The following is a 62,547-nucleotide window of genomic DNA, read 5'->3' as shown; positions in this document are numbered from 1 at the left end:
GCTTTTTATGTAAACCTTCAAAGTTAAAACATCTAAGTAACTCAACTGTGTGAAATGTAGTTAGCAGTTACAATAACAGTAGATATACTGTACTATAAAAAAGGTAAACAGTTATTTACAATAAACATTAAAGAAAGGCTCAGATCACAGTAACAGGTACATGAATGAGTGTATTAAAGTTGGTAGAATTGCCTACAATATGTTAGGTAAAAGGACACAAGTGCAACTAATGTGACATTTTATTGTGGCAACGTTTCACTTTCCAGGAGCTTTATCAAGCTGCTACAACCAATACATATACCCCTCTGTGTCCGTGTATTGATGAAGCTCCTGGAGAGTGAAACGTTGCCACAATGAAATGTCACTTTAGTTGCACTTGTGTCCTTTTAACCTAACATTCTTTTTCTTTCAACAAACTGGCGGTATCCCACCGAAGCAGGGTGGCCCAAAAAGAAAAACAAGTTTCTCTTTTTAAATTTAGTAATTTATACAGGAGAAGGGGTTACTAGTCCCTTGCTCCCGGCATTTTAGTCGCCTCTTATAACATGCATTCAAATTCAAAGTTTATTCTCTATAAGGATTACAATGCTGAGTTTACAGAATTTGGTTATTGTGTGGTTTACATGTAGTAAAATACTAATTACAGAGGGGGCCACTAGAACACCTAACATGGCTAGGCATTTCAGGCAGACTTAGATTAATTCTTAACTTTAAAATATTACAAATTATGAGGTAAGTTGGTATTATGGCTAAGTGACTAAATACTAGTCTGTGAGTTTAGCAATGTGAATGCTTTTGTTTTGGCACAATACATAGTTTCAGTATTGGAGTAGCACAGGCCAACTTATGACTAGTTAGGATTCATTATTTTAAGATTGAGAATGATATTTCTGTTTATGGTCAAATGGGCGAGTGAGTGTAAGTGTGAACCACCAGGTGGTATTCGTGTAATTAGTTGACGGGGTGTATCAGGCTTGAGGAAAAATTCTGTTCCACTTCCCCATGGAGTTTAACCTAACATATTGTTGGTAATTCTACCAACTTTAATACAATCATTCATGCACTTGCTACTGTGATTTGATCCTTTCTTTAATGTTTATTGTAAATAACTGTTTACCTTTTTCATAGTATATCTACTATTATTGTAGCTGCTAACTACTTTTCACACAGTTGAGTTATTTAGATGTTTTAACTTTGAAGGTTTAAATTAAAAGCAGCACCAGCACCAAAAAAGCACATAGTAATAATACAATTATCTAAGCTTGGCGACAGCACTCGAGAAATGATAACTACAAGAAATTACTCTCCTTCATTTCTGTAGCTTCATTCATTTGGTACCTTTCAGCTCTCTTCCTGAACTGGCTTATGCTAGGACAGGCATCCTAGCATAAGCCAGTCCATTCCATTCTTTTACTGATGTACAATAAAAGGTGTTTGAACCCTGACCACATACTGTGGGTACTACAAAGTTGTGTTCACTTTCCCTAGTACTACTATGCTTGTTTTGGTTCCCAGCCTTAACAAACTTAGCAGCAAAATGATCATCATCATAATCATCATTTTCTGCCTCCTCCTCCTCCTCATCCCCCTCCCTCCCTCTCCTTCAGGTGGTGCAACATCCCCCCAGTGAAAAGCAGAGGCACCATAAGTATGCTAAGAGACAACACAATACTAAGTGTCAGGGCCCAAGACTGTTCAACTGCCTCCCAGCATACATACCTGGAGTTTACCTGGAGAGAGTTCCGGGGGTCAACGCCCCCGCGGCCCGGTCTGTGACCAGGCCTCCTGGTGGATCAGAGCCTGATCAACCAGGCTGTTGCTGCTGGCTGCACGCAAACCAACGTACGAGCCACAGCCCGGCTGATCAGGAACTGACTTTAGGTGCTTGTCCAGTGCCAGCTTGAAGACTGCCAGGGGTCTGTTGGTAATCCCCCTTATGTGTGCTGGGAGGCAGTTGAACAGTCTCGGGCCCCTGGCACTTATTGTATGGTCTCTTAACGTGCTAGTGACACCCCTGCTTTTCATTGGGGGATGGTGCATCGTCTGCCAAGTCTTTTGCTTTCGTAGTGAGTGATTTTCGTGTGCAAGTTCGGTACTAGTCCCTCTAGGATTTTCCAGGTGTATATAATCATGTATCTCTCCCTCCTGCGTTCCAGGGAATACAGGTTTAGGAACCTCAAGCGCTCCCAGTAATTGAGATGTTTTATCTCCGTTATGCGCACCGTGAAAGTTCTCTGTACATTTTCTAGGTCGGCAATTTCACCTGCCTTGAAAGGTGCAGTTAGTGTGCAGCAATATTCCAGCCTAGATAGAACAAGTGACCTGTAGAGTGTCATCATGGGCTTGGCCTCCCTAGTTTTGAAGGTTCTCATTATCCATCCTGTCATTTTTCTAGCAGATGCGATTGATACAATGTTATGGTCCTTGAAGGTGAGATCCTCCGACATGATCACTCCCAGGTCTTTGACGTTGGTGTTTCGCTCTATTTTGTGGCCAGAATTTGTTTTGTACTCTGATGAAGATTTAATTTCCTCATGTTTACCATATCTGAGTAATTGAAATTTCTCATCGTTGAACTTCATATTGTTTTCTGCAGCCCACTGAAAGATTTGGTTTATGTCCGCCTGGAGCCTTGCAGTGTCTGCAATGGAAGACACTGTCATGCAGATTCGGGTGTCATCTGCAAAGGAAGACACGGTGCTGTGGCTGACATCCTTGTCTATGTCGGATATGAGGATGAGGAACAAGATGGGAGCGAGTACTGTGCCTTGTGGAACAGAGCTTTTCACCGTAGCTGCCTCGGACTTTACTCTGTTGACGACTACTCTCTGTGTTCTGTTAGTGAGGAAATTATAGATCAATCGACCAACTTTTCCTGTTATTCCTTTAGCACGCATTTTGTGCGCTATTACGCCATGGTCACACTTGTCGAAGGCTTTTGCAAAGTCTGTATATATTACATCTGCATTCTTTTTGTCTTCTAGTGCATTTAGGACCTTGTCGTAGTGATCCAATAGTTGAGACAGACAGGAGCGACCTGTTCTAAACCCATGTTGCCCTGGGTTGTGTAACTGATGGGTTTCTAGATGGGTGGTGATCTTGCTTCTTAGGACCCTTTCAAAGATTTTTATGATATGGGATGTTAGTGCTATTGGTCTGTAGTTCTTTGCTGTTGCTTTACTGCCCCCTTTGTGGAGTGGGGCTATGTCTGTTGTTTTTAGTAACTGTGGGACGACCCCCGTGTCCATGCTCCCTCTCCATAGGATGGAAAAGGCTCGTGATAGGGGCTTCTTGCAGTTCTTGATGAACACAGAGTTCCATGAGTCTGGCCCTGGGGCAGAGTGCATGGGCATGTCATTTATCGCCTGTTCGAAGTCATTTGGCATCAGGATAACATCGGATAGGCTTGTGTTAATCAAATTTTGTGGCTCTCTCATAAAAAATTCATTTTGATCTTCGACTCTCAGTCTGGTTAGCGGCTTGCTAAAAACTGAGTCATATTGGGACTTGAGTAGCTCACTCATTTCCTTGCTGTCATCTGTGTAGGACCCATCTTGTTTAAGTAGGGGCCCAATACTGGACATTGTTTTTGATTTTGATTTGGCATAGGAGAAGAAATACTTTGGGTTTCTTTCGATTTCATTTATGGCTTTTAGTTCTTCCCGCGATTCCTGACTCCTAAAGGATTCTTTTAGCTTAAGTTCGATGCTTGCTATTTCTCTGACCAGTGTCTCCCTACGCATTTCAGATATATTGACCTCTTTTAGCCGCTCTGTTATTCTTTTCCGTCGCCTGTAAAGGGAGCGCCTGTCTCTTTCTATTTTACATCTACTCCTCCTTTTTCTTAGAGGAATAAGCCTTGTGCATACATCGAGTGCCACCGAGTTAATCTGTTCTAGGCATAAGTTGGGGTCTGTGTTGCTTAGTATATCTTCCCAGCTTATATCAGTTAGGACTTGGTTTACTTGGTCCCACTTTATGTTTTTGTTATTGAAGTTGAATTTGGTGAATGCTCCCTCGTGATTAGTCTCATTATGTCGGTCTGGGGCTCCACGCATACATGTCTGAACCTCAATTATGTTGTGATCTGAGTATATTGTTTTTGATATGGTGACATTTCTTATCAGATCATCATTGTTAGTGAAGATGAGGTCTAGTGTATTCTCCAGTCTAGTAGGCTCTATTATTTGCTGGTTTAAATTGAATTTTGTGCAGAGATTTAAAAGCTCGTGTGAGTGTGAGTTTTCATCAGAGCTGCCTCCTGGTGTTATTACTGCAACAATATTATTTACTATATTCCTCCATTTTAGGTGCCTTAAGTTGAAATCCCCCAGGAGCAAGATGTTGGGTGCAGGAGCTGGAAGATTTTCCAGACAGTGGTCAATTTTTAACAGCTGTTCCTGGAATTGCTGGGATGTTGCATCCAGAGGCTTGTAGACTACCACAATGACTAGGTTTTGGTTCTCGACCTTTACTGCTAAAACTTCCACTACATCATTTGAGGCATTAAGCAGTTCTGTGCAAACAAGTGACTCTGCAATGTACAGGCCAACCCCCCCCCCTTTTTCCTGTTCACTCTGTCACATCCGTATAGGTTGTAACCTGGGATCCATATTTCGTTGTCCAAGTGACCCTTTATGTGGGTCTCAGTGAAAGCCGCGAACATTGCCTTTGCCTCTGCAAGCAGTCCACGGATGAAAAGTATTTTGTTGTTTGTTGCTGGCTTTAGACCCTGTATATTTGCAAAGAAGAATGTTATCGGACTGGTGGTATTGTTGGTACTGGGGGGGGGATTTTTTTTCCGGCATTAGTATCTGTATCTGTTGGTTTGGAGTGGAGGCCATCGACTGTGGTTCCACTCCAGGAATGACTGGATTTGGTGTACGATTTCTGCCATTTCCTGCCAGTTTTTTTTCCTTCCTGGCACTAAAAAACCTCTCCCTCTTGAGTGGCTGTGGCTACCCAGGTTTTCCCATGGCCTGGATGTTTTGTATGTTTTTGTCCCCTTTAGATGGTATGCCTGGCAATTTAAGTTATAGCACAGTCTTTCCTGTACTGAAGAGGTACACAGTTCAGGGTGAAAAAGCTTACAGGAAGGGAGTTTGCATTTTCCTGTTGTCATATGGGCATGGCATTTTCTAGGGTGGTCATAGTTGCACGTCCCATCTGTTTTTCCAGATTTCCCATGCCAGCAGATACCAAGTGCATAGTATGTGCACAGGCTTGGTTTCCGTTTGCCTTGGGTTTCTGTGACTGTATTCCCTGTTGGTACATGTTTCCCTGTCTTACTTCTATCCTCCCTAGCACCAACAATGGAGCTCCCACCAGTTGTTTTTGGTAATATATCCTCACTATTGCTAGTGGAGTCCTCTTGTTTGCTATTTCCTGCGGTATTTCTAGTTTGCAATATTGGTTTTATCTTATCTTTGACTACACTTGTTTCCCTACTATGGCTCCTGTCCCCTATGAGGTCATTTATATGTATTCCTTCCTGCGTATAATTCCCGACTACCTGGACAAAATCTCCAGCTTCACCATTACTGTCTCCCAGGACAGCATCTCCAGCTTCACCATTACTGTCTCCCAGGACAGCACCTCCAGCTTCACCATTACTGTCTCCCAGGACAGCACCTCCAGCTTCACCATTACTGTCTCCCAGGACAGCACCTCCAGCTTCACCATTACTGTCTCCCAGGACAGCACCTCCAGCTTCACCATTACTGTCTCCCAGGACAGCACTATCAGCCCCACATTTACTGACTACCACACATCATCTCCAGCCTTACAGTTTCTGACTACATGGCCAGTATCAAGGGCAGTACCATTCAGCCCAGACTTTTTATGTTCCCATCTGTTGTAGAAAGCTTCCAGGTTTTCTATGAAAGCAGCTTTGATGTTGTCCTCTTTTGATACCCTTGTGATTTTAGTCCACAGATTTATCTCATTTGGGCATACCCAAAAACACTTCCCTGTTTTAACACTGCTTGTAGCTAGTTCTTGGATATCTGCACAAGGGGCGTAACACCAATTTCCACAAAAATGACAATTTATGCATGTGGAAGCCCGTTTGTTTGACTGACCACAGACTACACACAGCTTCATAATGATTTGAATGGTTGATTTACTGCAATTCTACTAGCAACCTCTTGAATATTCTATTAATAACCTCCTTAAATGAAGCTCTAGCTATTTGTATTTCTGTTTCTAACTGTTTTTGTATATTGGACAGCTTACCGTGCACGTTCCTGATTTATATTTAATGTTTGTGTTTATAAGGGCGCCTACAACCCCATCCGTTTACAGTCTGCTTTATTGTCCAATGAAACCGTTTGAAACCAGTCAAGGGTTCGGACCAGTCAAGGGTTCGGACCAGTCGATCTGATCTGATCAGTGGGTCACTTATTTAAAACATACTGGTCGGTGATTTGAGCTAACACATGAAGGATCTACTGGAAATTATCTACCCGAGTAATATGTGATTTGATTGATACAAAAGTATAACTTGCGTGTTGAAGAAACCGGTGACTGCTGGCAACTCCTACAATGACGAACGGTCGACCTCAACCCTTGTTTATCAATCGCTGTATCTAGCTTTTCTATTTTTTTTTTCCGTCTCCACCACAATAAATGCTATATTATCACTATAGTTGACTGGTGGAAATTTTGGAGGAAGGACGCTTTTTCTGTAGTAATAATTGCTTCTCGTTGTGTATATTGCGACCGCTGGTAACTAAGGTTATATGAAATTCACAGTATACGTCTGGTATTTCAAGAAAAAAGAAACTAATGAAAGTCACTCCACTCCACTAAGTACCATTATAATACTGGTTAGTTGCTACTACAACACTGTATTCTGCTATTCACTGGTATCACTAGATTATATGCGAGTACACATAAAGTGCACATAAAGGGTATTACCAATAAACCCTAGCTGTCTTCAAGAGGAAGTTGAACAGACACCTAAAGTCAGGCTGTGGTTCATATATCTGTAACAGCCTGGTTGATCAGGCCCTGATCCACTGCGAGCCATGGTCATAGACTGGGTCACAGGGACATTGACCCCACGAACACACTGCAGGTAGATGTACAAACACCAGAATAATAATAATAATAACTTTATTTACTACAAGTACATGTACATAGTATACATCAATGACATACTACTATATAGAACGCCACTTGTTATGCAGAGCATTTCGGGCAGATTACATCAGTTTTGTCCTAGGATGTGACCCACACCAGTCGACTAACTCCCAGGTACCCATTTTACTGATGGGTGAACATAGACAACTGGTGTAAAGAAACATGCCCAATGTTTCTACCCTCGCTGGGAATCAAACCCAGACCCTTGTCGTGTGAAGCAAGAGCTTTAGCCAACAGGCCACGGGGCCTGAGGGAGACATTATCAAGCCACCATCATGATAAAGGAAATGTGTTAAACCTCGGACATCATAAGGAAGTAAACATGTTAGGGTCACCAGCATTATAAGAAGGGAAATAATATCTTTATTTATACAAGTATATGTAGCTAAAGCTAACCTATGACACTGAGCTTGACTCTATCATCATTACTGATTTTATGTCATCATTGAAGGCTCTTGGCTCATAAAATGACTCCAACAACATGCTCATTGGAGAAGCCAGGTATAGATACTCAAAAATTAGGGACAAAGGAATTAATGTACAAATGCAATGGATCCCATCACACATTGGATTACTCCTTCATGATAAAGTTAATATGTTAGCCAAGAAGAGTACCCAGAAGGAGAATGTAGAATATAACTTTGGTATAACTGTGTCTAGCATTAGGAATAATATTAGGAGAGAAGTAAATAATGAAAATGATTGTTATAGGAATGCAGTTAGAAGCCTGAGTAGATCTATAACCCACTATGATTACATGAACGTAGATAAGTATGTTTATGGAGCAACTTGCTATGTGAACACTGACTGATGTTGTAGTGGCCAGGCTTAGGCTTGGTTACAAGTACTTCTGGCAGTTTGGGAGACACACAGATGATGATCAAACTAAATGTAAATTATGTGATCAGGCATATGGTCACTCTCTTGAACACTACGTGCTTAATTGTCCACTTATTGAGGAATACAGAGACAGACAGTATAATAACCTATGTGACATGTCAAGATATCTTATTAATGAAAATAAGATACCAGATATACTAAGCAAATTTCCTAAATTTGCTTGTAACAGATAAGTGAACTATAGATATGTAGATATAAATCCATATGTATTCCTGTTAACCCTTTGGGGCCTAGTTCCTAGGCCTTTTGTGTATTCATATGCTCTCGCGCTACCGTCCACAGGATGGATATGGGCGGCACAATAAACTAGCCACTTCGGTGGCAAAATCTAAATCTAATCTATGTACAAGGTATACAGGCCTAGCTGACATCAATGACATACTACTATACAGAAAGCCGCATGTTATGCAGAGTATTTCGGGCAAATTAGGTCAGTTTTGTCCCGGGATGCAACCCACACCAGTCAAGACTCAAGAAATCGTAATGACACGATTGCAAACAAACCATACCCCCGGCCGGGATTGAACCCGCGGTCATAGAGTCTCAAAACTCCAGCCCGTGGCTAGCTGGTCTAGTGGCTAACGCGACGGGCTGGAGTTTTGAGACTCTATGACCGCGGGTTCAATCCCGGCCGGGGGTATGGTTTGTCACACCAGTCAACTAACACCCAGGTACCTATTTTATACTGATGAGTGAACAGGGACAGCAGGTGTCTTATGGAAACACGTCCTAATGTTTTCCAGCCGTACTGGAGATTCGAACTCCGGACCGCAGTGTGTGAGTCGAGTGCGTTAGCGATCGAGCATCGTGAAACTAATGTAACATTGCTAGGCAGGGTTATGAGCAGCAAGGCAGTGTTACGAGTAGGAAGCCCTTAGGGAGGTTCCTTGACGCTGGTGAGGAGCTCTTGATCTAGAGAAGTGGATCTGTGCTCCAGTTCCCTGAATTGAGCCTAAATACCTTACATCTCCCGCCCACACAGGCGCTGTATGATTATATGAGCAGCAAGGCTGCTCGTAGCCTTAGTTAAGCTTGCCCGAATTTTTCTGCATAACCAGGGACTTTCCATTTGCAATATTGTCATCCATTTTTGTTCGAACAGTGTTTCATGTGGAAATAAAGAATTTCAATTTTGAATTTACCCCTGGAAGCAGAGCTAGATACGATGTAAGGTGTCAGTGGTCCTTACAAACCCAAGAAGAAGATGAAGTGGCTCTTAAGTTCCCCAGCAACAAGAAGATGAAGAAGTGGCCCTTAAGTCCCCAGCAACAAGAAGTGGCACAGATAACCTGCACATAGAAGAGAGGAGCTTACGACGACGTTTCGGTCCGACTTGGACCATTTACAAAGTCGTGCAAGAAAGGTATAAACTACCGACAATATGACAGTAAGACACATGTACAACATCTGGGTATCTTTATTGTAGACGTTTCGCCATCCACTGGATGGCGAAGCGTCTTATCTACCTACAAGAAAGATATCCAGATGTTGCACGTGTGTCTTAACTGTCACATTTACAAAGTCGGTCCAAGTCGGACCGAAACGTCGTCGTAAGCTCCTCTCTTCTATGTGCGGGTTATTTGTGTATCCTGGTGTCACATTTGTCCATTGTGGAAGTAGGTCGTGCCCAAGGGTTAGGCAAGTGGAGAATTCCCAAGTATTAAGATCCCAAGAAGTTGCAGTGTCTGACAGGATTGTAGATCTTAATACTTGGGAATTCTCCACTTGCCTAACCCTTGGGCATGACCTACTTCCACAATGGACAAATGTGACACCACCTACGACTGCTGCCCCTCACCTGTCTACGGTTTATAAGCTCCTTCTCCGCTCATATGCCGTATTCTATTCAAGATTGATGGACTGACCACATCGACTCAAGGCTGAGGGACTGATTACCTCATTCTCCTCCTGTTCTTCAAGTTTCTCCTTTGTATGGACTGATGAAGCCACTGTGTGGCGAAACGTTTCCTCAGTAAAAATACCCAAGAGTTGCACATGTCTAATTCAATAACAAGAAGTTGAAGAGGAAGTGGCCCTTAAGTTCCCCAGCAACAAGAAGAGTGTTGTTGCAACAGTGATGCTTCTTGCTGATATTACCATCACCTGTCACGTAGAAAATTCATTGTCACGAAGAAAAGCTAAGTAGCGATAGTAATGAACACCAGAGACGAAGAGACTCGGTTGAGGAGGAGGAAGAAGCAACCTGAGGAAGAGGTGGCCACGGAGTTGTTACCTCCTCACCATGAAGGTAAGTTAAGATTTTGTTTGGATTTTTAACCCCGGAGGGTTAGCCACCCAGGATAAACCAAGAAAGGTAGTGCATCATCGAGGGACTGTCTGTCTTATTAACACTGGAGTCCTCAATCTTTTCCCCCCAGGATGCGACCCACACCAGTCGACCAACATCCAGGTACCTACTTGCTTGCTAGGTGAATGGGACAACTGGTATAAGGAAACAATGTTTCCACCCTTGCCAGGGATCAAACAGTGGATAGTGTGTGTGAAGCAAAAGCATTGCCTACCAGGCTATGGGCCACCATAAGTTAAATTCATGTGCTCTTCTTATAAGTAATAAGATACCTAGCTATCCAGTAAATTCGATTGCATCATTTGTCATGTGCAACACAGTAAACCTCAACATAATCATTGTATCCCATCCACACGATTAATTTTTGAATTTAGACAATTATTATTATATGGTAAAATTTTAAGATTTTTAACCCACTGGATTAGCCACCCAGGATATCAGGGACTGTTGGTCTTATTTATGTTGGGGTCCTTTAATCTTGTCCCCGAGGGTGTGTTCTTACCCACAACTGTCGACTAACCCTCAGGTACTTACTGTTAGGTGAACAGGACTACGATTAATGCTGGGGAGTGATCCCTGATCTCTCAGTATGTGTGAGAAGGATAATATCAACCAAGCCATAAGCCCCAAACTACAGGAGTCATACAGCACTGAGAAATGCAAATTTTGGTATTGTCAGCAAAGGTGGACGTGGTGCTGTGGGTTACATCTCTGTCTTTGTCAGATATGAATATGTTTACCTGGAGTTTACCTGCAGCTCGGTCTGAGACCAGGCCTCGTGGTGGATCAGGGTCTGATGCATGTACAGTGGGCCCCCGGTTTACGATCAGCTCCCAATGCGTCCAATTATGTAAGTGTATTTATGTAAGTGCGTTTGTATGTGTATGTTTGGGGGTCTGAAATGGACTAATCTAATTCACAATATTCCTTATGGGAACAAATTCGGTCAGTACTGGCACCTGAACATACTTCTGGAATGAAATAATATCGTAAACCGGGGGTCCACTGTACTAATACTTTAAACTGATTCAGTGATCTTAAGTTAAATGGGATTTCTTAAGTAGTTTGAAACTAGCTCTATGATTTCAGGCTATGGAAAGATTATAGATGGTGAAGAAACAGAAAGTAGTTGGTTTTGTTTGGTATAGCATAATGTTGATGTAGTTAAGTTTGGGAGATAATGTGATCTTTAATTATTGCTCTAAATTGATTGCCAATGAGTGATCAGTTTTTCACTAACTTTAACACACCATAAAATTGTAAGTTTTATCGGATTACCCTCATTTTAGTTTAATTTAATTCAAAAATATACACTCTTGTTCTATAAAAAAAATATACACATGTATATTTTTTTAAATTTTCCCATACACACAAATTTTTGTTTTGGAGTAACACACACATTTTGCAACTTTTGTCTGGCTAGAATTTTTGTTGGTTTTAACCAACATTCACCTTATGGGGTTCATTTTATTGGACTTTTACTGTATTTGATACTAACAGAACATTATAAAATATATTGGTTATTGTGTATAATGTATATAATATTACTTATAATGATACACAATATTGGAATATAACTGTTTAATGATATAATACAACTTTTCTGTGGAAATTCAGCATTTAGTGGAAGACATTAAGTTACTGTAAGATTTAATATGAAAAGAAAACTTAACTGAAGGGGAAATAAAAAGCATATACGTATTGAGGTACAGTAATGTGATGTTAGGATTCATTAAGAATGTTATCATTTTATATAATTCTGGTAAGCTATTCCACTATATTGTTCCTTTTATTTGGATTGAAAAGTAAAAACTAATGCTAGCAGTATAACGTGATATTATAATCCCCAGTGTTACTAAATATTGAGCTTACAAAATATTAAAGGTTTCTCTTTAAATGCATTAGTCCTTTTAAGCTTGATTCAGGTTTGGCAACCCTGAGGTTGCCATTTGAACTAGTTCAAATCTGAGAGTTTTGTGAAATCAAACAGTGTCATGGATGTATGTCAGGTGGTGACGATATGGCTCACAATAGAGAAGACCTGGGTAAATCCAAGAGACTTAAGTTTATGGCTGCTAGAAAATTATAAAGATCTTATGTAATGTGGAAGATGGGATTCAGTTTTGTTATTCATTGTTTGTTCTGTTCAACAATTTATTTTGGCTTCATTAGTCCCATTTCATTTAACATGGAATGAATTAAATACTTGGCTAGAAAATGTACAGTATACAGTCTCTGCCAAAAAAAAAAAAAAAAAAAAAAATTTAGTGTGATGAAAAAAAGGAAAGTTTGTTGCCATTCGTGTATCAAGCAGAAAACATTAAACATGAAATGAAAGCAAAAGGTCACATGACCATATATTGATGTTTTGTATTTTCTAAGTTCCCTAATAAAGATTCTCAGACTCTTTATGTATTTTATCCATTTCAAACCTTGTGAAGACTAGGTGAGTTAGCTAAACTCTAGGTTTTTTATTAGTATAGTTAAAAGTAAATCACGGACATATTGTGATCTATTCAAATTTTACTTATTAACTTATTATTTTTATCAGTCACAAATAAACCAGTGTTCTTTTTAAAGGAGCAATCCAGGACAGTGGGAGTGAAAAACCAACCACAGTGGATGAAGTGGATCTGCTGCCCCATACGTACTGGCTCACTCGAATTGTCTACTTGCGCTTCATTGCATTTATATATTGTAAGTAATGCACTGCAGGGTTGGTGAGGTATGCATGTTTTAAAGTTAAACAAACAGGTCATGGGCCTTATTATAAGTAAGGCACCACAGCGTTTGTGAAGTATGTACATGTATGTTCTAAAGTTAAACAAACAGGTCATGAGTACCATGCAGAAGTTGATATGTCATGCTATTTTGGTACCTCAGTCTTCTCCCCACATGTAAACTTGGGTTGCTGCTAATGATTATTCCCTAAAGCCTCTTTACAAATAGATAACGTTCCCTCCCACTTTATATCTGTACAGTGTTTTCTTTCTCTCCCTTCCTCCTCATCTCATGCAACCCAGTGTTGGATCATAATTGAAATTTTAAATGCTGAAGATGGTACACGAGGAGCTTAGTTCAACTCCTGTAGCAGCAAGTACAGACTTTTATCAAACAGAATTTGTACACATAATTTGGCTAGATGTTGGATAAAGAAATGTATGGTCTTATGTTTAAAAGCCTTGAGATATAAATTTAGATTTTGTGTAACAGTTTAGTAGGACTACCTTCTGTAAGTTATAAGGTAGCAGTTTTAAATACAGTTGACTTGAAGATAAGTAAGACATTTGCAACAGTTAGGTATCTTTATTCAAAAATGTTTTTTCCTACACAGCAGGCCTCATCAGTTGAATGTAGTTCAAGAATATGAAGTTGATCTCAAATTACTACTACAAAATTGATGGACTGATCACCCCATCTTTACCTCACCACTGCTTCTGCTATCTCCATATTTGCCACCTCTGTATTTGACTGATGAAGCCTAAGCCTAATGTGTAGGTGAAATGTTTAAGAATAAAGATACCTTACTTGTCTACATGTGTTTTATCTTATCAACATTGTAAACTTTTATTACTTTTATAAAAATGATCACTAGATGATTATGCTTATTACATAGTATTATTTATAATTATTACGTCAAGTTCAGATGGTTTTTGACAATAATTTTGAAGTTATTGGAAGAAAGTTTTGTTTTCTTACTCTTGTAGGTTATTCAAAAAATTTTGGTCGTTTGATTTGCATGGAGTATTTACTCAGGTTGAGTTGCATACATGGAATATCCAAGAGGTATTGTATTTATTTTGAGTGTTATGTAAAAAAAAAAATTCCTTGCAGCCCTCCAGGAACTGTTTGTATTTGTATTCAGTGTTCTCTGTATGTGTAATTTACACAGTAGTATGTGTAGATAATTTGTATGTTAAGTAGGCTCAGATCTTTGAATAGTTGGCAGGAGGCCATATTTTACTAAAGTTTTAAAGGATTTGCTTACTTAGTACATTCTGTATTTTCTCCATTTTTTTTAGATCAGTGTTCATGTCCTGATTTTGCTCAATTCTTTCAGTTGTTGCTTTCTTAGTTGCTTACCATCAGAACAAGCAGCTTATTGGAGACAATGGCCTGTTACCTCTTAAGCTACATATGCAACATCTTGCTAAAACGTAAGTACAGTTAATAGATTAGTTTCTAATAAACTTTTAATTGTTAGCAATAATTCTCTAAATGCATGTTTTCTATTGAGTATGCACTGCCACAGAATGTCTGAATTTAAACCATAATTGTTTTGTAAAGTAGAAGGACACAAGTGCAACTAATGTGGCATTTTATTGTGGCAATGTTTCGCTCTCCAGGAGCTTTGTCAAGCCGTTACAAACAATACATGGACACAGAGGGTATATATAGGCTTAGAGTGAGGTGCAATGCTAGTGGTAATAGTAGTAGTAGTGATATAAGTTTGTAGTAGTAGCAGTGATACAGTATGGTAAAACAATTAACTTGCACATGAGTAAAAGGATATAAAATCTATTATTGGGTAACATAAAAATAATTTATTTTTTTATTATCACACCGGCCGATTCCCACCAAGGCAGGGTGGCCCGAAAAAGAAAAACTTTCACCATCATTCACTCCATCACTGTCTTGCCAGAAGGGTGCTTTACACTACAGTTTTTAAACTGCAACATTAACACCCCTCCTTCAGAGTGCAGGCACTGTACTTCCCATCTCCAGGACTCAAGTCCGGCCTGCCGGTTTCCCTGAATCCCTTCATAAATGTTACTTTGCTCACACTCCAACAGCACGTCAAGTATTAAAAACCATTTGTCTCCATTCACTCCTATCAAACACGCTCACGCATGCCTGCTGGAAGTCCAAGCCCCTCGCACACAAAACCTCCTTTACCCCCTCCCTCCAACCCTTCCTAGGCCGACCCCTACCCCGCCTTCCTTCCACTACAGACTGATACACTCTTGAAGTCATTCTGTTTCGCTCCATTCTCTCTACATGTCCGAACCACCTCAACAACCCTTCCTCAGCCCTCTGGACAACAGTTTTGGTAATCCCGCACCTCCTCCTAACTTCCAAACTACGAATTCTCTGCATTATATTCACACCACACATTGCCCTCAGACATGACATCTCCACTGCCTCCAGCCTTCTCCTCGCTGCAACATTCATCACCCACGCTTCACACCCATATAAGAGCGTTGGTAAAACTATACTCTCATACATTCCCCTCTTTGCCTCCAAGGACAAAGTTCTTTGTCTCCACAGACTCCTAAGTGCACCACTCACTCTTTTTCCCTCATCAATTCTATGATTCACCTCATCTTTCATAGACCCATCCGCTGACACGTCCACTCCCAAATATCTGAATACGTTCACCTCCTCCATACTCTCTCCCTCCAATCTGATATTCAATCTTTCATCACCTAATCTTTTTGTTATCCTCATAACCTTACTCTTTCCTGTATTCACCTTCAATTTTCTTCTTTTGCACACCCTACCAAATTCATCCACCAATCTCTGCAACTTCTCTTCAGAATCTCCCAAGAGCACAGTGTCATCAGCAAAGAGCAGCTGTGACAACTCCCACTTTGTGTGTGATTCTTTATCTTTTAACTCCACGCCTCTTGCCAAGACCCTCGCATTTACTTCTCTTACAACCCCATCTATAAATATATTAAACAACCACGGTGACATCACACATCCTTGTCTAAGGCCTACTTTTACTGGGAAAAAATTTCCCTCTTTCCTACATACTCTAACTTGAGCCTCACTATCCTCGTAAAAACTCTTCACTGCTTTCAGTAACCTACCTCCTACACCATACACTTGCAACATCTGCCACATTGCCCCCCTATCCACCCTGTCATACGCCTTTTCCAAATCCATAAATGCCACAAAGACCTCTTTAGCCTTATCTAAATACTGTTCACTTATATGTTTCACTGTAAACACCTGGTCCACACACCCCCTACCTTTCCTAAAGCCTCCTTGTTCATCTGCTATCCTATTCTCCGTCTTACTCTTAATTCTTTCAATTATAACTCTACCATACACTTTACCAGGTACACTCAACAGACTTATCCCCCTATAATTTTTGCACTCTCTTTTATCCCCTTTGCCTTTATACAAAGGAACTATGCATGCTCTCTGCCAATCCCTAGGTACCTTACCCTCTTCCATACATTTATTAAATAATTGCACCAACCACTCCAAAACTACATCCCCACCTGCTTTTAACATTTCTATCTTTATCCCATCAATCCCGGCTGCCTTACCCCCTTTCATTTTACCTACTGCCTCACGAACTTCCCCCACACTCACAACTGGCTCTTCCTCACTCCTACAAGATGTTATTCCTCCTTGCCCTATACACGAAATCACAGCTTCCCTATCTTCATCAACATTTAACAATTCCTCAAAATATTCCTTCCATCTTCCCAATACCTCTAACTCTCCATTTAATAACTCTCCTCTCCTATTTTTAACAGACAAATCCATTTGTTCTCTAGGCTTTCTTAACTTGTTAATCTCACTCCAAAACTTTTTCTTATTTTCAACAAAATTTGTTGATAACATCTCACCCACTCTCTCATTTGCTCTCTTTTTACATTGCTTCACCACTCTCTTAACTTCTCTCTTTTTCTCCATATACTCTTCCCTCCTTGCATCACTTCTACTTTGTAAAAATTTCTCATATGCTAACTTTTTCTCCCTTACTACTCTCTTTACATCATCATTCCACCAATCGCTCCTCTTCCCTCCTGCACCCACTTTCCTGTAACCACAAACTTCTGCTGAACACTCTAACACTACATTTTTAAACCTACCCCATACCTCTTCGACCCCATTGCCTATGCTCTCATTAGCCCATCTATCCTCCAATAGCTGTTTATATCTTACCCTAACTGCCTCCTCTTTTAGTTTATAAACCTTTACCTCTCTCTTCCCTGATGCTTCTATTCTCCTTGTATCCCATCTACCTTTTACTCTCAGTGTAGCTACAACTAGAAAGTGATCTGATATATCTGTGGCCCCTCTATAAACATGTACATCCTGAAGTCTACTCAACAGTCTTTTATCTACCAATACATAATCCAACAAACTACTGTCATTTCGCCCTACATCATATCGTGTATACTTATTTATCCTCTTTTTCTTAAAATATGTATTACCTATAACTAAACCCCTTTCTATACAAAGTTCAATCAAAGGGCTCCCATTATCATTTACACCTGGCACCCCAAACTTACCTACCACACCCTCTCTAAAAGTTTCTCCTACTTTAGCATTCAAGTCCCCTACCACAATTACTCTCTCACTTGGTTCAAAGGCTCCTATACATTCACTTAACATCTCCCAAAATCTCTCTCTCTCCTCTGCATTCCTCTCTTCTCCAGGTGCATACACGCTTATTATGACCCACTTCTCGCATCCAACCTTTACTTTAATCCACATAATTCTTGAATTTACACATTCATATTCTCTTTTCTCCTTCCATAACTGATCATTTAACATTACTGCTACCCCTTCCTTTGCTCTAACTCTCTCAGATACTCCAGATTTAATCCCATTTATTTCCCCCCACTGAAACTCTCCTACCCCCTTCAGCTTTGTTTCGCTTAGGGCCAGGACATCCAACTTCTTTTCATTCATAACATCAGCAATCATCTGTTTCTTGTCATCCGCACTACATCCACGCACATTTAAGCAACCCAGTTTTATAAAGTTTTTCTTCTTCTCTTTTTTTAGTAATTGTATACAGGAGAAGGGGTTACTAGCCCATTGCTCCCGGCATTTTAGTCGCCTCATACGACACGCATGGCTTACGGAGGAAAGATTCTTTTCCACTTCCCCATGGACAATAGAAGAAATAAAAAAGAACAAGAGCTATTTAGAAAAAGGAGAAAAACCTAGATGTATGTATATATATATATGCATGTGCGTGTCTATGAAGTGTGACCAAAGTGTAAGTAGGAGTAGCAAGATATCCCTGTTATCTTAGCGTGTTTATGAGACAGAAAAAGAAACCAGCAATCCTACCATCATGCAAAACAGTTACAGGTTTTTGTTTCACAGTCATCTGGCAGGACGGTAGTACTTCCCTGGGTGGTTGCTGTCTACCAACCTACTACCTATAAAAATAATAGGTTAGACAAATATTTCTGTAGGAGGTTGAATTAGAGAAGGCCTGTTTCGGTGTTCATCCTCTGTAATGTGTTTGTGTAGCATTAGCACGAGAGACTATGTGATGGCAGGGTTTACTGTTTTCAGGAGGACTCGTGCTAAGACTTCAGAGATGGTGAAGCTGCCTTTGTTTTGTGTAATTGTATTAGAAACAGCGATTAGTGATGATTCAAGGCACTTGCGTCTGCAGAAATTAGTTCCTTTGATCACTAATTGGGCGTCCTTGAATTTCATGAGGTGATTGGTGGAATTTCGGTGTTGTACGCAGGCGTTGTTCAAGTTATCGTTCCTACATGCATAAATGTGTTCATTGAGGCGGGTGTCGAGGTTTCTTGCTGTTTCACCTACATAAATCTTGTTGTAGCCTCCACAGGGTATAGTGTAAACCCCTCTGTTGACTGGTTCATGGTGCCTGGATTTTGTCCTGGTTAGATCCTTTATTGAAGTGCTGGAAGCGATGACTACTCTAGTGTTAGCTTGTGAAAGTAGAATCGTTCAATGCAACCTGGCTGTTAGGAAGAATTATAACTTTGTTAGGAGTGGTGTTGATGCATGGAGAATTAATGATCTGAAGAGCTCCTTTCTTGCAATCTTTGATGAAAAAGGAAGGAAAATGTAAATCAGTGAAGGTTTGGTGAATGTATGTTACATTCCTCGTCAAGAAACTCAGGACTACAAATTCAGCACGCTCTAAGGAAAAATCTGATGATGATGCCTCTTTTGGTCTTAGTGTCTTGACTGGAATAGAAGTGTGTGAGATCATTTTTATTTGTAGGTTTCTGGTAAACTTGAAATCTTGGGTTGTTATCTACTTTGTGAATAAGAACGCCTAGAAAAGGTAACTTGTCATTAGACTCTTCTTCTAGGGTAAACTGGATTGCCGGTTCAACTGCATTGAGCCTTGCCTGAAGATTCTGTACATCAAAATGTTTGGGAGTTATTACAAGGACATCGTCCACGTAACGTAACCAAGTGATGCTTGAGGGGATGATGTTGAAGTGTTCAGCCTCTAGGTGTTCCAAGTAAAAGTTGGCTAAGGTGGCACTGATTGGGGACCCCATAAAATGTCACATTAGTCGCACTTGTGTCATTTTACTTTACATTTTGTCGGTAATTCTACCAACATATATACATAATCGTTTTATTATTATTACCTTGATCTGGATCTTTTGATGCTTTGAGGAAAAATATTCTAGGATTTTGTTTTGGATCACCATATATTGACAGTAGTTTCTGTGCCTTTTGCATTCTGTTTTTTACTAGGTATATTCTACACTTTATCGATATTTCTCACTCCAGTAAGTTACGGTAGCATGCAGATGAAGACCTGCCCATGAAGTATTTTTCTTTTACATATTATTCTTGTACACATTAGGTTGTAGGCTGGTAGACAGCAACCACCCAGGGAGGTACTGCCATCCTGTCAAGTGAGTGTGAATGGAAACCTGTAATTGTTTTATATGATGGCAGGATTGCTGGTGTCTGTTTTCTGTCTCATAAGCATGTGGGATACCAGATTTATCTTGGTACTTCTACTTACACTTGGGTCACACTATATATACATGTACACATATCCCTCTGGGTTTTTCTTCTATTTTCTTAATAGTTTGTTTTCCTCTTTATGTTCTCTGATCTCCATGGGGAAGTGGAACAGAATTCTTCCTCCGTAAGCCATGTGTGTCATAAGAGGCGACTAAAATGCTGGGAGCAAGGGGCCAGTAATTGCTTGTCCTGAAAAAAATACTAAATTTAAATAGAAAAACTTTGGTTTTTCTTTTTAGGTAACCCTGCCTTGGTGGGATATGGTCAGTTAAAAAAAAAAATTGTACCTGTGCAACACTAGTATTATGTGGAGTAGATAGCTGGTTTTTGTACACTATTAGTAATAATCTGTAATTGTAACGAATGTAACAAGATGGATCAGGATGGATATGGGTAGTGTTGAGAAGCCATTATATGAGTAAAATTTCCAATCTCCCTCCTGTTCATATTATAAAAATTCTATTATATTCCTATTTTTCCCACTCTAATTTCAATGTTGCTATTATTTAAAGGTAATCTTTTGCTTGACACCTTGTACAGGGTGTTGATGTGAATAATCCTTTTTTGCAGTGATGTGTTTTATAATTATTCTGTATAATAATGATAATCATTATTTTCTTACTGATATATTACAATAAACTTGCTGGCAGACCAAATGTATTTAAAGATAGACTAAATATCTATATATTCCTTTACCTAGCTGCTACGTTCTTTCTTTCAACAAACCGGCCGTATCCCAAAATGAAAAACGAAAGTTTCTCTTTTTAAATTTAGTAATTTATACAGGAGAAGGGGTTACTAGCCCCTTGCTCCTGGTATTTTAGTCACCTCTTACAACACGCATGGCATACGGAGGAAGAATTCTGCTCACTTCCCCATGGAGATAAGAGGAAATAAACAAGAACAAGAACTAGTAAGAAAATAGAAGAAAACCCAGAGGGGTGTGTATATATATATGCTTGTACATGTATGTGTTGTGACCTAAGTGTACGTAGAAGTAGCAAAACGTACCTGAAATCTTGCATGCTAATGAGACAGAGAAAAGACATCAGCAATCTTACCATCATGCAAAACAAGTACAGGCTTCCGTTTTGCAGTCACTTGGCAGGATGGTTGTACCTCCTTGGGCGGTTGCTGTCTACCAGCCTACTTACCTAGGATCTGGATACTTACTATATATATTTGTATCCTTAGGTTACCAATTCCTTTCCAAACTCAAAATTGTATTCCAGATATATTACTGTTTTTTTCAGAGTGGGCAATGACTGGTGGAAGAGAATCCAAGCTGCCCCAACACTGCTTTGGTTAGCTCAGCCATGGGATGAGGTAATCAACAGGTCATACAAGATTTGTAGCTTTTAAGCCACTTAAATTTTGCTTAGCAAATTTCTCTGTCCTTGAATATATGAGCTTTCAAACTTTTATGAACCACTTATTTATCATGTTGCACCTACTGTATATTATGGTGTTGCATCTCTATTATGGTATTGCATCTATATTAGACAGAGTATGGAGGAGGTGAATGTGTTCAGATATTTGGGAGTGGACGTGTCAGCAGATGGGTCTATGAAGGGTGAGGTGAATCATAAAATTGACGAGGGGAAAAAGGCGAGTGGTGCACTGAGGAGTCTGTGGAGACAAAGAACTTTATCCATGAAAGCAAAGAGGGTAATGTATGAGAGTATAGTTATACCAATGCTCTTATATGGGTGTGAGGCATGGGTGGTGAATGTTGTAGCAAGGAGAAGGCTGGAGGCAGTGAAGATGTCATGTCTGAGGGCAATGAGTGGTGTGAATGTAATGCAGAGAATCCATAGTTTGGAGATTAGGAGGAGGTGTGGGATTACCAAAACTATTATCCAGAGGACTGAGGAGGGGTTATTGAGATGGTTCGAACATGTAGAGAGGATGGAACGAAATAGAATGACTTCGAGAGTATACAAATCTGTAGTGGAGGGAAGGTGGGGTAGGGGTTTACCTAGGAAACGTTGGAGGGAGGGGGTAAAGGAGGTTTTGTGTTTGAGGGTCTTGGACTTCCAGAAAGCATGTGTGAGCATGTTAAACAGGAGCAAATGGAGACATATGATTTTTAGGACTTGATGTGCTGTTGGAGTGTAAGCAAGGTAACATATATGAAGGGATTCAGGGAAACCGGCAGGCCAGACTTGAGTCCTGGAGAAGGGAAGTGCAGTGTCTGTGTTCTGAAGGAGGGGGTGTTAATGTTGCAGTTTTATCTCTAGTGTAGGCATGCCTCTGGTAAGACAGTGATGACGTGAATGATGATAAAAGTTTTTCTTTTTCAGGCCATCCTGCCTTGGTGGGAAACAGCCGATGCGTTGAAAAAAAAAGAATCTGTATTGTGGTGTTGCATCTATATCAGTGCACCTATATTATGGTATTGCACCTATATTATGGCACTGCATTTATATTATGGTGTTGTATGTACATTATGGTGTTGCATGTACATTATGGTGGTGTATCTACGTATATTATAGTGTTGCATCTACATTCCCACTCCCGCCAGCATACTCCACCAATTTTCAAAAGTCTGAATCTGCTTACCATTAAGAACATCCATACTTATTCATGTGCCTACTACATTCACAGAACAGTACATACAAATATAAACCCTCCACTCAAACTTCACACCAACCTAAACAGGACACATGACCATAACACAAGACACAGATCTCTTTTTGATATACCTCGTGTCCATATCACACTGTGTAAAAACTCTATGCACGTAAAGGGCCCCAAAATATGGAATTCATTACCAGAAGATATTAAAGTAACCCAGTCTGAAAATAAATTTAAGACTCTTCTCAAAAGCCACTTAATCACCCTAGACTAAATGCTAAATATTCAGTACACACTTTCTCACCTATGTACTCCCACATCATAACTGAAACAATCACTTTGAACCTTTTATCCATTGTTGACAGGAATGTAATTGAATCATTGTTTTCATAAAAAGCATTTTTGAATATAAATATATCTTTGCCTTATACAAATTTTGATTCATTTATAATTAATATTCTACTGTACAGCTATGAAATAATTACTATCCTACTGTACAACTATGATATACTCATTAGTGTTAAGTAGACTGTAAGCCAATAATGTTAAGTTGGCCTATAATGCCTAGGCATAATAGAGGCTCTCTTTGCATTGCAACCCACTATTATAAATACAAAATCTCAATGTACTGTTTGCAAAGACATAAAATAAATAAATAAATTATGGTGTTGCATCTATGAATATTATAGTGTTGCATCTACATTATGGTGTTGTATCTACATTATAGTGTTGCATCTACATTATGGAGTTGCACCTATATTATGGTGTTGCCACAAACACACTGGTACAGTAGTCGTAACCCATGGTCTCACCATCACCCACTGTCACCCCTCCAACAGTATATTTTGTTTATTAGATTCTTAACCCTTTGACTGTTTCGGTTGTATATGTATGTCTTACGAGCCACCGTGTTTGACGTATATATACTCAAAAATTCTAGCGGCTTCAGATCAAGCAGGAGAAAGCTGGTAGGCCCACATGTGAGAGAATGGGTCTGTGTGGTCAGTGTGCACCATATAAAAAAATCCTGCAGCACGCAGTGCATAATGAGAAAAGAAACTTTTTACAATCTTTTTACAGTACTTTTTACAATCCAAAAAGGAACAACCAATCTTATTCAACTAAAAATATGTTGGTTCTCCCTTACCATGAAAACTTGGTTGATAAATTAGATACATGTGCAGCTCTTGGGTATCTTTACTGAGGAAATGTTTCGCCACACAGTGGCTTCATCAGTCCATACATAGGAGAAACTTGAAGAACAGGAGGAGAATGAGGTAATCAGTCCCTCAACCATGAGTCGATGTGGTCAGTCCATCAATCTTGAATAGAAGATTGATGGACTGACCACATCGACCACATCAATCTTCAATAGAAGATTGATGGACTGACCACATCGACTCAAGGTTAAGGGACTGATTACCTCATTCTCCTCCTGTTCTTCAAGTTTCTCCTATGTATGGACTGATGAAGCCACTGTGTGGTGAAACTTTTCGTCAATAAAGATGCCCAAGAGTTGCACATATGTCTTAATTTATCAATATGTCGGTTCTCTGAACCATTCATCTGCAAAACTTGGTTGATATGCCTTCTCTTCTTAAGACTTTTAATATCAAAGTTGTATTTAAAAATCTTGATACAGTAAAAAAACTTTTGATAAAGAATTCCCCCCAAAATGCTGACGGATGTGTCTATAAGATTCCTTGTAAAATTTGCAATAAAGTTTATTACGGCCAAACTGGTAAGTCTTGAACTAAGATTAAAACAACATAAATATAGCATTAGAACTGGACAAGATTCCATTGCTCTATTTATTCATGTGAGAGATTTTAACCATCCAATTGATTTTCAAAAAGTTGAGAAAGTTGTATCAAGCAAGTCCATGGTTGACAGAAATATAATTAAAATGCATTTTTGACATTAATATGAATATTTCCTTTGGTTTATGTAAATTAGATCCATTTATAATTAATAGAATTTGGAAAGAATTTAATAATACATTGGACAAAGGGGGTAAGGCAGCCGGGATTGATGGGATAAAGATAGAAATGTTAAAAGCAGGTGGGGATATAGTTTTGGAGTGGTTGGTGCAATTATTTAATAAATGTATGGAAGAGGGTAAGGTACCTAGGGATTGGCAGAGAGCATGCATAGTTCCTTTGTATAAAGGCAAAGGGGATAAAAGAGAGTGCAAAAATTATAGGGGGATAAGTCTGTTGAGTGTACCTGGTAAAGTGTATGGTAGAGTTATAATTGAAAGAATTAAGAGTAAGACGGAGAATAGGATAGCAGATGAACAAGGAGGCTTTAGGAAAGGTAGGGGGTGTGTGGACCAGGTGTTTACAGTGAAACATATAAGTGAACAGTATTTAGATAAGGCTAAAGAGGTCTTTGTGGCATTTATGGATTTGGAAAAGGCGTATGACAGGGTGGATAGGGGGGCAATGTGGCAGATGTTGCAAGTGTATGGTGTAGGAGGTAGGTTACTGAAAGCAGTGAAGAGTTTTTACGAGGATAGTGAGGCTCAAGTTAGAGTATGTAGAAAAGAGGGAAATTTTTTCCCAGTAAAAGTAGGCCTTAGACAAGGATGTGTGATGTCACCGTGGTTGTTTAATATATTTATAGATGGGGTTGTAAGAGAAGTAAATGCGAGGGTCTTGGCAAGAGGTGTGGAGTTAAAAGATAAAGAATCACACACAGGGTGGGAGTTGTCACAGCTGCTCTTTGCTGATGACACTGTGCTCTTGGGAGATTCTGAAGAGAAGCTGCAGAGATTGGTGGATGAATTTGGTAGGGTGTGCAAAAGAAGAAAATTAAAGGTGAATACAGGAAAGAGTAAGGTTATGAGGATAACAAAAAGATTAGGTGATGAAAGATTGAATATCAGATTGGAGGGAGAGAGTATGGAGGAGGTGAACGTATTCAGATATTTGGGAGTGGACGTGTCAGCGGATGGGTCTATGAAAGATGAGGTGAATCATAGAATTGATGAGGGAAAAAGAGTGAGTGGTGCACTTAGGAGTCTGTGGAGACAGAGAACTTTGTCCTTGGAGGCAAAGAGGGGAATGTATGAGAGTATAGTTTTACCAACGCTCTTATATGGGTGTGAAGCATGGGTGATGAATGTTGCAGCGAGGAGAAGGCTGGAGGCAGTGGAGATGTCATGTCTGAGGGCAATGTGTGGTGTGAATATAATGCAGAGAATTCGTAGTTTGGAAGTTAGGAGGAGGTGCGGGATTACCAAAACTGTTGTCCAGAGGGCTGAGGAAGGGTTGTTGAGGTGGTTCGGACATGTAGAGAGAATGGAGCGAAACAGAATAACTTCAAGAGTGTATCAGTCTGTAGTGGAAGGAAGGCGGGGTAAGGGTCGGCCTAGGAAGGGTTGGAGGGAGGGGGTAAAGGAGGTTTTGTGTGCGAGGGGCTTGGACTTCCAGCAGGCATGCGTGAGCGTGTTTGATAGGAGTGAATGGAGACAAATGGTTTTTAATACTTGACGTGCTGTTGGAGTGTGAGCAAAGTAACATTTATGAAGGGATTCAGGGAAACCGGCAGGCCGGACTTGAGTCCTGGAGATGGGAAGTACAGTGCCTGCACTCTGAAGGAGGGGTGTTAATGTTGCAGTTTAAAAACTGTAGTGTAAAGCACCCTTCTGGCAAGACAGTGATGGAGTGAATGATGGTGAAAGTTTTTCTTTTTCGGGCCACCCTGCCTTGGTGGGAATCGGCCAGTGTGATAATAAAAAAAAAATTGGATAAATATAAATATTATTTTTATTTTTTTTATTATCACACTGGCCGATTCCCACCAAGGCAGGGTGGCCCGAAAAAGAAAAACTTTCACCATCATTCACTCCATCACTGTCTTGCCAGAAGGGTGCTTTACACTACAGTTTTTAAACTGCAACATTAACACCCCTCCTTCAGAGTGCAGGCACTGTACTTCCCATCTCCAGGACTCAAGTCCGGCCTGCCGGTTTCCCTGAATCCCTTCATAAATGTTACTTTGCTCACACTCCAACAGCACGTCAAGTATTAAAAACCATTTGTCTCCATTCACTCCTATCAAACACGCTCACGCATGCCTGCTGGAAGTCCAAGCCCCTCGCACACAAAACCTCCTTTACCCCCTCCCTCCAACCCTTCCTAGGCCGACCCTTACCCCGCCTTCCTTCCACTACAGACTGATACACTCTTGAAGTTATTCTGTTTCGCTCCATTCTCTCTACATGTCCGAACCACCTCAACAACCCTTCCTCAGCCCTCTGGACAACAGTTTTGGTAATCCCGCACCTCCTCCTAACTTCCAAACTACGAATTCTCTGCATTATATTCACACCACACATTGCCCTCAGACATGACATCTCCACTGCCTCCAGCCTTCTCCTCGCTGCAACATTCATCACCCATGCTTCACACCCATATAAGAGCGTTGGTAAAACTATACTCTCATACATTCCCCTCTTTGCCTCCAAGGACAAAGTTCTCTGTCTCCACAGACTCCTAAGTGCACCACTCACTCTTTTTCCCTCATCAATTCTATGATTCACCTCATCTTTCATAGACCCATCCGCTGACACGTCCACTTCCAAATATCTGAATACCTTCACCTCCTCCATACTCTCTCCCTCCAATCTGATATTCAATCTTTTGGGTAGAATAGTTTGTTTGTGGGTTGCGTGAAGGACCTGTCTAGTTGGGCCAGCGGGCCTGCTGCAGTGTTCTCTTTCTTATGAGTCGCGTGTCAGGTGTTGCTTTGTTGTGGGATGTGATGGTGAGGTGTGGTCTAGACCCTTTATTTACCTTCCTTTGATGCATCACTTTTATTGTTCCTTGATAATGTGAGTAGTCACGAAATCACTTGGAATTTCATTATTCTTTCACAGTGATTGTTTTGCATTTTTTTTTTTTCAACAAACCGGCCATATACCACCAAGGCAGGGTGGCCCAAAAAGAAAAACAAAAGTTTCTCTTTTTTAAATTTAGTAATTTATACAGGAGAAGGGGTTACTAACCCCTTGCTCCCGGCATTTTAGTCGTCTCTTACAACACGCATGGCTTACAGAGGAAGAATTCTGTTCCACTTCCCCATGGAGATAAGAGGAATTAAACAAGAACTAGAAAGAAAATAGCAGAAAACCCAGAGGGGTATGTGTGTATATATATGCTTGTACATGTATGTGGAGTGTGACCTAAGTGTAAGTAAAAGTAGCAAGACGTACCTTAAATCTTGCATGTTTATGAGACAGAAAAAAGGACACCAGCAATCCTACCATCATGTAAAACAATTACAGGCTTTCGTTTTACACTCACTTGGCAGGACGGTAGTACCTCCCTGGGCGGTTGCTGTCTACCAACCTACTACCTACATGTTTTGCATATATTACTTTAAAATATTTTTGTCCTTAGCTTATAGTGAATGGTGAATATATTTATTGTAGGAAGTCAGAATAAATGAATAATGGATATAATTGAAAACTGCTTTATTAGCAAAATGCTATAAAGTGAAGCACTGTAAAGTGGGGCCCTCCTGTATATAATATATTTAAAATTTTAAGTAATTAATTGTAAGACTATAATATATTGACTAAAACAAGGTTGAAAATTTGCTCTTTAGGTTAACCCTTGGTTGGATGGACTGGCATTATCAGGCCTGGTGACCTCCGGTGTAGTTATCCTCTTGGGTGCTGCTAATGTGTTTATTATGCTGCTGCTGTGGCTTCTCTACCACTCTCTTGTTGCTGTTGGTAAGTATACTCATGTTGTCTCATTTTGACATAGTAACACTTGAAATGTATCTGTATGTTATTTATAGTTTTCTTATTTTTATTTTGTATTTTGTTTACTTTTTTGCTTATAAAAGTATTTTTAACATTGGTTATTGCATTTTGAGAGATAATATCTAAAATCTTGGGATGATATTGGCTTGTACACAAATAATTGTGACTAATTATTTATTCATTTATGGTAATTTACACCTTAAATTATTATTTTCCTTTCGCATTTCTTGGTTATAATTTCAGAGAAATTTTTCCCGTAATATGCAATTTCTAGAGTAAATTTTATTAAATGTGATGATAAATATGAATAACAATTCTGATATTATACTTCTTAGAAACATAAATTATCAGCTACAGTTAGAGTAAGAGGTAGATGGGAAAAGAGGAAGGTGGCAACAACAAGTAAGAAGGAGGTGAAAGTGTATAAACTAAGGGAGGAGGAAGTTCGGGTGAGATATAAGCGACTATTGGCAGAAAAGTGGGCTAGTACAAAGATGAGTAGTGGGGGGGTTGAATAGGGTTGGAATAGTTTTAAAAATGCAGTATTAGAATGTGGGGCAGAAGTTTGTGGTTATAGGAGGGTGGGGGCAGGAGGAAAGAGGAGTGATTGGTGGAATGATGAAGTAAAGGGTGTGATAAAAGAGAAAAAGGTAGCTTATGAGAGGTTTTTACAAAGCAGAAGTATTATAAGAAGAGCAGAGTATATGGAGAGTAAAAGAAAGGTAAAGAGAGTGGTGAGAGAGTGCAAAAGGAGAGCAGATAGAGTGGGAGAGGCACTGTCAAGAAATTTTAATGAAAATAAGAAAAAATTTTGGAGTGAGTTAAACAAGTTAAGAAAGCCTAGGGAAAGTATGGATTTGTCAGTTAAAAACAGAGTAGGGGAGTTAGTAGATTGGGAGATGGAGGTATTAGGTAGATGGCGAGAATATTTTGAGGAACTTTTAAATGTTAAAGAAGAAAGAGAGGCAGTAATTTCTTGCACTGGTCAGGGAGGTATACCATCTTTTAGGAGTGAAGAAGAGCAGAATGTAAGTGTGGGGGAGGTACGTGAGGCATTACGTAGAATGAAAGGGGGTAAAGCAGCTGGAACTGATGGGATCATGACAGAAATGTTAAAAGCAGGGGAGGATATAGTGTTGGAGTGGTTGGTACTTTTGTTTAATAAATGTATGAAAGAGGGGAAGGTACCTAGGGATTGGCGGAGAGCATGTATAGTCCCTTTATATAAAGGGAAAGGGGACAGAAGAGACTAAAAATTATAGAGGAATAAGTTTACTGAGTATACCAGGAAAAGTGTACGGTAGGGTTATAATTGAAAGAATTAGAGGTAAGACAGAATGTAGGATTGCGGATGAGCAAGGAGGTTTCAGAGTGGGTAGGGGATGTGTAGATCAAGTGTTTACATTGAAGCATATATGTGAACAGTATTTAGATAAACGTAGGGAAGTTGTTATTGCATTTATGGATTTAGAAAAGGCATATGATAGAGTGGATAGGGAAGCAATGTGGCAGATGTTGCAAGTATATGGAATACAGTGGACCCCTGGTTAACGATATTTTTTCACTCCATAAGTATGTTCAGGTGCCAGTACTGACCGAATTTATTCCCATAAAGAATATTGTGAAGTAGATTAGTCCATTTCAGACCCCCAAACATACACGTACAAACGCACTTACATAAATACACTTACCTAATTGGTCGCATTCGGAGGTAATCGTTATGCGGGGGTCCACTGTAGGTGGTAAGTTATTAAATGCTGTAAAGAGTTTTTATGAGGATAGTGAGGCTCAGGTTAGGGTGTGTAGAAGAGAGGGAGACTACTTTCCGGTAAAAGTAGGTCTTAGACAGGGATGTGTAATGTCACCATGGTTGTTTAATATATTTATAGATGGGGTTGTAAAGGAAGTAAATGCTAGGGTGTTCGGGAGAGGGGTGGGATTAAATTTTGGGGAATCAAATTCAAAATGGGAATTGACACAGTTACTTTTTGCTGATGATACTGTGCTTATGGGAGATTCTAAAGAAAAATTGCAAAGGTTAGTGGATGAGTTTGGGAATGTGTGTAAAGGTAGGAAGTTGAAAGTGAACATAGAAAAGAGTAAGGTGATGAGGGTATCAAATGATTTAGATAAAGAAAAATTGGATATCAAATTGGGGAGGAGGAGTATGGAAGAAGTGAATAACAAAAAGGCACAATACTGGAATGATACACAAATATCCCGCACATAAAAGAGAGAAGCTTCTCTCTTTTATGTGCGGGTTATTTGTGTAAGAAGTAAATGTTTTCAGATACTTGGGAGTTGACGTGTCGGCGGATGGATTTATGAAGGATGAGGTTAATCATAGAATTGATGAGGGAAAAAAGGTGAGTGGTGCGTTGAGGTATATGTGGAGTCAAAAAACGTTATCTATGGAGGCAAAGAAGGAAATGTATGAAAGTATAGTAGTACCAACACTCTTATATGGGTGTGAAGCTTGGGTGGTAAATGCAGCACTGAGGAGACGGTTGGAGGCAGTGGAGATGTCCTGTGTAAGGGCAATGTGTGGTGTAAATATTATGCAGAAAATTCGGAGTGTGGAAATTAGGAAAAGGTGTGGAGTTAATAAAAGTATTAGTCAGAGGGCAGAAGAGGGGTTGTTGAGGTGGTTTGGTCATTTAGAGAGAATGGATCAAAGTAGAATGACATGGAAAGCATATAAATCTATAGGGGAAGGAAGGCGGGGTAGGGGTCGTCCTTGAAAGGGTTGGAGAGAGGGGGTAAAGGAGGTTTTGTGGGTGAGGGGCTTGGACTTCCAGCAAGCGTGCGTTAGCACGTTAGATAGGAGTGAATGGAGACGAATGGTACTTGGGACCTGATGATCTGTTGGAGTGTGAGGAGGGTAATATTTAGTGAAGGGATTCAGAGAAACCGGTTATTTTCATATAGTCGGACTTGAGGCCTGGAAATGGGAAGTACAATGCCTGCACTTTAACCCTTTCAGGGTCCGTCCCGTAGATCTACGGCTTTACGTTCAGGGTCCAAACCGTAGATCTACGTCATGAGCTCAGGTCACTCTGATAAACTGTGAGTGGTAAATTTGGGCCTAGATATGAGAGAATACATCTATGTGGTATGTGTGCACCACATAAAACAAATCCTGCAGCACACTGTGTATAATGAGAGAAAAAAAACTGAGACCGTGATTTTCGATTAAAACAGCGACTTTGCAGTGTTTTTTCGTATGTTTTTTATAGTTGTATTTGTGATTTCTTGGTCTCATTTGATAGAATGGAAGACATATCACAGAAATAGAGATAATTTTGATTGGTGTTAGCACTGGAAATGGCTTGAAACTGAGCTCAAAGTGGCGGAAATGTTAAATTTTTGCCGATGTTCAAGAATAAACAAACGACCTCACACGTCTTATACACGCTAGCTGGTGGGTCTAATATACATTCACAAATGTGGTGATGATATTTATACAATTATTACAATATTGCATAACAGTAAATCTTCTATTTTTTGGTGTGAATAAAAATAAAAATTCATTATGTGAATAAAAATTCGAAATGGAATTTATTTGTAAAGCCTCAAAACATAACTAATGAACAGAGGAAATGTTAGTTTAGTGCCAGGAATACCTACATTGTTTATTCTGTACCCTATTTTGAAATTGGAATATTTTGAACTTTGTGTTAAATTGGCCAAATCACCAATTTCCGGTCACTTTATTTTGTAGTTGAAATGGTTGACTTGGCGATTTCTTGTGCTCAATCGATAGAATAGAAGTAATACTAGTGAAATAGCTAAGAATTTGGTTGACTGGAATAATGTAATTGGCCTAAAATGGGAGTCAAAGTCGGCAAAATCGCCGATTCGTAAATATCGCTGACACATCAAAATTCACGAGAGCATAATTTCGTCAATTTTCCATAAAATTTCGTACTTATTGTTTTATTACCTTCACAAAAAGATTCTCTACCATTTCATAAGAAAAAATAAAAAATTTTTTTTTTTGAAAATTCTTGGACACTGGGGCACCACTTCAGATTTTGGCCTTGGACCCTGAAAGGGTTAAAGGAGGGGTTTGGGATATTGGTAGTTTGGAGGGATATGTTATGTATCTTTATATGTGTATGCTTCTAAACTGTTGTATTCTGAGCACCTCTGCAAAAACAGTGATAATGTGTGAGTGTGGTGAAAGTGTTGAATGATGATGAAAGTATTTCTTTTTGGGGATTTTCTTTCTTTTTTGGGTCACCCTGCCTCGGTGGGAGACGGCCAACTTGTTGAAAAAAAAAAAAAAAAATTTCTAAGTAGTATAATATCAGAATTGTTATTCATATTCAGAGTGTATCTAAAAGTTCAAATATGTCAAAAAATTATCTTCAGTTGCACTGAAACATGGAAATATAAAAGACAGTGTTAAGGTGACTGTGTGTGAATATAAGAGAGGAAAGTAAACCATTCCCTCCTCTCTCCACCCCCTTACTAGCACCTCGCTCCCTCTCCCTCTCTCCTATTTTTTATGTTTTTTCCTCCTGGCTGAAGCTGCCAAACCACCACAACTGCTGCTGGGTGTATATTGTAGTTCCACTAAAGTCACTCCCAAGATTTATTGCAGTATGTAAAGACACTGTACAAGGCAGCTAGGGAAGGATTTGTTTATATTCAGGAAACCTAAGGTGTTGACCATATGGCAGTGTAACCATAGCCCTATGCTGAATTTTGCAAGGATGTTCCAGTGAATTGTAGGCTTGCAAGGGTCTCGTTATTGTGTTTGCACGAGAAGTACGTAACATGGTTTACTCATTTTTGTGTTTGTGTCTGTATCGTAAATAATATTTTTTTTAAAATTGCCTATTTCCCACCAAGGCAGGGTGGCCCAAAAAAGAAGGAACACTTTCACCATCACCTCTTGCCAGAGGGGTGCTGATACTACAGTTCAAAACTGAAAATACCCCCCCCCCTTCCCTTCAGAGTGCAGGCACTGTACTTCTCATCTCTAGGACTCAAATCCGATAACTGGTTACTCTGACTCCCTTCATAAATGTTACTTTGCTAACATTCCAGCAGTACATCAAGTCATAAAAACCACTTGCCTCCACTCACTTCTATATAACATACTCGCACACACTTGATGGATGTCTAAGCCTCTAGCACACTAAACCTCCTTTACCCCCTCACTTTAACCTTTCCTAGGATGACCCCTACCCTGCCTATAAAATAGTTATTTCTTTGCTAAGGTTACAATGTGTGTTTACATATCATAGTATGATTGGAGCAAAGAAAGCCACTATTATGCAGAGGCATTTCAAGCAGACTTAACCTAACCTCCACTACAGATTTATATGCCCTCCAGGTCATCCTATTTTGTTTCAACCTCTCTAAATGTCTGAACCACCTCAACAATCCCTCTTCAACCTTCTGGATAATACTTTTAGTAATCCTCCACCTCCAGTCTACAAATTCTCTGCATAATATTCACACTGTTCATTGCCCTTAGAAAAAACATCTCCACTGCCTCCATCCTCCTCCTTGCTGCAACATTTACAACCCATGCATGTGCATTGCCACTACAATATTCAACTTTTTGCCTCCATGGATAACGTTCTTTGGCTCCACAGGTGCCTCAGTGCACCACTCTCCTCTTTTACCTCATCATTTCTATGGCTCACCTCGTCTTTCATAGACCCATCTACTAAACAGCCATGTTTCTCTGATACCCTTGTTGTTTAAAAGTGCTGTGTTTTGGACAAGAGATCTTGTCCTGAGTGTTATTTTATACCTTAGACTAGCAGTTACCTAGCGTATGGTCACATAAGGTAAGTTATCCACTTAATATTTAATAAGATCTCATATCTAGATAATAATAACCCTAAACATAACACAACAGTATGTATATGTAAAAAAGACCAGTAATATATAGTTGATGAACCTGAGGAGTTCAGAAGGGGTGGTTATGGCACCTCACATTTTAACAAGTCCAAGAGACCATTGTGGGCTAAAGAAGTTTAATGAAAAGGCCTGAGTGTGTATAAAAGATTGGAAGTGTAGGAATTAGGAAACAAGCCTTTTGAGCAGTGGTTCCCAACCTTTTCCCCACCAAGGACCCCATTTATTTAAATTAATTTTCCCAGGGACCCCAGGGTTTTGAAATGTCTGTCTACTCAAGAAACCAATTTTATTAACTAACAACAAACTCGTTTTCTCAATTTTATTTCACAGTTGAAAGATATACGTAACTGACTAAGCAACTAAATAAATAGCAGTATTAAAAAATACACTTGTTTAATGAGATGGTTGATGCTGGTTTGTTGACACTGTTCTGAATTTCAGGTTCAATGGCAGACAGCATAGATCAGGTTCCACATTCATCCTGTTTTTATATTTTGATTTTATGTAAAACAGCTGGGAGAATGCCTGCTCACAGGTATTAATCCTTAAATGGTCCAAACGTATATATACGTTTTTTCAACATCTGAAAGTATGTAAAAAAATGTGGATCTTCTTTTTTGCTTTACATTTGAAAACGTGTAAAAAAAACTTTTATCTACATTTTTTTTTTGTTATATTTGAAAATATGTAAAAAAAGTAGATCTACTTTTGTAGCACTACGAATTTGAACGTCAATCTCTTTGGACCGTTTAAGGGTTAAATATCTCAGTGCTTTGCATGCCAGTTCTGGCTACTCATTTTTCATATGCAACCAAAATTGTGATAAGTTGTATTGTTTGATGGAGGTTTGACATGTTCAATTCGACAGCCCATAAAATAGGACCAACAGTTTAGAAAAGCATCTAAAAAATCAGATTATTCCTGTTTGTTTGGAAATGGCTTTGAAATTATGAGAGTTAATCTTTATCAGCATTATTGTGAGTATACATTTTAAACTCCTAGTTAGTAGGTTGGTAGACAGCAACCGCCCAGGGAGGTACTACCGTCCTGCCAATGAGTGTAAAACAAAAGCCTGTAATTGTTTTACATGATGGTAGGATTGCTGGTGTCCTCTTTTCTGTCTCATGAACATGCAAGATTTCAGGTACATCTTGCTACTTCTACTTACACTTAGGTCACACTACACATACATGTACAAGCATATATATACACACCCCTCTGGGTTTTCTTCTATTTTCTTTCTAGTTCTTATTCTTGTTTATTTCCTCTTATCTCCATGGGGGAGTGGAACAGAATTCTTCCTCCGTAAGCCATGCATGTTTTAAGAGGCAATTAAAATGCCGAGAGCAAGGGGCTAGTAACCCCTTCTCCTGTATAGATTACTAAATTTGAAAAGAGAAACTTTTGTTTTTCTTTTTGGGCCACCCTGCCTCGGTGGGATACGGCCAGTTTGTTGAAAAAAAAAAATTGAACTTAGCTCACTGACCTCCAGTACTTTTCCTTCTGACCAGTCTTGTTATAAAACTGCCACTTTACAAAGCAGCATGTTTAAAAGTCAAAGCCATATAAAAAAAAAATTCTTATTTTTGGGGTAACTTGTTCCATACAGAAACCTTTATAATTTGTGTATGAATTTAGAGAAAGAGAGGTTATCAGAGTAAAGTTAAATTTTGGAATTAAGGTAGTGAGAGACTGTATTTCTGCAGGACAGAGATGGTATGGCTTTGGTTGGGAGTCGCAGCTTCTGGAGACAGGGTTACTTGGAGTCTGGGGTGTACCTTTACTATCTCTTGCTGCCCTGCCACAAGCCACACCATCTTCACCAGTCTTGATATGGGGTCTGCGCTGGCTCATATTCAGGATTATGCTTGGAGCAGGACTGATCAAAGTTCGTGGTGATCAGTGCTGGATGGACCTCACTTGCATGAATTATCACTATCAGGTTTGTGTTGGCTTACTGCTGATATTTGAAAAGCACAGTACATTTCTTCGTTAGGTTACCACTTGATCAGTTGTATTTTAGCAACTGTATAAAGAAGGCTAGCTATCACTGGAATTTAATTATTAATGTTTTTCAATTAACTGTTGATTGTTTTAGTCCAAATAATTATATCCTGTTTGACTTTCACAAGTAATTGTTAAAGAGGTTTGTTTGTATCTCAGACCCAGCCAGTGCCCAATCCTATGGCATACTACTTGCACAAGACTCCCGAGTGGGTACACATGACAGAAACCTTTGGCAACCACATTATTGAACTGATACTTCCATTCTTCACCTTCTTGCCTAGAGCTTTTAGAATGACTTGTGGGATTGGTCAGATTGCATTCCAGGTAAGCGAGAATGAATTACTGTTATAAATATAGCTACCATTTTACCTTTTTTTGTGGCTACTCCCTTTGATAGTATTGAATGAAATGAACCAATGAAATTCTAGAGTTCAAACTGTATGGAAGCTTATTTTCTTGGTAAATCTTAAAAATTAATTTATTTTAGATATCTCTTAGGATGGAGGGAGGGGGTAAAAGAAGTTTTGTGTGCAAGGGGCCTAGACATGCAGCAGGCATGTGTGAGGATGGAGACAAATGGTTTTTGGGGACCTTATGAGCTGTTGGAGTGTGAGCAGGGTAATATTTTGTGAAGGGATTCAGGGAAACCTGTTAGCCAGACTTGAATCCTGGAGGTGGGAAGTACAATGCCTGCACTTTAAAGGAGGGGTTTGGGATATGGCCTGTTTGGAGTGACATCTAAATTGTCATATCTTGTCACCTCTGCAAAGACATTGATATTGTGTGAATGATGGTGAAAGTGTTTCTTTTTTGGGTCATCCTGCCTCGGTGGGAGACGGCCGACATGTTGAAGAAAAAAAATTCTTATAAATATTGAGAGCCAGAATTTTTTTTTTTTATTTATGACCTATTCTTTAACCCTTTGACTGTTTCGGCCATATAGTATATACGTCTCACGAGCCAGTGTTTTGGACGTATATATACTCAATAATTCTAGCGGCTTCAGATCAAGCAGGAGAAAGCTGGTAGGCCCACATGTGAGAGAATGGGCCTGTGTGGTCAGTGTGCACTGTATAAAAAAAATCCTGCAGCACGCAGTGCATAATGAGAGAAAAAACTCCAACCATGTTTTTTGGATTAAAATGCCGAATTTGAGATGTACAGTGGACCCTTGAGTTTCGGCAGCCTCGACTTTCATGAAATTCGGCCTTCGGCGAGTTTTTTTTTGGCAAAATTTGGCCTCGAGTTTTGTGATTAGACTCGTGTTTCGGTGACTGTCCGGTACCCATCCGTCCATCACAGTGCACACCAAGCCAGTCTCCCACGCCATTCACGCTCAGTGTGCCATTGTTTACCAACACGTGACCATCACCCTGCGGGTTCATACAATACATTTCATAATAATCCATTGTTTTTTGTGCTTGCAACTGCTAAATAAGTCATCATGGACCCAAGGAAAGCTAGTGCAAGCCCTTTGGTAAATAAAGTGAGGAACACAATCTAGAGGGATTTTGAATGGTTTGAGGCAGACCTTGTCCCTACTGACCCTCTGCCTGTTGTGGAAGGTATTGTGGCATTGGGCAAGTCCATGGGGTTGGAGGTGAGTGACGGGGATGTGGAAGAGTTGGTGGAGGACCACAAGGAAGAGCTAACCACTGACGAACTGCAAGAGCTTCAACTGGAACAGCATCAGACCACAGCCGAGGAACTTGCTTCAGAGGAGGAGGAAAAGAGAGTGAAGGAGGTTCCTTCTTCAGTGATTAAGGACATGTGTGGAATGTGGAATGAGTTGCAAACAAGCCATATCTGCAACATGTACAATGACAGTGTTGTGTCCCACTTCAGGGGAAATCTTAAAGAAACGCCAGAAAAAGACCTCTCTGGACAGATATTTTGTGTGACAGGGGTCCAGTGACTCTCAAGTTGTTCCCAGTGGCATTAAAAGAAGAAGGGAAGTAACCCCAGATAAGGACTTGCTACCTAAAGTCCTAATGGAAGGAGATTCTCCTTCCAAACAATGGTGTACACCTCCTATCCCCTCCTCCCGTCTTCCATCCACCCAGAAGTCTTCAGTAAAGGTAAGTGTAATGTTATTATTATTTTTTATATGCATGTACTTGATTTCTCATTGATTTCAGTATATAAATCTTTGTTTAATATGAAAAAAAATATTTTATTTTAATATTCTTATGTGGAAAGTGGTTTCGAGTTTCGTGAATTTCGACTGTCGGCAGGCTCTCTGGAACGGATTAATCATGAAACTCGGGGGTCCACTGTATTTTCCTATAGTGTTTATGGTTGTATTCTCATTTTCTTGGTCTCATTGATGGAATGGAAAACATTGAAGAAATAGAGATGATTTTGATTAGTTTCATAATGAAAACGACCTTGAAATTGAGCTCAAAGTGTTGGAAATGTTCGATTTTTACCAATGTTCAAGAGAAAGCAAATCACACCACATGTCCAATACACGTCAGCTGGAGAGTCTAATATTCTTTCACTAGTGCACTGATATTATTAATACCATTTTTACAACAATGTAGTAGTCTGCATAACAGTAAATCTTCTATTTTTTGTGTGAATAAAAAATCAAAATAGAAAGCAAGAGTAATTTAAGAGGGGCCTGGAGACGTGACTAATGAACAGAGAATGTTTTTTAGTGCATTGTTTATTCTGGACCCTATTTTGAAATTGGCATCTTTTTTAATTTATGTGAAATTGGTCAAATTGCCAATTTCTGACCACTTTATTGGGTAGTTGAAATTGGTAAATGGGTGGTTTCTTGTACTCAGTTGATAGAAAAATGGAGTTTTAAAGAAATAGCTATGAATTTGGCCGACTGGAACAATGGAATTGGCCGAAAACAGGGCTCAAAGTCGACGAAATCACTGATGCATGTATGTCGCCGGGATCACTAACTTCGCGAGTGCTTAATTCCATAAGTTTTCAATCAAATTTCATACTTTTGGTGTCATTACCATCGGGAAAAGATTCTCTATCATTTCATAAGAAAAAATAATTTTTTTTTTTTTTTTTTTCCAAAAATTTTTCGACACCAGGAGACACTTCAGGATTTGGGGTTGCGACAGTCAAAGGGTTAATGATTTTAAACAATAGTTGCAAATAATTGCATGGGAGATATGCATAGTTATTAGGATAAATGCAGATAATAATAGTGATAGTTTTCAAGATGAGTGGAAAGGGCTACATTTTGCATTGCTATATAATACAGTACATGCAGACACTGTTTATACAGTGGTACCTCGGGATATGAACTTAATTCATTCCAGAAGGCTGATCTAGTGCCGATACCAAACAAATTTGTTCCCGTAAGGAATAATGTAAATTAGATTAATCCGTTTCAGACCCCCAAAAATACACTTACAAAAGCACTTACATAATTGTTCGAGACAAAAGCACTTACATAATTGTTCAAGTTTTGAGCTGTTCATGTCCCGAGGTACCACTGTATGTGTAATAATGTTTTTAAGTGTTGCTTGTCATGAAACTAAATTTTTGGGAATGTACTTTGTGCAAGCAAAGCACAATGTACAGCACACTGGTAGGCTAAGTAAGGTAAGGTGTGGTCCATGCACCAAGGTGATCAAATCTCTGTGAAGTACAGTATTATAAGAGAAGGCAGTTTGTCCCTGTGATAAGACCTGTATAAATTGAGCATAAAGAGTGATAAATAAATGAATTTTATGTGGCATGTAATAGAAATAGAAACTAAAAACACAGCACTGTGAAAGTGTAGATTGTGTAATAAAATAATAAAGATATGTATCAAACAGTGATGGGACCTAGGAATCATTAACAAAACATTGTGACCAGAAGATCATGAAAATAAAATATAGTGTTTGGAAATCTTTACTACCTTGTCTAACTGTAAGTTAGCCTTTAGATAGACTGCTGGGGAAATACTAAAAAAGTTGTTTATAACATGCATTAGACCATAACTGGAATATGCAATGGGAACAGGCTTGAATAAAAAAAAAACTTGGGGACAGGCTTGAAAAAAAACATAGATAAGTTACAAAATGAATCATTGTAAAACAGGACCTACCTATATGGTAATGGCATTATTGTCCTAAGGAAGAAATCCACTAGAGTGGTGGATAGAAAACATGATGGCTCTTCTATCTGTGGCAAACCTAGTCAGTAAATGATTTCACTGCCCTCTTCAATAGAGAAAGCATTGAAGGGAACATTGTTTTCATAGGAGCAGATTAACCCTTTGACTGTCTCAAACCCCTTTTTGAAACTGTCATTCTATGTCGCAAAATTTTTGGGAAAAAAAAATATATTTTCTTTTGAAATGATAAAGAATCTTTTCCTGGTGGTAATGACACCAAAAGTAAGAAATTTGGTCGAAAACGGAATTACGCTCCCGCGAAGTTAGCGGTCTCGGCGACATATACACATCGGCAATTTCGCCGACTTTGAGCCCTGTTTTTGGCCAATTCCATTGTTCCAGTTGACCAAACTCATAGCTATTTCTTTAGAACTCCATTTTTTCTATCAGTTGATTACAAGAAACCACCCATTTACTGATTTGAACTACCCAGTAAAGTGGTCAAAAATTGGCAATTTGGCCAATTTCACACAAATTAAAAAAGATGCCAATTTCAAAATAGGGTCCAGAATAAACAATGTAGATGTTCTTGGCACTAAAATAACATATCCTCTGTTCATTAGTCATGTCTCTAGGCTCCTCTTATATTAGTATTGCTTTCTATTTTGATTTTTTATTCATACAAAAAATAAAAAATTTACTGTTATGCAGACTAATGCATTATTGTAAAAATGGTATAAATAATATCAGTGCACTAGTGAAAGAATATTAGATTCCCCAGTTGACGTGTATTGGACGTGTGGTGTGATTTACTTACTCCTGAACATTGGTAAAAATTTAACATTTCCGCTACTTTGAGTTCAATTTCAAGGTCGTTTTCATCGTGAAACTAATCAAAATCATCAATATTTCTGTAATATGTTTTCCATTTTATCACATGAGATCATGAAAACGAGAATACAACGATAAATACTATACAAAAATACACCTCAAAGTCGGCGTTTTAATCCAAAAAAATGGTCAGTTTTTTCTCGTTATGCACTGCGTGCTGCAGGATTTTTTTTATGTGGTGCACACTGACCACACAGACCCATTCTCTCACATGTGGGCCTACCAACTTTCTCCTGCTTGATTTGAAGCCGCTAGCATTTACGCGTATTAATACGTCCGAAACAGTGGTGCGTAAGACGTATATATACGACCAAAACAGTCAAATGGTTAAATTAAAAAATGGGGAGAGGTTAGTGTTTCTTAACTTCAGTTCAAGAATGTGGGAGGGGTTTGGGATATTGGCTGTTTAGAGTGACATCTAAACTGTTGTATCTGGGCACCTCTGCAAGGACATTGATTATGTGTGAATGATGGTGAGTGTTTCTTTTTTGAGTTACCCTGCCTTGGTGGGAGATGGCCAATGTGTTGAAAAAATGCATATTGTTTATTTTTAATTTTAGAAATTAGAATAATGACATAGGTTGTAGGTTGGTAGACAGCAACCACCCAAGGAGGTACATACTACCATCCTGCCAAGTGAGTGTAAAATGAAAGCCTGTATTTGTTTTACATGATGGTAGGATTGCTGGTGTCCTTTTTTTCTGTTTCATAAACATGCAAGACTTCATACTTACACTTGGGTCACACTACACGTACATGTACAAGCATATATATACACACCCCTCTGGGTTTTCTTCTATTTTCTTTCTAGTTCTTGTTCTTGTTTATTTCCGCTTATTTCCATGGGGAAGTGGAACAGAGTTCTTCCTCCGTAAGCCATGCATGTTGTAAGAGGCGACTAAAATGCCATGAGCAAGGGGCTAGTAACCCCTTCTGTATCAATTCCTAAATTTAAAAAGAGAAACTTTGGTTTTTCTTTTTGGGCCACCCTGCTTCGGTGGGATACGGCCGGTTTGTTGAAAGAAAAGATTAGAATATTGTATGTTTTTCTGTTTTTCAGAATGTTTCTTCAAAGTTAAAAAAAAACATTAAACAGTATAACTGAGATGTGTCAGTTAATTCATCCTAATAATGAAGGGATGTTGTTCAAATTCTTAATTTTCTTTTCTTCTTTCAACGAACCAACTGTATCCCACCGAGGCAGGGTGGCCCAAAAAGAAAAACTAAAGTTTCTCTTTTTAAATTTAGGAATTGATACAGGAGAAGGGGTTACTAGCCCCTTGCTCATGGCATTTTAGTCGCCTCCTACAACACGCATAGCTTATGGGGGAAGAATTCTGTTCCACTTCCCCATAGATATAAGAGGAAATAAAGAAGAACTAGTAAGAAAATAGAAGAAAACCCAGAGGGGTGTGTGTGTATAGATATATGCTTGTCTATGCATGTGCAGTGTGACCTAAGTGTAAGCAGAAGTAGCAAGACGTACCTGAAACCTTGCATGTTTATGAGACAGAAAAAAAGACACCTGCAATCCTTCCATCATGTAAAACAATTACAGGTTTCCGGTTTACTCTCCTACTACCTAGGAAATTTGTAGATATACTGAAAAATTTTGTGATGAATGTAAACCTCATGGAGGCGCCTGTAACTAATACTGATACCTTCCTGTAACTAATACTAATACCTTCGTGTAACTAATACTAATACCTACCCATTTCAGAAAAATAAATTTATTTAACCTCCCTGCATTATTTAATAACTTACCTTTTGAGCAATAAGCATCCCCTTATATACACTGTATATGTATTGAACGTACTGTAGTTATCATCATTTTAAAAATAAAAAAAATATTAAAAAAGTGTCAGTAGTGACCTAAAATTGAGGATCAGTATTGGAAAAAATTTTGGTTTCTTCCCAACCCTAAAGCTGAGTATTGGTAACTCCGACAGGTCATCCTCATCATCTCGGGAAACCTCAGTTTCCTCAACTGGCTTACTATCGTCCCAAGCTTGGCTTACTTTGATGACCGCTCCTTCTCATTTTTTTTCTCAAAGGAAACTAAAAGAAAAGTATACAGGCTTCAGAAACTAGAGAGAGAATCTTCTCCCTTAGTTGATGAAGGTGAGAAAACAGGTTCCCTTCAGTGTGTTTGGTGTACAGCTTATCACATATATCTTTGAAGGGTGAGTGCCATTGAAATAAATGTACAGTATACATTAATAATATATAGAATAACCTGAAATTAGTACCTTTATAATATTTATGTAGAATAGTTGAAACCAAAGCCCTGATTTTTGTGACAACCCAGTATCAAGTTATCTGTTTGATCAGAGATTATGGTGATGATAATGATGTAAAAGTGTCAGGTGCATATCTTGGATAATTTATAAGTTAGAATAGATCACTTTAACCCTTAAACTGTCCAAACGTAGATCTACGTTCATCTGCGTGGCACTCCGAATATTTTGAAAAATAATTTTTTTTTTTTTGGTTTTTAAATTAAAGAGGGCTATTTTCTGTGTGGTATAAGGCCAAAAAAAAAAAAATTAGGACCATTGCTTACCGAGACATAAGACCGTGAAGGTGGCTGTGGATGCTCACCTGACGGCAGCATCCAGTCCTTCCGCTTGCAGAAGTGTTGCTGATTTACCCTTTTTTCTCGTTTTTATTTTAATTTATATCATTTTTATGTTCTGATAATTAGAATTTATAATAGTTCTTGTGATTTCATAGCCAATCTTTGTTCTGACACTAATATTATGTACTGAAATATTGCTCAAATTGTAACAATCACACTGACAGGTGAACATTTTCACCTGCCCTGGTTATTTACTATTGTCTAGAAATATTTTTTTTTTTTTTTATTATCACACCGGCCGATTCCCACCAAGGCAGGGTGGCCCGAAAAAGAAAAACTTTCACCATCATTCACTCCATCACTGTCTTGCCAGAAGGGTGCTTTACACTACAGTTTTTAAACTGCAACATTAACACCCCTCCTTCAGAGTGCAGGCACTGTACTTCCCATCTCCAGGACTCAAGTCCGGCCTGCCGGTTTCCCTGAATCCCTTCATAAATGTTACTTTGCTCACACTCCAACAGCACGTCAAGTATTAAAAACCATTTGTCTCCATTCACTCCTATCAAACACGCTCAAGCATGCCTGCTGGAAGTCCAAGCCCCTCGCACACAAAACCTCCTTTACCCCCTCCCTCCAACCCTTCCTAGGCCGACCCCTACCCCGCCTTCCTTCCACTACAGACTGATACACTCTTGAAGTCATTCTGTTTCGCTCCATTCTCTCTACATGTCCGAACCACCTCAACAACCCTTCCTCAGCCCTCTGGACAACAGTTTTGGTAATCCCGCACCTCCTCCTAACTTCCAAACTACGAATTCTCTGCATTATATTCACACCACACATTGCCCTCAGACATGACATCTCCACTGCCTCCAGCCTTCTCCTCGCTGCAACATTCATCACCCACGCTTCACACCCATATAAGAGCGTTGGTAAAACTATACTCTCATACATTCCCCTTTGCCTCCAAGGACAAAGTTCTTTGTCTCCACAGACTCCTAAGTACACCACTCACTCTTTTTCCCTCATCAATTCTATGATTCACCTCATCTTTCATAGACCCATCCGCTGACACGTCCACTCCCAAATATCTGAATACGTTTACCTCCTCCATACTCTCTCCCAGCAATGTTTTAGACATGCTGGAGTATGAAACTCTTTGAAGCTTTTTTTTTTTTTTTTTTTGTTTTTTTTTTTTTTTTTTTTTTTACACACACGGTTTGACAAGATTAGGTTAAGGATCCCTAGCTTTATTGACAAGCTATTTACAGGTTAAGGATTCCTAACATTATTGACAAGCTAAGAGCTGTTACCTACATCAGCTCATTTGAAAGCATTTTAATTGTTATGAAACATGCAAGTAGGGAACAGAATGAAGTTGGAGCCATCTGTGGGCCAGCATTTTCATCTGATCAACTGACTTTATCTCGTTGACATCATAATGCTGTACGAATGTGTTCCAGACTCGAGTCATCCTGGGAATAAATGATCTCAGATGAAGTGATGTTCTGGAGAAGAGTACAGCCAGAGTGAAGTTGCTGCTTTCTGCCTGTCTTGTGGTATAGACACTTGCTTCACGCTGTCCTTGAAGTGGATCCAAGTGTGGTACTTTTACAATATTGGCCTTGTACATAACAGTAAGGCCACCCACATCCCTCCTGTGTTGAAGGCTCTGCTGAAATGACAGATCTATCCAGGATTGGTCCAGGCGAGAGATGAGACGTCTTGCTCTGTTCTCTACTCTGTCAAGCAGTCACAGATGAGAAGGGGGGCAGGCAAACCAAGAACGTGGAGCATACTCAAGGTGTAAGTGTACTTGTGCCTCGTACAAAATCTTGCAACCCCTGCTGTCAAGCAGATGCGAGATATGGCGAAGTGCTGTAAGCTTCCTGGCTACCTTGTTTACAAGATTTACAACGTGGTTCTTCACGGTCAGTTTGGAGTGAAATTTCACCCCAAGGATATCAACTTCTTCTCCAGGTGCCAACACCCTCCCATTCATCCTTACTACTGCACCGGCATTACCATCTTGGTGCCTAGAGATCATCATCCTTTGTGTTTTCTCTGGTGCAAATGTTACTTTTCATCTATTTCCCCAAGCTGATATAGCTCTGAGCTGATGATTGATGTAGCTTAGAGCAGCTAGCATTTCTTCTCTTGGATAAGTGAATGTCAGTGTACAGTCGTCTGCATATGCATGGGATTCTGGGATGAGATGAAGAAGGTCATTGAAGTAGTCATTCCATAACAATGGTCCCAGAACACTTCCTTGTGGAACACTTGCCCCAATGGGATGTCTTGCTGATTCTGTTCCATTGAGAACTACCCTTAGAGATCTACCATGAAGGTAATTACTGAGGAGACAGCATAGAGCCTGCAATTCCCAGAGCTTGCAGTTTTGCTAAGAGGCCCTGGTGCCACCCAGTCGAAAACACCAGCAAAGTCCAGTGCTACCACACAGCTGACTTTGGATTCATCCAGTGACTGATGCCACTTAGTAGAGAGGTTTAACAACAGATCAGCAGCAGAGTAACCTTTCTTGAAGCCATATTGACGGTCACAAAGTAGTGAGTGGTAGTCAAAAAAACAATGTCATTTGTCTTGAGATTATTGTCTCAAGGAGCTTGCCAGTGATTGACAGGAGTGACACTGGTATGTAGTTGCTGATTTCTACTCTGCTCTTCTTTTTGTGAACAGGGACTACACTTGCCTCTTTCCACAGAGAAGGCCATTTACACTGTACTAGGCAGTGCTGAAAGATGCGAGTTAGAGGTGCTGCTAGTTGGTCTGCACATCTCAGCAATCTTGGGCTCAACTTGTCTGGGCCGACAGCCTTTTCTGGTCAAACGATTTAAGAAGGAAGTGCATCTCTTCGTGCCTTATTGTCACCACTGACAGTTTAGACACAGTTCTTGCAGCTAGCCAAACAGGGTCCCTTGCTGGATCAGGAACTTGCATTTTGGTAGCAAAGTGTTCGGCAAAGAGGTCCGCTTTCTCTTGACTACTAGTAGAGGTGGTCCCATCCTGTCGATTTAGAGGTGGAATGAGTTCATCAGGTAGATAACCTTGTCTGTCCTTGACCAGGGACCACCAGGTTTTGGAGCCTACCCTACCTGATGCTAGCTTTCTTCTTGTGTCTATCTCCTATTTAAGGTGGCCCACTTTTGAACGTCACCCATGTGCTTACAGGCTTGCCTGTGCAAGTTCCTGTTATAGGTGGTAGGGTGTCTCTTGTACTTTCGCCATGCCTTGTACTTAGCAGTAGCAGCCTCTCTACAATGAAAGCCAAACCAAGGCTGATCTGTAGACTTCGTCACATATTGCCAGTGAGGAATATGTTCTTGTTGTAGATTAAGGATGTGTCCCGTGAAGGCTTTCACTTGGTTGTCAGCATCCCCTTGGAGAAAAGCATTCCAATTGGTGGTGGCGAGCTCAGAGCAAAGGGCTGGCCAGTTACCTCTTTTTCATAGCCAGGTTGTGCGTGTGGACTCCTCGCCTCATTCTGTTGGGATCTTAAGTGTCGTAAAAACAGCCTTGTGATCAGATGATCCAACGTAGCGGAGGGGTTGACAAGTGACTATACTTTCTGCTAGATCGCTCACTACTGGGTCAAGGGAGGAGCCAGAGATGTGAGTAAGGAAATCAACAAAGTTTCTCATGTCAAATACTGCAAGAAGGTCATCAGAGTCCCTCTGTATAAGGTGTTGGTTGAGGTCACCAACACTTATAACATGTTGACATTTGTGTTGTAGCAGAAGGGAATTATGACAAGGGTCAGAGTGTGCCCTGCTGGAGGAAACCTTGCCTTTATATCTTTTTACTCTTGCACACAAACATGTCTTTGTATGTCTGTGTCTGTCAGTCTGTCTGTCTGCCTGCCTGACTCTCTGTCTGCCTGACTATCTGTCTGCCTGTTTGTCTGCCTGTCTATCTGTCTGTCTATCTGTACATCTATCTGTACATCTATCTGTCTGTGTATCTGTATATCTGTCTGTCTATCTGTACATCTATCTGTCTGTCTGTTTGCCTAGCTCTGCTTATCTGTGTGTCTAGTTCAGCTTATCTGTCTTTCTGTCTTCTGTGTGTGCCTGGAGTATAATATGAACTCCTTGAATAATAGTGTGATGACAGGCATCAGATAGCAAGTGACACTTGATGAATGTGCACTGCTGGAGGGAAGGAACCTTGCCTTTATATGTTTTTACTCTTGCACACAAACATGCATCTGTATGTCTGTCTGTCTATTTGTACGTCTATCTGTACATCTATCTGTCTCTGTCTTTCTAGCTCTGCTTATCTGTCTGTCTAGTTCTGCTTATCTGTCTTTCTGTCTGCCTGTGTGTGTCTGTCTTTCCATCTGCTTGTCTCTGTCTCAGGGAGCAGCTAGTAAACCTGTTGGTTTGTAGTGTATGGGCCACTCCCTGATTGCTGAGCAAGTGACATTGCTATTATTTGCATCATGTTTACTTATGTCTTATATCTGCAAACACTGTATAGCACTTGGCCTGGAATTTTTGGGTTATCCTAGGTAATTTACATTATGTATAATTGTATTTATGAGTACATGTGAGAGACAGAGATGTAGACAGAGATACAAATAGACAGTGAGATAGACAGAGATATAGATAGACAGAGATATAGATAGACAGAGATATAGATAGACAGAGATATAGACAGATACAGACAGAGACAGCCAAAGCCAGCCAGCTAGCCAGCCAAATACATAAGAACATAAGAAAGAAGGAACACTGCAGAATGTCTACTGGCCCATGCAAAGCAGGTCCATGTCACCCCCCAGCTTAGACCAATGATCCACCTAGTCAGGTCACATCCAGTGAAAGAAGGAGCACGACATCTTACCCAGTAGCACAAACTAGTCAGGTCCAACTCACACCCACCCACACCCACTCATGCATTTATTTAACCTATTTTTATTTTCCTCTTAAAATGTGAGTGTTAATATGACATGACATCAATGAATCATTGGTGTTTGCCACGCTATTTGCTCTAGCTGGCGCTCAGTTGAATTGGTGCTCCCACAAGGTACTAAGTGGTCCCCGATTTTTTTCATCTTGTGCACACTGAGTGCACAGACCCATTTTTTCATGTCTAGGCGACTCAGGCCTATTGCACCAAATTTGAAGGAATGAAAAATAAAACATTGATCTACGTTTGGAGCCCACCGCACGTGAACATATGTGTACGTGTGGACAGTTTAAGGGTTAAAACAATTTTGGTGATCGCTACCCCTATGGCAGGCCTTGTCCCAGATCACACCTGTAATGGAAAGTTCTATGATTTATTTTCTTAATTAAAATACTGTTTACTGGTTTATTATCAGGTTTAACAAGAAAGTGTGTAAACCTGATACTTACACTGATGATTGGCTACCTTAGTTTGCCTGTGGTCTTGAATCTACTGTCTTCCCGGCAAGCCATGAACACCTCCTTTGAACCATTCAGAATTGTTAATACTTATGGAGCATTTGGAAGGTTAGTTATTTTATTGTAATTTCTATTGCATGTACCTGTATTTGAACTAGGATGTCTGTGCACTTTTGACAAGAGAGCTGGGGAATGAGTGAGTGATAGTGACTGTCTGCTTCTTTGGTACATGCAGTTGTGACAGGACATGGCCAGGGTGTTCAGAGTGCACCCTGTGTTCAGATTCCATGAAACATTAATCTAACAGCAGCATGTCAGGAGACCTCTTATTACACCAGTAATGGAATTTATAATCACTATTGACCTAGTCAGTCATACATTTTTTCCACCTCATTGCCTGTGTTTCCTTGCCTGAGACAGTAGCTGTGCAAGCTCTAAGTTCCATCTCTGTTCTTTGACTTATGGAAGACCTAGCAATATTGTGGAAAACATTTTTTCTAATGTATGAAAAAATGTATGTGTACATCATCATACTCCTCCAAGCTGGATGACAGTGATAGAATTGCTCATTTAGTAACTCATAGCTTGCAAGAGCAGAATTCTTCTTTAGTGAATGTAGCTGAAACAACAGTGAAATCTAGTGATAAGGAAACTATGTGAGGCAGGTAATGTTAATGATGAGCCAGCTATTTGTTCCCTCCTATAAATAACCATTTCTACTGCCTGAGGACATAACAGCTCTCAGGAAGGCAGGTAAATACCTCATGAATTCCAACTATTATCCAACAACTTTTGAATGCACGAGAGGATTCAACTCGAATCCTCAGCTGCTACCAGGTCTTCCTCGCTGTCAACCATACAATCATCAAGCAAGAAGATTCTCCCCTTGATAAACTTAAGCTTTTATTCAATAGCTATATGAGTATTTACATCTATCAAGCTAAAGAGGTTTTGATTACATAGATGACCAAGTGTGCTTCACACTCAAAGAGCACTTTAACCCTTTCAGGGTTTCGGCCGTACTAGTATGGCTTACGCACCAGGGTTTTTGACGTACTAGTACGCCTAAATTCTAGTGCCCTCAAATCTAATGAGAGAAAGCTGGTAGGCCTACATATGAAAGAATGAGTCTATGTGGTCAGTGTGTGTAGTATAAAAAAAATCCTGCAGCACACAGTGCGTAATGAGAAAAAAAAAACTTTGACCATATTTTTGGATTAAAACAGCGACTTTGCACTGTATTTTTGTATGGTATTTATTGTTGTATTTTAGTTTTCCTGGTCTCATTTTATAGAATGGAAGACATATTACTGAAATTGAGATGATTTTGACTGGTTTTACAATTAAAAGTACCTTGAAATTGAGCCCAAAGTTCAAAAGTAAACAAATCATGTTATGCGTCCAATACACGTCAACTGGCGAGTCTGATATTCTTTCACAAGTGCACTGATATTATTTATACCATTTCTACACTAATGCAGTAGTCTGCATAACAGTAAATCTTCTATTTTTTTGTGAGAATAAAAATTCAAAGTGGAAAGCAAAAGAATGTAAGAGGGGCATGGGGAAATGACTAATGAACAGAGGAAATGTTATTTTAGTGCCAGGAATGTCTTTCTTGTTTATTCTGGACCCTATTCGGAAATTGGCATCTTTTGAAATTTGTGTGAAATTGGCAAAATTGCTAAATTCTGACCACTGTATTGGATAGTTGAAATTGGTAAATGGGTGGTTTCTTGTACTCATTCGATAGAAAAAATGGAGTTCTAACGAAATAGTTATGATTTTTGTCGACCAGTACACTGGAATTGGCCGAAAATAGGGCTCAAAGTGGGCAAAATCGCCCATGCGTAAACATCTTTGAGACCGCTAACTTCGCGAGAGCATAATTCCATAAGTTTTCCATCAAATTTCATACTTTTGGTGTCATTATGATCGGGAAAAGATTCTCTATCTTTCCATAAGAATTTTTTTTTTTTTTTTTTTTAAATTTGGCCGATCCTGAGAACAAGTCTCTGAAAGGGCCTGTCGACCCTGAAAGGGCTAACACAGTGGACCCTCGGGTAACGCCTTTAATCCGTTCCAGAGAGCTAGCCTTTAGCCGAATTAATTTTCCCCATAAGAAATAATGGAAATCCAATTAATCTGTTCCAGACACCCAAAAGTATTAAACAAAATAATTTTTTTTACATGAAATATACATTTCCCTACACAGAAAACAATGATACATGCACAATAACAATACTGAAATGACACAGCTTTATTGTGGACTTGATGAGTGATGAGACGGGAGGAGGGGAGAGGATGAAGGTGTACTAGTGTTTGGAAGGAGAATCCCCTTCCATAAAGACTTCAGGTAACAAGTCCTTTTCTGGGGGTTATCTCCCTTCTTGGTTTTCTAATGCCACTGGGAACAACTTGAGTCACTGGACCCCTGTCGCACAAAATATTTGTCCAGAGAGCTCTGTTTCTCGCGTCCCTTTAACCCTTTCAGGGTCCGTCCCGTAGATCTACGGCTGTACGTTCAGGGTCCAAACCGTAGATCTACGCCATGAGCTCAGCTCACTCTGATAAACTGTGAGTGGTACATTTGGGCCTAGATATGAGAGAATACATCTATGTGGTATGTGTGCACCACATAAAACAGATCCTGCAGCACACTGTGTAAAATGAGAGAAAAAAAATGAAATCATGATTTTTTGATTAAAACAGCAACTTTGCAGTGTTTTTTCGTATGTTTTTTATAGTTGTATTTGCGATTTCTTGGTCTCATTTGATAGAATGGAAGACATATTACAGAAATAGAGATGATTTTGATTGGTTTTAGCATTGGAAATGGCTTGAAACTGAGCTCAAAGTAGCGGAAATGTTAAATTTTTGCCGATATTCAAGAGTAAACAAACGACCTCACACGTCTAATACACGTCAGCTGGTTGGTCTAATATACATTCACAAATATGGTGATGATATTTATACAATTATTACAGTATTGCATAACAGTAAATCTTCTATTTTTTGGTGTGAATAAAAATTCATTATGTGAATAAAAAATCAAAATGGAATTTATTTGTAAAGCCTCAAAACATAACTAATGAACAGAGGAAATGTTAGTTTAGTGCCAGGAATGCCTACATTGTTCATTCTGGACCCTATTTTGAAATTGGAATATTTTGAACTTTGTGTTAAATTGGCCAAATTAACAATTTCCGATCACTTTATTTTGTAGTTGAAACAGTTGACTTGGCGATTTCTTGTGCTCAATCGACAGAATAGAAGTAATACTAGTGAAATAGCTAAGAATTTGGTTGATTGGAATAATGTAATTGGCCTAAAATGGGAGTCAAAGTCGGCAAAATCGCCGATTCGTAAATATCGCTGACACATCAAAATTCGCGAGAGCATAATTTCGTCAATTTTCCACCAAATTTCGTACTTTTTGTTTTATTACCTTCACAAAAAGATTCTCTACGATTTCATAAGAAAAAATAACAAATTTTTTTTTTGAAAATCCTTGGACACTGGTGCGTGACTCCAGATTTGGGCCTTGGACCCTGAAAGGGTTAAGATTTCCCTAAAATGGGACACAAGAGTGTCATTGTACATGTTGCCAACACGGCTTGCAACAGCTGTCCACATACACATTTCCTTAATCTTTGATGAAGGCAACTTCCTCCATCTTTCTTCCTCCTCCTCTGAAGCACATTCCTGAGCTGTGATCTGTTGCTGTTGCACCTGAAGCTCTTGCAGCTCTGTAGTGGTTAGTTCTTCATAGTTGTCCTGCACCAATGCTTCCACATCCACACCACTAACCTCCAACCCTATGGACTTCCCCAATGCCACAATAGATTCCACAACTGACATAGTCTCCTGAAGGTTAGCCCCAAACCCTTCAAAATCCCTCTCTTGTACACATTGTGGCCACAATTTTCTCCAAGCAGAGTTCAAAGTCTTGCAAGTCACTCCCTCCAAGCCTTACATATAAGGTTTATGCAACTGAGGATACTGAAGTGATCTTTCCAGAACTATCTTAGGGTCATTTCAGTGTCTGAGGTCACTTCAAAGCACTTTTGAAGCACTTCTTTGGTGTACAGTTTTTTGAAGTTTGAAATGACCTTCTGGTCCATGGGCTGGAGGAGAGGAGTGGTATTAGGAGGCAGAAACTTCAGTTTGATAAAGCTCAACTCCCCAGTAAGTCGTGAGAATGAGCAGGAGCATTGTCCATTACCAGGAGGCACTTGAGTGACAATTTATTTTCCAGGAGGTACTTTTTCACAGTGGAGCCAAACACGTCATAGAACCAGTCCAGGAAGATGTCCCTAGTGACCCATGCCTTACTGTTTGCTCTCAACATCACACATAATTTAGTCTTGATGACATTGTTTTTCTTGAACAATCTAGGAGTTTCAGAGTGATACATGAGTAAAGGCTTCACTTTGCAATCCCCACTAGCATTACTGCAAAACATTAGAGTTAGCCTGTCTTTCATAGGCTTGTGTCTTGGGAGTACCTTTTCCTCCTGAGTAATGTAAGTCCTGTTTGGCATTTTCTTCCAAAACAGGCCTGTTTCGTCACAATTGAACACTTGTTGGGGTTTTAATTTTTCAGTGTCTATGTACTTCTTAAAGTCCTGCACATATTTTTCAGCCGCTTTTTTGTCAGAACTGGCAGCCTCACCATGCCTTATCACACTGCGTATGCCACTACAATTTTTAAATCTCTCAAACCAGCCTTTGCTGGCCTTAAATTCATCAATAGCAGCACTATTTGGAGGCATTTTCTTAATGAGATCTGCATGCAGCTGCCTTGCCTTTTCACATATTATTGACTGAGAAACACTTTCTCCTCATAATTGTTTCTCGTTTATCCACACCAACAACAGTCTCTCCACATCTTCGAGTATTTGCGATCTCTGTTTTGTAAGCATACTTGCACCTTTCGCAAAAACAGCTTCCTTGGTTGCCTTTTTGTTGGCCAAGGTAGTAGTGATGGTTGAATGGGGTTTGTTATATAACCTTTCCAACTCCGAGATACGCACTCCACTCTCATACTTTGCAATTATCTCTTTCTTTAATTCGATAGTACACCTCACTCTTTTTACCACAGGGTTGGCACTAGAAGCTTTCTTGGGGCCCATGGTGGCTTATTTAGCAGTTACAAGCACTAAAAACAATGGAATAATACAAATTATATCGAATGTATGCATGGAATCGTACTCACTGGCTTTGTAAACGATGGCACACTGGCTGTACACGGAGTGAGTAGCTGGGCCCGCTCAGGCCACGCAGACACATTCGGAACGAAAGCCCTTAACCGAGTTAATTGGCTTCAGCCGAGCCAATATTTTTATGCCAAAGCATGCCGTTAGCCGATTTTGGCACTAACCGATGAAGCCTTTACCCGAGGGTCCACTGTACTCGGCAAATTATTGCTGGAGATTCAAGAAACTTGCCTGACCCTTGCATGGCATCAGTCAAGACAACAGCTGTTAAACATGGGTTAAGCCTGGCTGCTAAAATTACTGACAATGTTAAATAAAAGGACCCATGTGCTACTAATGTGTCATTTTATTGTGGTAACGTTTTGCTCTCTAGAAGCTTTGTCAAACTGTTACAAACAGTACAAGGACACAAAGGGTATGTATATATAGGTAATGTGATGTGAAAGAGCATAAGCACTACTGTAGGCCTACTGGCCTACTACTGCCTACAACATAGGCCAATAGGCCTACTGTAGTGCTTATGCTCTTTCATCTCTTGTTACCTATATACAGTATGTCTCTTGTGTCCATGTATTGTTTGTAATGGCTTGACAAAGTTTCTGGAGAGTGAAATGTTGCCACAAAATGTCACATTAGTTGCACTTGGGTTCTTTTATTTAACATTGGGTCTTGTTCTTTTACATTCAGTAACTGTTATTTTTAATCAAGCTTTTGTTTGGATAAGTCAGTTCATTTTCCTCTTTTTAAATACTTTTTCTTTAGTTTTACTTATACTGTACTTGAAGTTATATTTCTGTTATTCAGTGGATGCGTAGTAAATTAGTTAAACGAAATCTCATCTCACTAACATAACTAAACCAGCACTTTCCTATATCAAACAAAACCAGGTCATCCAACTCAGTTCCTGTTCTTCTTCAACTCTCACAGAAAATGAATTACTCATTTTGTTTCCATTATAGTATTTCTACTGAAACTAAGTAACTTCCTGTATCTTTATCTCTTTCAGTCATTCCATTAAACTGAAGATATAAAAAAAATTGAAACAAATAATGCCTTAAAAGTGAAACTTTTGTTCATTCACTACCTTTCTCATTGTGAACATAATATTAGTTAACTGCTTAAGAAATCCTAGTTAACTAAAGATCATCACTGAATCAGTTTGAAGTATTAATGCATACTTTTAAAATTGTACTATTGTTCACTTAGCTGCCTCTCTTTTTTTTGTACATTTAAGAACTCCTACTTAATAATCTATGTCTAGTTCTTAAGTAGTCTTTAAGCATTAGGATTAGTTTACCCAAAATGCACTGCATGCTAGTGATTTTTTTTTTTTTGCCTAACTATTTTATTACATGTGCACTACTTTATCTGTATACTGCAGAAAAGAAATAAAGTATTTTTATTTTTGTTTGTCCCTTTCCAGTGTAACAAAGGAGCGAACAGAAGTCATCTTTGAGGGTACACATTCTTGGGACCCTGATGCAGCTAATGCTACTTGGCACGAGTATGAGTTTAAATGCAAACCTGGCAGGTTAGATCGTGTGCCCTGCCTTATTTCACCTTACCACTACCGCCTGGACTGGCTGATGTGGTTTGCAGCATTTCAGGTAAGCTTGAAAAATACATAAGAAGCAAACTTCTGAAGTTGCATTAGGTATTACTATTTACTGATTCATTGACTGTACCTAAGATTCATCTGCTGATCTCATTCCTACAGGCACTTTTCAGTAGACTATGTTAATTAGCCTATGTATTATTTTTTTCAACACGTCGGCCGCTTCCCATCGAGGCAGGGTGACCCAAAAAGAAAGAAAAAAAAACTTTCATCATCATTCAACACTTTCACCATCACTCATACATAATCACTGTCTTTCCAGAGGCGCTCGGATATGACAGTTTAGACATCCCTCCAAACTGCCAATAGCCTAAACCCCTTCTTTAACCCTTAAACTGTCCAAGCTGATCTACGTTCACATGCGTAGTGCTCCAAAAGTAGATCTACTTTTTTTTTACATATTTTCAAATATAACAAAAAAAAAAGTAGATCGAAGCTTTTTTACACGTTTTCAAATGTAAAAAAAAAAAATCTACTTTTTACATACTTTCAAATGTTGAAAAAACGTAGATCTACGTTTGGACAGTTTAAGAGTAAAAGTGCAGACATTGTACTTCCTATTTCTAGGATTCACGTCCAGCTAACCGGTTTCCCTGAATTCCTTCACAAAATATTACGCTGCTCCTCACACTCTTAACAGCTCATCAGGTCCCAAAAACCATTTGTCTTCATTCACTCCTATCTAACACACTCATGCACCCTTGCTGTAAGTCCAAGCCGCTCGCCCACAGAACCTCCTTTACCCCCTCCCTCCAACCTTTTTGGGGACAACCCCTACCCCATCTTCCTTCCCCAATAGATTTATACTCCAAGTCATTCTACTTTGTTTCATTCTCTCTAAATGACCAAACCACCTCAACAGCCCCTCTTCAGCCCTCTGACTAATACTTTTAGTAACTCCACACCTCCTCCTAATTTCTACACTATGAATTCTCTGCTTAATATTTACACCACACATTGCCCTTAGACACGACATCTCCACTGTCTCCAGCTGCCTCCTCACTGCAGCATTTACAACCCATGCTTCACACCCATATAAGAGTGTTGGTACCACTATACTCATACATTCCCTTCCTTGCTTCCATGGATTACATTCTTTGTCTCCACAGATACCTCAATGCACCACTCGCCTTTTTTCCTTCATCAATTCTGTGGTTTACCTTAACCTTCATAAACCCATCCACTGACATGTCGACGCCCAAATATCTGAAAACATTCACTTCTTTAATATATTAGTGTTAACACTTCAGGTTCAAACTTGTGAACTCCGACAAGAGAGAGGCAAGTGTGTATGTGTAACCACTAACCTCCCTTCAGATGAAGTGGAATTGCCAATAGACCCATAACTGTTTTTAAGAAGAAATATGACTCATCACTTAAGCCATTCCTAAACAACCAGAATGTTGAGATTAACCATGCATATGCTTTTATATATTAACTCATTCTTTTTATATTTCAGAGATACGAACAGAATCCCTGGCTTATTCATCTAGCTGGAAAGTTCCTGATAAATGACCAGGAAGCTTCAACTCTAATTGCTCATAATCCATTCCTTGGCCAAGATCCTCCAAAGTAAGTGTAATAAAAGACTAGTTACTATTTTGTAGTCTAATGTTGTTGAGTGAGTACTTAGCCATCCCAGCAAACTATGCAAAGTATAACAAAATAGTACAAACAGCCTTCTTTATCCTGCAGTATATGAGTGTGTGGGGGGGATATTGGGCTGGGATTCCATTTTTTTGTATTTACTGTACTTCCCTCCACAAAAGTTGAAAATGTGAAGGGGGTTAAGCAGTGATGGAAATATTATAAACACAGAGCTAAATATAATGGTACTTGGGACCTGACGATCTGTTGGAGTGTGAGCAGGGTAATATTTAGTGAAGGGATTCAGGGAAACCGGTTATTTTCATATAGTCGGACTTGAGTCCTGGAAATGGGAAGTACAATGCCTGCACTTTAAAGGAGGGGTTTGGGATATTGGCAGTTTGGAGGGATATGTTGTGTATCTTTATATGTGTATGCTTCTAAACTGTTGTATTCTGAGCACCTCTGCAAAAACAGTGATAATGTGCGAGTGTGGTGAAAGTGTTGAATGATGATGAAAGTATTTTCTTTTTGGGGATTTTCTTTCTTTTTTTTGGGTCATCCTGCCTCGGTGGGAGACTGCCGACTTGTTGAAAAAAAAAAAAAAAATGATAATCTGGAAATGTGCCAAGAGTAAAAGTGTGTGACTTGTAAGACTGGGAAGAGCATGTTACAGGAGTGTTTTGTTCTTCTTCTGAATGAATAACAACAATAAAATAAGAGAAACAGTGTTTGAGTGAATTAAGAGGATGAGAGGAGACAAAGGTCTAGATGAGTATATATTTGGTGAATAAGTATATGAGAAAAGTTTTCTATACTTGTTAGCAGAGCATGAAAAGTTGAAATAAACAGAGATGAAAGGAAGCAGTCGTTAGGAAGGAATGAACTTGTGGGACCCATAGGAACACAGTTAAAATTATATTGTGCCTATTCCTACCTGATATACCATTCTTTTACCCTGGTACAGTCTATTTGTTTGTCCCTAAAATAGTCTCATTTGCTCTGCAAACTGGTCATTAATTTGCTGTTGTGGTGAGTATATACCAGGTGGGACATATATATCCCTGACCAACACAGTTATCAAATGGATTTTGTAATGACAGAATAACAATACTTTCCTTCTTCACTCATCGTGGATTACTTTCAGCCAGCATTTCTTCTGCCCTGCATCTGGCAGCTTTTCAGGTGCTGTCCACATTTATATTTTACTTCGTGTTCTTCTGCTGATGAAGAAAAAACCTTATATATTCCCCCATCTGTGATGATTGCAAGTATTTTCTCTATCTTATACCTGCAGTTATACAAAATCTCATTGCAGTGAAAGCATATACTCTTCCTCAGCTCCATCTTAAGTCCTGGAATGACTTCATCCACATTACCACCTCTCACTATGACCATCGCCTGCCATCAGCATTGCTAAAAATAATTCATCCTTCTTTAGACAATTGCACCAGACATGTGGGAACTCACCAGAACTATGCCAGACATATATTAAAGAAGAATACATTTGAGAAAGGGAGCACGGGGCTAGTAACCCCTTCTCCTGTATACATTACTAAATTTAAAAGGAGAAACTTTGGTGCTTCCTTTTGGGCCACCCCGCCTCGGTGGGATACAGTCGATGCATTGAAAAAAAAAAATTGAGAAAATAGTACCTAAGAAGAATGCAGTAGTGTTGTCATATATTCTGAATGGAGGTTTGAAGGATAGCACAACTTACGTTATATTGAGCTCTGCTTTCTGGTAATCTGGGGAATATTTATTGAACATATCTGAGTGAGAACTGATAAGGAAGCAAGTTTTTCTGCAGAAACGGAAATGAGAACAGTTGTTTTCCATTATGACAGGTGGAGCCCCATTATCTAAACCCTGGCACATCCAGATGCTCTCTCATACACTGCCTGAGTTAGCAGCCTGATTTTCCTGGGATGTAGGAATCCCCAAATAAACATATTTATAGCTGTGCCACAGTGAAAACCATGCCCTTTTATGTATAACTTTCTTATTTAACAAGTTTTTCACAATTTGTTATTAATCATGAAAATATTCAATTGTAAAAATAAAACCAGAGTTGATATATGACTGTTAGAAGCACAGAAATGTAGGATAACAGTGTAATTACACTCACACACCACCTCACAGCTTACTTTTTGAAACTTTATGGCACATTGTATACTTAATTTTCCCATTTACTTTGAACTTGGGGGACAATATTTTTTTAGCATTTTATTGAAGACTTGCCCAGTGGATATGGGTTTATTGTATATTTTTTTTTTTTAACACATTGGCCATCTCCCACCAAGGCAGGGCGACTCAAAAAAGAAACATTTATATATTATATTGTATATTTCTTTTTTTTTTTTCCAACATGACAGCTGTCTTCCACCGAGGCAGGGTATATGTCATTGCATAAATGAAAAATGCAGTTTTTTAGAGTTTGAAGATAAAAGTCAAAAATTCATTCAAATTATATGGGAGGTAATAAGTTCAGAATTGGTATAGATAACAAAAGAAATGGAAATTGCTGTTGCTTACTTTAATACAGTACATGTACACTTCCAGAAAGTTATGGTGATGAATATTATTAGATTTTCTCTTTCAGATTTGTGAGAGTTCTACACTACAAGTATGAGTACACAGACTTGGGCAGTGAAGATAAAAGCAACTGGTACAGGCGCAAATTAAAAGGCACTTACCTTCCTCCTGTAGACATAAGCATGCTCCACCCATTGTTTAAACAAATGCTTTGGAAAACCCTTGATGGCTACAAGTAGTAGTTTAAATTTCCATGGAATAAAATTTCTACATTTTATAAATGAGCAATGAGGAAAAGAAATGCAGTTAAAGATACCCCTTTTACAAACTAAAAAATAAAATAAACCTTTTTTTTTTTTTTTTTTTTAATATGCATCTTTATTACAAAATTAGGCAACATTTACTTAATACATTTTGAAAAGGCCCTGGTTATGCTGAACATTACAGACTATAGTGAACCAAAAACTGTTTGTCATCATGTAGTTGTATAATTGAAGTTTAGATTATGTGAATGATCAGCTTAATATACAGTAACTAAATTGTCTGAGGATAAGATTATTAAATGTATTAATAAATGTTAGGAATAAAACTATATTTTTTTTTTTTTTTCTCAACAAGTCGGCCGTCTCCCACCGAGGCAGGGTGACCCAAAAAAGAAAGAAAACCCCCAAAAAGAAAATATTTTCATCATCATTCAACACTTTCACCACACTCACACATTATCACTGCTTTTGCAGAGGTGCTCAGAATATAACAGCTTAGAAGCATATACGTATAAAGATACACAACATATCCCTCCAAACTACCAATATCCCAAACCCCTCCTTTAAAGTGCAGGCATTGTACTTCCCATTTCCAGGACTCAAGTCCGACTATATGAACATAGCCGGTTTCCCTGAATCCCTTCACTAAATATTACCCTGCTCACACTCCAACAGATCGTCAGGTCCCAAGTATCATTCGCCTCCATTCACTCCTATCTAACACGCTCATGCACGCTTGCTGGAAATCCAAGCCCCTAGCCCACAAAACCTCCTTTACCCCCTCTTTCCAACCCTTTCGAGGACGACCCCTACCAATCCTTCCTTCCCCTATAGATTTTATGCTTTCCATGTCATTCTACTTTGATCCATTCTCTCTAAATGACCAAACCACCTCAACAACCCCTCTTCTGCCCTCTGACTAATGCTTTTATTAACTCCACACCTTCTCCTAATTTCCACACTCCGAATTTTCTGCATAATATTTACACCACACATTGCCCTTAGACAGGACATCTCCACTGCCTCCAACCGTCTCCTCACTGCTGCATTTACCACCCAAGCTTCACATCCATATAAGAGTGTTGGTACTACTACACTTTCATACATTCCCTTCTTTGCCTCCATAGATAACGTTTTTTGACTCCACATATACCTCAACGCACCACTCACCTTTTTTCCCTCATCAATTCTATGATTAACCTCATCCTTCATAAATCCATCCGCCGACACGTCAACTCCCAAGTATCTGAAAACATTCACTTCTTCCATACTCCTCCTCCCCAATTTGATATCCAATTTTTCTTTATCTAAATCATTTGATACCCTCATCACCTTACTCTTTTCTATGTTCACTTTCAACTTTCTACCTTTACACACATTCTCAAACTCATCCACTAACCTTTGCAATTTTTCTTTAGAATCTCCCATAAGCACAGTATCATCAGCAAAAAGTAACTGTGTCAATTCCCATTTTGAATTTGATTCCCCATAATTTAATCCCACCCCTCTCCCAAACACCCTAGCATTTACTTCTTTTACAACCCCATCTATAAATATGTTAAACAACCATGGTGACATTACACATCCCTGTCAAAGACCTACTTTTACTGGGAAGTAGTCTCCCTCTCTTCTACACACCCTAACCTGAGCCTCACTATCCTCATAAAAGCTCTTTACAGCATTTAGTAACTTACCACCTATTCCATATACTTGCAACATCTGCCACATTGCTCCTCTATCCACTCTATCATATGCCTTTTCTAAATCCATAAATGCAATAAAAACTTCCCTACCTTTATCTAAATACTGTTCACATATATGCTTCAATGTAAACACTTGATCTACACATCCCCTACCCACTCTGAAGCCTCCCTGCTCATCCGCAATCCTACATTCTGTCTTACCTCTAATTCTTTCAATTATAACCCTACCATATACTTTTCCTGGTATACTCAGTAAACTTATTCCTCTATAATTTTTACAATCTCTTTTGTCCCCTTTCCCTTTATATAAAGGGACTATACATGCTCTCCGCCAATCCCTAGGTACCTTCCCCTCTTTCATACATTTATTAAACA

At 39.3% G+C, this 62,547-nt stretch overlaps 1 protein-coding gene across 2 annotated transcripts; it reads left to right on the top strand.

Moving 5' to 3' along the window:
• Positions 1 to 10,027: 10,027 nt before the first annotated feature.
• On the top strand, positions 10,028 to 62,287 carry LOC128699134 (lipase maturation factor 1). 2 transcript variants are annotated; one of them, XM_053791675.2, is made up of 12 exons: positions 10,028 to 10,291; positions 12,932 to 13,048; positions 14,412 to 14,508; positions 21,334 to 21,406; positions 28,271 to 28,400; positions 36,020 to 36,255; positions 36,477 to 36,644; positions 43,236 to 43,407; positions 49,209 to 49,359; positions 55,893 to 56,076; positions 57,544 to 57,656; positions 60,260 to 60,415. In XM_053791675.2, exons 1-12 carry the CDS (start codon positions 10,198 to 10,200, stop codon positions 60,279 to 60,281), a joined length of 1,557 nt encoding a protein of 518 aa, XP_053647650.2. In that variant the 5' UTR covers positions 10,028 to 10,197; the 3' UTR covers positions 60,282 to 60,415. The 2 variants fall into 2 exon arrangements, with proteins under 2 accessions (XP_053647650.2, XP_053647649.2); XM_053791674.2 differs by having other exon boundaries at positions 10,032 to 10,291; positions 60,274 to 62,287.
• Positions 62,288 to 62,547: the final 260 nt, after the last annotated feature.

The sequence above is a fragment of the Cherax quadricarinatus genome, chromosome 54 (assembly GCF_038502225.1).
Source record: "Cherax quadricarinatus isolate ZL_2023a chromosome 54, ASM3850222v1, whole genome shotgun sequence".
Classification (NCBI taxonomy): domain Eukaryota; kingdom Metazoa; phylum Arthropoda; class Malacostraca; order Decapoda; family Parastacidae; genus Cherax; species Cherax quadricarinatus.
This window is presented reverse-complemented; position numbering and strand designations above follow the sequence as displayed.

Coding starts and splice junctions, on each gene's coding strand:
- LOC128699134 (XM_053791674.2), top strand. CDS start 10,198: ATGAACACCAGAGACGAAGAGACTCGGTTGAGGAGGAGGAAGAAGCAA. Junction 36,256..36,476: donor GCATGAATTATCACTATCAG/GTTTGTGTTGGC, acceptor TTTGTATCTCAG/ACCCAGCCAGTGCCCAATCC. Junction 57,657..60,273: donor CTTGGCCAAGATCCTCCAAA/GTAAGTGTAATA, acceptor TTTCTCTTTCAG/ATTTGTGAGAGTTCTACACT.